Raw genomic sequence first — 72,089 nt, 5'->3', positions numbered from 1 at the left:
GATAATAATCATCCCATGGGATATCTCCCCAGGGAGTCAACCTCTCACAGGCAGGAGCACACGGGCTTGCTCAAGCAGGTGAAGTTACCTGGTTGATGGGGTTCTGGGAGTTCTTCTACTCCCCAAGCCCGGCCCGAGGCCAGGCTTGACTTGTGAGAGTTTGGTCCACCAGGCTGTTGCTTGGAGCGGCCCGCAGGCCCACATACCCACCACAGCCCGGTTGGTCCGGCACTCCTTGGAGGAATAAATCTAGTTTCCTCTTGAAAATGTCCACGGTTGTTCCGGCAATATTTCTTATGCTTGCTGGGAGAGTGTTGAACAACCGGGGACCTCTGATGTTTATACAGTGTTCTCTGATTGTGCCTATGGCACCCCTGCTCTTCACTGGTTCTATTCTGCATTTTCCTCCATATCATTCACTCCAGTACGTTGTTATTTTACTGTGTAGATTTGGTACTTGGCCCTCCAGTATCTTCCAGGTGTATATTATTTGATATCTCTCTCGTCTTCTTTCTAGTGAGTACATTTGGAGGGCTTTGAGACGATCCCAATAATTTAGGTGCTTTATCGAGTCTATGCGTGCCGTATATGTTCTCTGTATTCCCTCTATTTCAGCAATCTCTCCTGCTCTGAAGGGGGAAGTGAGTACTGAGCAGTACTCAAGTCGGGACAACACAAGTGACTTGAAGAGTACAACCATTGTGATGGGATCCCTGGATTTGAAAGTTCTCGTAATCCATCCGATCATTTTTCTGGCTGTCGCAATATTTGCTTGGTTATGCTCCTTAAACGTTAGGTCGTCAGACATTATTATTCCCAAATCCTTTACATGCTGTTTTCCTACTATGGGTACATTTGATTGTGTTTTGTACTCTGTATTATGTTTAAGGTCTTCATTTTTACCGTACCTGAGTACCTGGAATTTATCACTGTTAAACATCATGTTATTTTCTGATGCCCAGTCGAAAACTTTATTAATATCAGCTTGAAGTTTTTCAATGTCTTCAGCCGAGATAATTTTCATACTGATTTTTATGTCATCTGCAAAGGATGATACGAAGCTGTGACTTGCATTTTTGTCTATATCTGATATGAAAATAAGGAAAAGCAGCGGTGCAAGGAGTGTACCCTGAGGTACAGAGCTTTTAACTGCACTTGGACTAGATTTTATATGGTTGACCGTTACTCGCTGAGTCCTGTTTGACAGAAAACTGAGTATCCAGCGTCCTACTTTACCGGTTATTCCCATTGACTTCATTTTGTGTGCTATCACGCCATGGTCACATTTATCGAAAGCCTTTGCGAAGTCCGTGTATATCACATCAGCATTCTGTTTTTCTTCTAATGCCTCAGTGACTTTGTCGTAGTGCTCAAGTTCTTCGAGGTAGCAGACTGACCTGTGATGCTGTTTTGCTTCTCCTGTTTTCTCTTGTATTTTGGGGCAGTATCATTGTAATGGAGATCTCAGGCTATATCCATCATCACTGTTGGAGGGCCCCGGCGGGTAACACCACTCATGCTGGAGGGCCCCGGGCGGGTAACCTCATCCATGCTAGAGGGTTTTGGGGGGGAAGGTAACCTCACCCATAATGGGGGCCCCGGGAGAGATGGTAACCCCAACTATGCTGAAGGGCTCAGGGGCGGGTAATTTGACCCGTGCTGGAGGCCCCCTGGGATGGGTGGGAGGGAGATGGTAACCCACCTTTCATGGTCGTCCCCGGGGGGGGGGGGGCATTACCCATGCTGGTTGGCCCCCAGGGGGGAAGATTGGGGGGGGGGGTGTTATGGTGCTCGGGCACGCTCACTTGTTGTTGTTGTCTCTGCTGACTCCTGGGTTGTCATCATCTGCTTGCTGCGACTCATTTAGTGTGTTGTGGAGAGTTGCCTTCATCACTGCACTCTACCTTACCACGCACAAGGGTCTGGTAGCTGAGCGGACAGCACGCAGAACTCGTAATTATGTGGCCCGGGTTCGATTCCCGGACCAGGCAAAAACAAATGAGCAAAGTTTCTTTCACCCTGAATGCCCCTGTTACCTAGCAGTAAATAGGTACCTGGGTGTTAGACAGCTGTTACGGAGCTGCTTCCGGGGGGGGGGGGGGTGAAAGAAAAAAAATAGTTAGTAGTTAGTAACAGTTGATTGACAGTTGAGAGGCGGGCCGATAGAGCAAAGCTCAACCCCCGCAAGCACAACTAGGTGAATACACACATACACAGACACCTTCAGGTCACTCAGGTTAGGCAGTGTTCACACCTAGTGTAATACAGCAAAAGGTGTGCCACCAGACTAGTACCCGAGCTGAGAGGTATGAGCTACGAGGAGAGACTACGGGAATTAAACCTCACGTCGCTGGAAGACAGAAGAGTTAGGGAGGACATGATCACCACATTCAAGATTCTCAGAGAAATTGATAAGGTAGATAAAGACAGGCTATTTAACATAAGGGGCACACGCACTAGGGGACACAGGTGGAAATTGAGTGCCCAAATGAACCACAGAGATATTAGAAAGATCTGTTTTAATGTTAGTGTGGTTGAAAATGACATGCATTAGGAAGTGATTTGGTGGAGGCTGACTCCATACACAGTTTCAAGTGTAGATATGATAGAGCCTAGTAGGCTCAGGAACCTGCACACCAGTTGATTGATAGTTGAGACGCGGGACCAGCGAGCCATAGCTTAACCCCCGCAAGCACAAATAGGTGAGTACAGCACATTCTGGAGGGTGTCCTGTACTGACCCTCCTGTAAACACACCAATCACATACAAACCACGGCATTGGGGAGGGACTATTTTACACAGTAGGGGTGCCAGGGGCCAGGTACTCCAGTGGGCGACCTCTGTCTTCACACTGTTCCCCCTTCAGTGACTTCTAATACCGCCACACAAGCGGCCTGAATTTCTGGCCGCTCTAGCCACCCACAACCTACCACAGCTGGTAGTAAGAGCGTTCCACACTTAGTACCGTTGCAACTGACCTATTAGGCATACTAAACCTTAAGACTAGGTCTATATCAGCTGGGACGAGGGGTACATACCAACCGTTCAGTCCCATGGCTCAGGCGTAGCTGCCTGTAGCTGTATTGAGCTATCCGTCAGTGTTTATGGTCGGTGTGATGTTTTCAGTTTGCAAATTGTGTTCCATGATGCTTCATTTAACAGCAAGCTGAGCATGAGGGTTGTTTGTGATTAGTTTCTTGGTGAGGTATGCTACCAAGAATGTATGTCAGGATGTCAAAAGGTACTATCTGCCAGGGTGAAAGGAAGTGCTGTACTCTTTCATCTTTACATACATCGTGCAGTCCCATCATTTTAATATGAGTGGCTGTTCTTTGATCCATTTAGACTCGCTAATTCCATTGTGCATGAGTTCTAACAGTTTAATTTACACAATGTTCAGTCCCCGGTGCGTAGTGATAAGACACTCGCTTGACCAAAGCGTGCGGCTTTGGCCTGGGTTCGTATCCTGGCCGGAGAGGATTTACTGAGCGCCAATCCTTAACTGTAGCCCCAGCAGTGAATGGGTACCTGGTTGTTAAACGATTTGGCCGGTCATATTCCGGGGAAAATTAGGATTAATGACCTGCCGTTGTGAGAGTCATGAGTCACGTCTCTAAAGTTGATGTAACTTATTGACTGCAGTTAAGATACAGGGAACTGAGACACAAGATATTTGAAAGAGGAAACATGATCTATTAGTATGTTATCTGTCTTTACTTGTGGTCCATTAGTGCGATTATTAATTTGTCTGTTTTATGTACAGAATGCATTTTCTTCCTGACTCTAGACTCTGCCGCTTCGTTAGCGACTGCAAGGATGCTGCCGTCTAGGAATCTTAGCCAAGTATCCAGGGTTTCCTTACTGTAGGTGTAGCCTGCACGTGACTGTAAAGCTGCCGCCCAGTTGGGTGGGTGTGGAGCACGTGACTGTAAAGCTGCCGCCCAGTTGGGTGGGTGTGGAGCACGTGACTGTAAAGCTGCCGCCCAGTTGGGTGGGTGTGGAGCACGTGACTGTAAAGCTGCCGCCCAGTTGGGTGGGTGTGGAGCACGTGACTGTAAAGCTGCCGCCCAGTTGGGTGGGTGTGGAGCACGTGACTGTAAAGCTGCCGCCCAGTTGGGTGGGTGTGGAGCACGTGACTGTAAAGCTGCCGCCCAGTTGGGTGGGTGTGGAGCACGTGACTGTAAAGCTGCCGCCCAGTTGGGTGGGTATGGAGCACATGACTGTAAAGCTGCCGCCCAGTTGGGTGGGTGTAGAGCACATGACTGTAAAGCAACCGCCCAGTTGGGTGAGTGTGGAGCACATGACTGTAAAGCTGCCGCCCAGTTGGGTGGGCGTGGAGCACATGACTGTAAAGCTGCCGCCCAGTTGGGTGGGTGTGGAGCACATGACTGTAAAGCTGCCGCCCAGTTGGGTGGGTGTGGAGCACATGACTGTAAAGCAACCGCCCAGTTGGGTGAGTGTGGAGCACATGACTGTAAAGCTGCCGCCCAGTTGGGTGGGCGTGGAGCACATGACTGTAAAGCTGCCGCCCAGTTGGGTGGGTGTGGAGCACATGACTGTAAAGCTGCCGCCCAGTTGGGTGGGTGTGGAGCACATGACTGTAAAGCTGCCGCCCAGTTGGGTGGGTGTGGAGCACATGACTGTAAAGCTGCCGCCCAGTTGGGTGGGTGTGGAGCCCGTGACTGTAGACGGACGAGATACCTCTCAACCTTATCCATGTTTGTCCCCTCTCTTCTCTTCCCTCCCCCTCCCCTTCCTTTCTTCCTTCCTTTGCTTCCTTGAAGATACTTCTCACTATCAAAGGTTGGGATAGATAGTATTTTTTGTTACATGTGTTACATGAGGTACCTCATGTGTTACATGAGGTACCTGGAGCTTTGCAATTACTTTATTCACTCTCGTGTTCTTGATGATATCCTTATAATACACCCAGAGTTTGCCAGTACAGACTACTAATCACATGCCTCTGTATGACTAACCATCCTTTGTGATGGGGATTTTTAGCATCACGTAGCTAAAAACACACACACTTTGACACACTTTTTGACACACTTTACTCCGCTTCATATAATCTAGGGTAGCTTCACAAATGCAGACGTACCTAAATGTGTCAATTAAAAAAAAATCACAGGATGTGTGGCGCTGCCCAATACTGTCACTATGGCGATATGTTCACTCACAGGATGAGTGGCGCTGCCCAATACTGTCACTATGGCGGTGGGTCCACTCACAGGATGAGTGGCGCTGCCCAATACTGTCACTATGGTGATATGTTCACTCACAGGATGAGTGGCGCTGCCCAATACTGTCACTATGGCGGTGTGTCCACTCACAGGATGAGTGGCGCTGCCCAATACTGTCACTATGGCGGTGTGTCCACTCACAGGATGAGTGGCGCTGCCCAATACTGTCACTATGGTGATATGTTCACTCACAGGATGAGTGGCGCTGCCCAATACTGTCACTATGGCGGTGTGTCCACTCACAGGATGAGTGGCGCTGCCCAATACTGTCACTATGGCGGTGTGTCCACTCACAGGATGAGTGGCGCTGCCCAATACTGTCACTATGGCGGTGTGTCCACTCACAGGATGAGTGACGCTTCCCAATACTGTCACTATGGCGGTGTGTCCACTCACAGGATGAATGGCGCTGCCCAATACTGTCACTATGGCGGTGTGTCCACTCACAGGATGAGTGACGCTGCCCAATACTGTCACTATGGCGGTGTGTCCACTCACAGGATGAGTGACGCTTCCCAATACTGTCACTATGGCGGTGTGTCCACTCACAGGATGAATGGCGCTGCCCAATAAACTCGCCCCTCGGGACAATATTAAAAGTTATGTATGTGAGGGTGACTTCACGGTTCAGTTCTTTGTTGGTGTAGATCAGCGCCAGTGTGGTGTCGCCTCAAGTTGACAGGTTAATCTGTTGGTTTAATGCCACCTCGTACTCGTTCCTTCCGCTTTTTCATTTAATTTCTTTATTATATACCCCATACCCATCCCGTGGGCGGTGGTGGAAAGGGGTACAGAGGTCCATAATGGGTTCAGGAACTGAACCCCATAGTTCGTTTAGCTAAGCAAGTGACAATCTTGTGAAGCCAGTTACACACTTGTTACTATCACATACACATGTACATATATATATACATCCATGTACACAAATACATTTACATATCAATAATATTTTTATGTGACAAGTAGAAGAGGCTCACAACAGTCACTATACAAGGCACTTTACATCTATGGTGAGTCACACAGTTACTAGTCTTGCTCCACACCCACCCAACTGGGCGGCAGCTTTACAGTCATGTGCTCCACACCCACCCAACTGGGCGGCAGCTTTACAGTCATGTGCAGCATTACCTACAGTAAGCAAATTTTGGATACTTCGCTAAGATTTCGGGCAGCACATTATTATGAATGAAGTACTTACACATTTCTTGGACACCATTGATAATGCTATCTCTGAATTCCGCTATTTTTCCACATTACATTATATAATGACGCAAAGTATGCGATAAGTTCTGCTGACAGAGTTTACATTTAGTCAAATCTACATCAGCAGAAAATGCTCTGATGTGTGTGTGTGTTTCTGTATCTTGTTCAGTTCTTCTTAAATTGATTTTTTAGTTTCTTTTTCCAGTGTACCAAGGACCCGTACCATATTTGTACCATATTATCATATTTTCGGGCGCCTGACAGCTGGGTGGACAGCGCTTCAGATTCGTAGTCCTGATGTTCCGGGTTCGATCCCCGGTGGAGGCGGAGACAATGGACAAAATGTTTCTTTCACCCTGATGCCCCTGTTACCTAGCAGTAAATAGGTACCTGGAAGTTAGACAGCTGCTACGGGCTACTTCCTGGGGGATGTGTAACAAAAAGGAGGCCTGGCCGAGGACCGGGCCGCGTGGACGCTAAGCCCCGAAACCATCTCAAGATAAGCATCTGAAAAATCGGGAACAAAAAATTTAATTTTTCACTGAAATAATTGAAATGCGAGTTGTGTGTACCAAGTGTACCGTACTCCCTGGTTGTGTGTACCAAGTGTACCGTACTCCCTGGTTGTGTGTACCAAGTGTACCGTACTCCCTGGTTGTGTGTACCAAGTGTACCGTACTCCCTGGTTGTGTGTACCAAGTGTACCGTACTCCCTGGTTGTGTGTACCAAGTGTACCGTACTCCCTGGTTGTGTGTACCAAGTGTACCGTACTCCCTGGTTGTGTGTACCAAGTGTACCGTACTCCCTGGTTGTGTGTACCAAGTGTACCGTACTCCCTGGTTGTGTGTACCAAGTGTACCGTACTCCCTGGTTGTGTGTACCAAGTGTACCGTACTCCCTGGTTGTGTGTACCAAGTGTACCGTACTCCCTGGTTGTGTGTACCAAGTGTACCGTACTCCCTGGTTGTGTGTACCAAGTGTACCGTACTCCCTGGTTGTGTGTACCAAGTGTACCGTACTCCCTGGTTGTGTGTACCAAGTGTACCGTACTCCCTGGTTGTGTGTACCAAGTGTACCGTACTCCCTGGTTGTGTGTACCAAGTGTACCGTACTCCCTGGTTGTGTGTACCAAGTGTACCGTACTCCCTGGTTGTGTGTACCAAGTGTACCGTACTCCCTGGTTGTGTGTACCAAGTGTACCGTACTCCCTGGTTGTGTGTACCAAGTGTACCGTACTCCCTGGTTGTGTGTACCAAGTGTACCGTACTCCCTGGTTGTGTGTACCAAGTGTACCGTACTCCCTGGTTGTGTGTACCAAGTGTACCGTACTCCCTGGTTGTGTGTACCAAGTGTACCGTACTCCCTGGTTGTGTGTACCAAGTGTACCGTACTCCCTGGTTGTGTGTACCAAGTGTACCGTACTCCCTGGTTGTGTGTACCAAGTGTACCGTACTCCCTGGTTGTGTGTACCAAGTGTACCGTACTCCCTGGTTGTGTGTACCAAGTGTACCGTACTCCCTGGTTGTGTGTACCAAGTGTACCGTACTCCCTGGTTGTGTGTACCAAGTGTACCGTACTCCCTGGTTGTGTGTACCAAGTGTACCGTACTCCCTGGTTGTGTGTACCAAGTGTACCGTACTCCCTGGTTGTGTGTACCAAGTGTACCGTACTCCCTGGTTGTGTGTACCAAGTGTACCGTACTCCCTGGTTGTGTGTACCAAGTGTACCGTACTCCCTGGTTGTGTGTACCAAGTGTACCGTACTCCCTGGTTGTGTGTACCAAGTGTACCGTACTCCCTGGTTGTGTGTACCAAGTGTACCGTACTCCCTGGTTGTGTGTACCAAGTGTACCGTACTCCCTGGTTGTGTGTACCAAGTGTACCGTACTCCCTGGTTGTGTGTACCAAGTGTACCGTACTCCCTGGTTGTGTGTACCAAGTGTACCGTACTCCCTGGTTGTGTGTACCAAGTGTACCGTACTCCCTGGTTGTGTGTACCAAGTGTACCGTACTCCCTGGTTGTGTGTACCAAGTGTACCGTACTCCCTGGTTGTGTGTACCAAGTGTACCGTACTCCCTGGTTGTGTGTACCAAGTGTACCGTACTCCCTGGTTGTGTGTACCAAGTGTACCGTACTCCCTGGTTGTGTGTACCAAGTGTACCGTACTCCCTGGTTGTGTGTACCAAGTGTACCGTACTCCCTGGTTGTGTGTACCAAGTGTACCGTACTCCCTGGTTGTGTGTACCAAGTGTACCGTACTCCCTGGTTGTGTGTACCAAGTGTACCGTACTCCCTGGTTGTGTGTACCAAGTGTACCATTCTCCCTGGTTGTGTGTACCAAGTGTACCGTACTCCCTGGTTGTGTGTACCAAGTGTACCGTACTCCCTGGTTGTGTGTACCAAGTGTACCGTACTCCCTGGTTGTGTGTACCAAGTGTACCGTACTCCCTGGTTGTGTGTACCAAGTGTACCGTACTCCCTGGTTGTGTGTACCAAGTGTACCGTTCTCCCTGGTTGTGTGTACCAAGTGTACCATTCTCCCTGGTTGTGTGTACCAAGTGTACCGTACTCCCTGGTTGTGTGTACCGTACTCCCTGGTTGTGTGTACCAAGTGTACCGTACTCCCTGGTTGTGTGTACCAAGTGTACCGTTCTCCCTGGTTGTGTGTACCAAGTGTACCGTACTCCCTGGTTGTGTGTACCAAGTGTACCGTACTCCCTGGTTGTGTGTACCAAGTGTACCGTACTCCCTGGTTGTGTGTACCAAGTGTACCGTACTCCCTGGTTGTGTGTACCAAGTGTACCATTCTCCCTGGTTGTGTGTACCAAGTGTACCGTTCTCCCTGGTTGTGTGTACCAAGTGTACCGTACTCCCTGGTTGTGTGTACCAAGTGTACCATTCTCCCTGGTTGTGTGTACCAAGTGTACCATTCTCCCTGGTTGTGTGTACCAAGTGTACCGTTCTCCCTGGTTGTGTGTACCAAGTGTACCGTTCTCCCTGGTTGTGTGTACCAAGTGTACCGTACTCCCTGGTTGTGTGTACCAAGTGTACCGTACTCCCTGGTTGTGTGTACCAAGTGTACCATTTTCCCTGGTTGTGTGTACCAAGTGTACCATTCTCCCTGGTTGTGTGTACCAAGTGTACCATTCTCCCTGGTTGTGTGTACCAAGTGTACCGTACTCCCTGGTTGTGTGTACCAAGTGTACCGTTCTCCCTGGTTGTGTGTACCAAGTGTACCGTTCTCCCTGGTTGTGTGTACCAAGTGTACCGTTCTCCCTGGTTGTGTGTACCAAGTGTACCGTTCTCCCTGGTTGTGTGTACCAAGTGTACCGTACTCCCTGGTTGTGTGTACCAAGTGTACCGTTCTCCCTGGTTGTGTGTACCAAGTGTACCGTACTCCCTGGTTGTGTGTACCAAGTGTACCGTACTCCCTGGTTGTGTGTACGAAGTGTACCGTACTCCCTGGTTGTGTGTACCAAGTGTACCATTCTCCCTGGTTGTGTGTACCAAGTGTACCATTCTCCCTGGTTGTGTGTACCAAGTGTACCATTCTCCCTGGTTGTGTGTACCAAGTGTACCATTCTCCCTGGTTGTGTGTACCAAGTGTACCGTACTCCCTGGTTGTATGTACCAAGTGTACCGTACTTCCTGGTTGTGTGTACCAAGTGTACCGTACTCCCTGGTTGTATGTACCAAGTGTACCGTACTTCCTGGTTGTGTGTACCGTACTCGTGGGTTGTACTCACCTAGTTGTGCTAGCGGGGGTTGAGCTTCGACTCTTTGGTCCCGCCTGTCAACTGGTGTACAGGTTCCTGAGCCTACTCGGCTCTATCATATCTACACTTGAAACTGAGTATGGAGTGAAGTCTTTAATACAGAGACCAGCTCCTCCTTGCAGCGCCCTCACTCGAGGGTCAGTGTACTGGGGAGAATCAACACCAGTATAGTGTTGACAGGAACAGGACAGACAGACAGGATCGTTCAGTGTCAGAGTAGTTAGTAAATAGAATGTATTAGACAGTAATGTGGTGGAGGCTGACTCCATACACAGTTTCAAATGTAGATATGATAGAGCCCAGTAGGCTCAGGAACCTGTACACCAGTTGATTGACAGTTGAGAGGCGGGACCAAAGAGCCAAAGCTCAACCCCCACAAGCACAATCAGGTGAGTACCAGGGGTGAGCCGTCTCCCTCACACCAGGGGTGAGCCGTCACCCTCATACCAGGGGTGAGCCGTCTCCCTCACACCAGGGGTGAGCCGTCTCCCTCACACCAGGGATGAGCCGTCACCCTCACACAAGGGGTGAACGGTCACCCTCACACCAGGGGTGAGCCGTCACCCTCACACAAGGGGTGAACGGTCACCCTCACACCAGGGGTGAGCCGTCACCCTCACACAAGGGGTGAACGGTCACCCTCACACCAGGGGTGAGCCGTCACCCTCACACAAGGGGTGAACGGTCACCCTCACACAAGGGGTGAACCGTCTCCCTCACACCAGGGGTGAGCCGTCTCCCTCACATCAGGGGTGAGCCGTCTCCCTCACACCAGGGATGAGCCGTCTCCCTCACACCAGGGGTGAGCCGTCTCCCTCACACCAGGGGTGAGCCGTCTCCCTCACACAAGGGGTGAACCGTCTCCCTCACACCAGGGGTGAGCCGTCACCCTCACACAAGGGGTGAACGGTCACCCTCACACCAGGGGTGAGCCGTCACCCTCACACAAGGGGTGAGCCGTCACCCTCACACAAGGGGTGAGCCGTCTCCCTCACACAAGGGGTGAACCGTCTCCCTCACACCAGGGGTGAGCCGTCTCCCTCACACCAGGGATGAGCCGTCTCCCTCACACCAGGGGTGAGCCGTCTCCCTCACACCAGGGGTGAGCCGTCTCCCTCACACAAGGGGTGAACCGTCTCCCTCACACCAGGGGTGAGCCGTCTCCCTCACACAAGGGGTGAACCGTCTCCCTCACACCAGGGGTGAGCCGTCTCCCTCACACCAGGGATGAACCGTCTCCCTCACACCAGGGGTGAGCCGTCTCCCTCACACCAGGGATGAGCCGTCTCCCTCACACCAGGGGTGAGCCGTCTCCCTCACACCAGGGGTGAACGGTCTCCCTCACACCAGGGGTGAACGGTTACCCTCCCCGGGTTCCCTCCCCGCCAGCCCCCCTCCCAGGGTTCCCTCCCCGCCAGCCCCCCTCCCACTCACACGCGGAAGGAACCACCTCCAGGATGGCCTTGAGATGGTCACATGTACATCTCAAGACCTCCACGACTTGAAGATCATTATGAATTCTTACATTCTGGCAGAAGGCGTCAAGGTAACGGAAGAATATAAATGTCAGCGAGGCCGAGATACTGAACGCCGCTAAAGAGAGGCTCAGAACTTCCACGCCAGCTTGGTTTCAGACCCCCGGACAAGATGGGACCAGGGTTGTAAATTTTTATTTGTTTTTTACACTCGGAAGCAGCCATTTAACAATATTCTTTCCCGTTGGTATAATCAAATAAGATATTTAGGGATTTGGATTTGAGATTTGTGTCTTGACTAAGAGACTTTTCTCACAAGAGGCAGAGGCAACACAGAGGCAGTGTCTCCTGCGGTCATGTTTGGCCCATGGTGGACGCCTTGGACCACGCAAGGTCAGGAATAATACCGTCAAAATGGTGGACATTGTAGATCTTAAAATCATGCTATCATAGTCTAAAGGTTTTAAACCCCGCCAAAGGCCAGACGAGTGTGTTACCACTTCGCCACGGGGACCGCGGATGTTGCTTATAGGAAAGATGAGAACCATAGTACATATACCAACGTACAACGTTATTAGAAAATAAAAATCGGTACTATTGAATTTGGACAAACCGGAAAAACATTTTATACTTTTGTTGCAAAGTCAAGCTAAACTAAACTAACCTAATGTTCCTAGCCCAATACACGCTATCTGAGGCCTAATATAGTACATGTATGTGCTGACGGGAATATTTAAATTTGTTTTTAGCTTCATTTTTCGGACTCTTATAAGTGAATAGTACCAAATTCTATCTAATTGCTTAGAACACCAGTGTTTGTACTATGTGCACATAGTTACAAAAAGTATTATCTAAACAGTACAATGTTGTTAAATACTCATGTAGAAGGTTCGAAGGAGTATGGGGTGAGGTGATGGGGCTTGAAACCAAGCCGTTTACAATCATAAACATTGCAAAGTTTGCGGAGTTGGCAAGGTTACCTAGATGACCTGACCTCTGGATCAGCGTGTGAAATTAACGTTGTAAGGTGTGAAAGTCTGTTGTTGACTCCAGACACACTGGGGACTACAGCTTCCTGTGTAACTTGACTCCAAGTTTCCCTCCCAAGTCGAGCCTGGCCTCGGGCCGGCCTTAGGGAGTAGAAGAACTCTCAGAACCTCATCTATCAGTGAATTATATTAATAGAACCATTTCTGGTGTTATATCTCATATCTTTAAGTACGTTTATTGAGACAATAAGATATATCTCAAAGTGATAGTGCCTACCCACCAATTTCAAATCTTCCATTAAACAAATTTTTGCGACAGTACTAATGAATAGATCAAGCAGTGCGCGGAAACATTATTCCTAACCAATAGAATTAATAACTAAGAATATGTAAATAATCGCAATCAAAATAAAATGAGAAGACAAGAAGGCTTGGTTCTGTGGCGGCGTCACTGCTCGGTCTTGCAGCTAGTCTTGTGACGTGTTGCTTTATACAACCGCATCTTATATCAGCTCCTCCGGTGACCTTGCAACAACGCCGCACATACCAACTAAAGAGCCTTTATTTCTTACACTCATAATGCTCACTAGGAGGGGTCGTCCCGGCCGACCTTGGCCCTCCGTCCGTCTGGCCGAGGGGGACGTATATAAGGGTTCTTCATGGCCATCACCACTACAAGATTACAGTCCACCATGAGGTTGACACCGTAGAACGCGTTCTTGCTTTTGGCTTTTGTACTGTTTCCAGCACGGCTCCTTGTGCCCACCACGGCAAGTCCACATGACTCAGGAGGAATTACTCAACAGAGCACCTTGCTTAATTAAGCGGCCATTGAAGGAAATTGATCCTGCCTTGCAATGCGCCCCATGCACTTCTGCTGCCCTAGCTACAGACACCAGGCAAAATGGCTGCCGTGAGCCTATACTTGTTCCTCCCTAATGATCCGTGACGTCACCAGGAAGGCATGCCAGCAGCAGTCATAAGGCCCTACACGTCTGCTGTGACATCTTCATTCCTATTTCTTCTTTCTCTTCAATCTTCTTGTGTTGGCCAGGAGGTTGTCTGGGGTCATTGACAGGGCGACCTGGGGTTCCCTGGTCGTTGACGGGGTGGCCTAGGGTTCCCTGGTCGTTGACAGTGCTACCTGGGGTTCCCTGGTCGTTGACAGGGCGACCTGGGGTTCCCTGGTCGTTGACAGTGCTACCTGGGGTTCCCTGGTCGTTGACAGGGCGACCTGGGGTTCCCTGGTCGTTGACAGGGCTACATGGGGTTTCCTGGTCGTTGGCGGGGCTACCTGGGGTTCCCTGGTCGTTGACGGGGTGGCCTGGGGTTCCCTGGTCGTTGACGTGGTGGCCTGGGGTTCCCTGTTCATTGACAGGGCTACCTGGGGTTTCCAAGTCGTTGGCGGGGCTACCTGGGGTTCCCTGGTCGTTGACAGGGTTACCTGGGGTTTCCTGGTCGTTGGCGGGGCTACCTGGGTTTCCCTGGTAGTTGACGGGACTACCTGGGGTTCCCTGGTAGTTGACGGGACTACCTGGGGTTCCCTGGTAGTTGACGGGACTACCTGGGGTTCCCTGGTCGTTGACAGAGCTACTTGGGATTCCCTGGTCGTTGACAGGGCTACCTGGGGTTCCCTGGTCGTTGACAGGGCGACTTGGTGTTCCCTGGTCATTGACGGGGTGGCCTGGGGTTCCCTGGTTATTGACAGGGTGATCTGGGGCTCCCTCGTCATTGACAGGGCTACCTGGGGTTCCCTGGTCGTTGACAGGGCGACCTGGGGTTCCCTGGTCGTTGACAGGGCGACCTGGGGTTCCCTGGTCGTTGACAGGGCGACCTGGGGTTCCCTGGTCGTTGACAGGGCGACCTGGGGTTCCCTGGTCGTTGACAGGGCGACCTGGGGTTCCCTGGTCGTTGACAGGGCGACCTGGGGTTCCCTGGTTGGACCAATGTTGGTGGAGCAGACTTGGGTCGTCGTTCCACTTTCGAGCTTCCGGATCATCTGGAATAGACGGCAGGCGACCTGGAGTCCACTGGGATCCATCCGTCCTGAGGGCCCACTGGTGGCAACCCGAGAGGGTCCCCTAAGGGGAGCCAGTGGGGGTCCCATTGATGTTTATAGAAGGTAAGCTGACCGGGTTCCTTGATGAAGGAGCATGAGTACTGGAGCCGGGGCTGCTGCCTCCCTAGCGAGGTGGAGGACGCCAACTCATCCTCCTGAAATGAGAATACTTTTGTAAATATTGGGTCGAGAGTGCCAGTATGTAATGATGGAGCTCCAGCTTACCAGTATGTAGTGATGGAGCTCCAGCTTACCAGTATGTAGTGATGGAGTTCCAGCTTACCAGTATGTAGTGATGGAGCTCCAGCTTACCAGTATGTAATGATGGAGCTCCAGCTTACCAGTATGTAGTGATGGAGCTCCAGCTTACCAGTATGTAGTGATGGAGCTCCAGCTTACCAGTATGTAGTGATGGAGCTCCAGCTTACCAGTATGTAGTGATGGAGCTCCAGCTAGCCAGTATGTAGTGATGGAGCTCCAGCTTACCAGTATGTAGTGATGGAGCTCCAGCTTACCAGTATGTAGTGATGGAGCTCCAGCTTACCAGTATGTAGTGATGGAGCTCTAGCTTACCAGTATGTAGTGATGGAGCTCCAGCTTACCAGTATGTAGTGATGGAGCTCCAGCTTACCAGTATGTAGTGATGGAGCTCCAGCTTACCAGTATGTAGTGATGGAGCTCCAGCTAACCAGTATGTAGTGATGGAGCTCCAGCTTACCAGTATGTAGTGATGGAGCTCCAGCTTACCAGTATGTAGTGATGGAGCTCCAGCTTACCAGTATGTAGTGATGGAGCTCCAGCTAGCCAGTATGTAGTGATGGAGCTCCAGCTAACCAGTATGTAGTGATGGAGCTCCAGCTTACCAGTATGTAGTGATGGAGCTCCAGCTTACCAGTATGTAGTGATGGAGCTCCAGCTTACCAGTATGTAGTGATGGAGCTCCAGCTAGCCAGTATGTAGTGATGGAGCTCCAGCTAACCAGTATGTAGTGATGGAGCTCCAGCTTACCAGTATGTAGTGATGGAGCTCCAGCTTACCAGTATGTAGTGATGGAGCTCCAGCTAACCAGTATGTAGTGATGGAGCTCCAGCTAACCAGTATGTAGTGATGGAGCTCCAGCTTACCAGTATGTAGTGATGGAGCTCCAGCTAACCAGTATGTAGTGATGGAGCTCCAGCTTACCAGTATGTAGTGATGGAGCTCCAGCTAACCAGTATGTAGTGATGGAGCTCCAGCTTACCAGTATGTAGTGATGGAGCTCCAGCTAACCAGTATGTAGTGATGGAGCTCCAGCTTACCAGTATGTAGTGATGGAGCTCCAGCTTACCAGTATGTAGTGATGGAGCTCCAGCTAACCAGTATGTAGTGATGGAGCTCCAGCTTACCAGTATGTAGTGATGGAGCTCCAGCTAACCAGTATGTAGTGATGGAGCTCCAGCTTACCAGTATGTAGTGATGGAGCTCCAGCTAACCAGTATGTAGTGATGGAGCTCCAGCTAACCAGTATGTAGTGATGGAGCTCCAGCTTACCAGTATGTAGTGATGGAGCTCCAGCTAACCAGTATGTAAAGGAGCTCCAGCTAACCAGTTTGTGTACTATTATTTGTTAGAGTTCGGAAAAAATCATTCTAAAACAAACTTAAATATTCTTAGGAAGAGAATAGCACACATATATGTACTTTATTAAGCCTAAAATAGCATGTACTAGGCCTAGGAGTCCTACCTTATCTTGCGATGATTCCGGGACACTCATGCATGAGAAATAGTCTTACAGGTTCCGGAAGATGAGAGGAAATGTCAGCACTGTGGAGAAATGCCCGACAGACCACTGGAACATTATCGTACACAGTACACAGTTACAAACCCAATAAGATTTCAACTTAGATTTAACAGAGCAGAAGTTGTTAAACAAGGGACAAAATCTTACCGAAGCGACCAAACGAATCATAAATACTCATACTCCGCCCAACTAAAACAGAAACAAGCAACACTTAGTGGGCCAGCCAAGGGCTTAGGGCCCGCGCAGGAATATCCCTGCAAAAAAAAAAAAAAATCCGGGACTTAGCGTCCTCGCGGCCCGGTCGTTGACCAGGCCTCCTCGTTGCTGGACTGGTCAACCAGACAGTTGGACGCGGCTGATCGCAGCCTGACATTTTAGTTGTTGCCGCGGGAGGCGGCTAGTTTATTGTGCACCCCATACTCATCCTGTGAGCGGTAGCGCAAAAAGCATTACAGAGGGCACAAAAGGTCTTTATCAGACCTCATCTTAGATTATTACATAAACAATTTCTTCAATCCTTCACACCTTATAGATACAATGTCAGCTAGTTACAGAGAAAGTGCTATTACAAGAGCTACATATTTACAGTAAGTCATCATACATTAATGGTAGGTCTTATCGCTAATACATAATAGTTTGGCCAATGGGGATATTACAGTCATAGGGGAGCTTCTGTTTATTATTAGTCCTCACAATACACTACTTGTTTCTTAATCTCATATGTCGTTTATCTACTGGAAGCGAAATATGGATACAATGCAAGGATTTCAGGTAGTTTATCCATGGTAATAAGATACGTTGCCATATCATACAGAGTGAGCTTAGATTTATCTCTAAACGGCTCAATTTTACTACAATCCAAGATATAGTGTTCGAGTGTGTGTCCCTGTCTTTGTCCACACACTTTACACTTTACTTCATCTAGATCCCTATACAAGCCGAACTGCCAGAGATACTTGAAGCCAAGTCTTATACGAGCTGTGACAACATCTGTTAGTCTACTTACTTTGTTACTTGCCCCATACACATGTTTTACTTCACACATTTCATTGTGATGAACAATGGACCTACTAGTTCCAGTTTGCACTGTTCTACTTTCTTCAAATTCATCCAGGAGTTCTCGTCTAATGACACTTTTAAGGGACCTATTTGATAACTCAAGATTCCGTTCAATACTGTCTTTATTTACTGCAGCCTTAGCAAGGGCGTCAACTTTGTCATGTTCCTGCATGCCAATGTGAGAAGGAATCCACAACATTTTTATATTTACCCTCTTGATAAGTATTCTTATATATCTACGTCTAGCTTCCAAGACAAGCACGTTATCACTTGATTGCAAACTGTTTATTGCTCGTAGTGAGGATAGGGAGTCAGAAATAATTAAGCTGTCTACTTCAGTGTTGTCAATAATTTCGAGTGCTACCAACTCAGCTTGCATTGTGGACGCCCAGTTACTAATTCGGATATTCCTTTGAATTGTGCTGCCATCGGGCTGATGAGCAATAACAGCACTTCCTGCCCTCCCTGTAGCTGTATTGAGTGATCCATCAGTGTATATGGTCTGTGATATGTTGTTTTCAGATTGTATATTGTGAATGTGTTCTATGGTGCTTAATTTAGCAGCAAGCTGAGCATGAGGGTTGTTTGTGATTAGTTTCTTGGTGGGGTATGCAGGGGTCAGGATGTCAAAAGGTACTATCTGTCAGGGTGGAAGGAAGTGCTGTACTCTTTCATCTGTATATACATCGTGCAGTCCCATCATTTTAATATGAGTGGCTGTTCTTTGAATCCATTTAGACTCGCTGGTTCCATTTCGTATGTGTTCTAACAGTTCAACTGACACAATGTTGTTTTTGTTATCACGCTGAAGCTTTAGTCCCATCATAAGATTAATTTCAAATATTCTATCTCGAATGCTAAGTATATTTAATTCTTTCCGCATGTTGAGAACTTTGGTAGTTATAGGACAGCCAAGTATAATTCCGAGTGGTTCATTTTGCATTTTTTCCACTCTATCAATATTTTTGCCATTTTGCAGGACCAAAGCTGGTGCATGATAGTCTATCAGAGACCTTATATACGCTAAATACATCATTCTTGCTATTCTAATATTAACACCATATTTCGGGCTGTACCCCACTACAGTTCTGAGAGCCTTGAGTCTGTCTCTACATTGTTGATGTAACTTATTGACTGCAGTTGAGGTACAAGGGACAGAGACACCAAGGTATTTGAAAGAAGAGACATAGTCTATTGGTATGTTGTCTATCTTAAGTTTTCGTGGTCCACTTTTGCGGTTGCCAATTTGTCTGTTAAATACCTTAGTTTTAGCAGCGTTGATTACAAGACCAAGGCTCTCACAAGCTGTATGTATACAATTTAAGACTGTTTGCATTTCGCGGTGGGTTTTAGTATGCACAAGGATGTCATCTGCATAGCTGATAGTGATGTTTGCCGGACTAGTTGGGATTGATTTTAGTAAAGCATTAATTAGAACATTAAACAAGGTAGGACTAAGTACTCCTCCTTGTGGGGTGCCTAGTTGCATTACTTTAGTTTCACTCTTGTAGCCTTGGAACAGTGCAGAGGATTTCCGGTTGGTAAGATAGCCTCGTATCCATTGTAATAAATGTCCCCCTATATCCATTCTCGCTAATTCATACATAATCACTTCCCTATTAGCAATATCAAAGACTTTTTTTAAATCAAGAAATGTTGTGTATTTGTGCCTTTTATCTCCATGAACAGTAAGAAAGGTTGTGATACAGTTGTGTACACTTTTACCATATGTGAAACCATTGATATCAGGTGACATGTGGTCTTTAACTCTATACAATAATCTATTAAGCACCATTCTCTCAAAGGTTTTGCACATGCAACTGGTCAGTGAGATGGGACGGAAAGCATCAGGTTGGCCAGGCTTTGGTACAGGTACCGTAAGACTGGTTATCCATGATACAGGCAACTGCCCAGTGACATAACTCGCATTAAACAGTTCTAATAATGGCGTATGAATCATATCCAGGTTGATCAGGTATCCTTTGGAGGTGCTTATCAAGTTCTCTCTTGAACACCGTGAGGGGATTGCCAGTTATGCCCCTTAATGTGTAGTGGAAGCGTGTTGAACAGTCTCGGACCTCTGATGTTGATAGAGTTCTCTCTCAGAGTACCTGTTGCAACTCTGCTCTTCAACGAGGGTATTCTGCACATCCTGTCATGCCTCCTGGTCTCATGTAGTGTTATTTCTGTGTGCAGGTTTGGGGCCAGCCCCTCTACTATTTTCCACATGTAAATTATTATATATATCTCTCTCTCTCCCACATGTGCTCGAGAGCATACAGATTTAGGCATTTACGTCGGTCCCAGTAGTTTAGATGTTTTACTGAGTAGATTCTAACAGTAAATGATCTCTGCACGCTCTCCAAGTCAGCAATTTCTCCAGCTTTGAATGGGACTGTCTTTGTGCAGCAGTATTCCATTCTAGAGAGCACTAGCGTCCTGAAAAGTATCATCATTGGTATAGCATCTCTAGTGTGAAAGGTTCTTGTTATCCAACCTGTCATTTTTCTTGCAGATGTGACGGCTACTTTATTGTGTTCTTTAAAGGTAAGGTCTTCCGACATGAGTACACCCAGATCCTTTACATTGCCTTTTCGTTCTATGTTATGATTTTACTGAGTTTTATACGTGGTTTCTGCTTATATATTTTCATTTTTTTCTGAAGCGCAAGAGCTCAAACATATCTTCGTTAAATACCATACTATTTAATGTAGCCCATTGAAAGACCTGATTTACATCTGATTGGAGGTTCGCTGTGCTCTCAATGTTTACTCATAAAAATCCTAGTGTCATTTGCAAAGGATTATAAAGTACTATAGTTTGTGTCCTTGTCTATGTCCTATTTGAGGATGAGAAAAAGTACTGGAGCAAGTTCAGTACCCTGGGGAACTGAGCTCTTCGCGGTTGATGGAGTGGATTTTATTTTGTTGACTATTACACATTGGGTTCTGTTAGTCAGGAAATTGTAGATCCATCTGCCTATTTTTTCTGTAGTTCATTTTGAACGCATTTTGTGTGCAATAACACCAACATTTGTCGAAGGTTTTTGCGAAATCTGTGTAAATTACATCAGCGTTTTGTTTGTCTTCCGTGGTATCTAAGGCCATGTCATAGTGGTTCAGCAACTGTGATAGGCAAGAGCGCCCTGTTCTGAAATCATGTTGTCCATGCTGTTTGCATGCATGGAGATCCTGTGATTCCACGTATTTTGTGATCTTACTTCTTAGCACTCTCTCAAAGATTTGTATGATGTGCGAGATTACCTTCGTCATCCTACGCTGGAAACGTTCTAGTAAATTAATATCCATTCCATTGGTAAAAGTTTTACCAATACCTTTCGTCCTCTTGACATTAAACTCGCCTTTCGACAAACTAACACACTTCGTAGCAATCTAGTTCACACTGCTCCTCCTGCCTCTAATGCTGCTGGTGTCTACGCTATTTCCTGTTCATCTTGTCCTCTCCAATACTTTGGCGAAACTGGCCGTACACTGAATGACAGACTTAAAGAACACAAGAGAAGTGTTATGTCTGCAGACACTAACAATGCTCTCTTCTGCCATGTGAGGGATTCTAATCATCCCATTGATTGGTCTTCCTCCAAAATAATCTTTCCTGCCTCTACTCTACACAGACGCCGTCTTGTAGAATCGGCTCTTATTAACAATGTACCCAACATGAACTTGAGTCCTGGCTTTGTTGCTGTGGACTCTTCCCTTTCACAGTATATACTCAAATGCTCTAATCTTTCTAACAAACGTGACTTAACATAAGCTTTCCCCCTTCCATTTATTTCTTTCTTTCTCTTTCCCTTTCTTTCTCTCTTCTCCCTTTTTCTGTTCATTGTCTTCTCCTACGCTCCCTTGCTATCCTCCTCTTATTCCTATTACTATCTCCTTCGGTGGTTATAATAGGAGCTGCCTCGTATGGGCCAATAGGCCTGCTGCAGTTCTCATTACTACTATCCCCTACACCTGACTTTCCTCCTCAGCTCTCTCTTGCCTATTTAATGCCTGTCCCTACCTGTCCTCATCACAATCGACTTGAGAATGGTCCAGGACGGACCGAAACGTCGTCGTCCCTTCAATTTCTAGTGTGTGGTCTGGTCAACATACTTCAGCCACGTTATTGTGACTCATCGCCTGAATATGTGAACTTGTTTTGTTGACATACATCAGCTGATATAAAACGTATGTGATTGGTCAGTTGTCCAGCTGAGCCGGCAACGTGATTTGCTAAGCGATATGATGAATAATGTTACCTTCACTCTGGTTGGTCAAACGAAAAGCACTAGTGACCTCTGTCGAACCGTAAGTGAACCAGAGCCAACTAACTCGGCAAGAACGCCATTGTGAACGATAAGTAGGTGTTTACTGACAGTACTTAGGACGTTTCGTAGCAGTCACGGACGAAGAAACACATGATGCTTCATGAATTTGGGTCCTGGTGTTGGGGTGCGCCTTTAAGGGACGCTTCCTATCATTCCGTACAATTAATTCCTTTGTTATGTTGTGTGGGGAGTGCGTGAGGCCGGCCCGGCTTGACACAGCTGGGGGTCGGCAATGGTCAGCGTCACAACCAGAAAATGTTCCTAGTAAACATTACTAGGCTATATATGAAGTCTTTTTACCAGAGCGGTCACAGTTACAATTTTGAAATGCAATTTAACTGCACGTTAGATTAATTTATCATCAACTGTTTACAGAACACGAAATTAAACATTCATGGATTTCCAGAACACCTTTTCATAAATGAAGGTAGTGGAAGTCTAGAGGGAAAATTACTATTGAACATGCAGTAATAATGTTAAGACTTGCACAGTTTGGGAAGGTTTACTCCAGTGTCAGGCTAGCCAGAACCGCTCCAGGCCAGCCAGAACCGCTCCAGGCCAGCCAGAACCGCTCCAGGCCAGCCAGAATCGCTCCAGGCCAGCCAGAACCGCTCCAGGTCAGCTAGAACCGCTCCTGGCCAGCCAGAACCGCTCCAGGCTAGTCAGAACCGCTCCTGTTCAGCCAGAATCGCTCCTGACCAGCCAGAACCGCCCCAGGCCAGCCAGAACCGCTCCAGGCACACACCGCCTGGACCTAATCACTAACCGAGGACCAACGAATAAAAAACAGGACATCTCGTCAATTTTGCGAGTCGTCATGATGTTTGGTACAGTAGTTTTTGGCCTATAGGGGGAGGGGGTATTCATACGTCACAAGTCACTGTAGTATTCGAGAGGTCGGGCTGCTCAGTCACAATTCACTGAAGAAAATCTTTCTTTTGCGAATTAGCCACCTCTCGTACTGGATTGTAGGAACTTGTTGAAGTTGATGCAACAGTCAAGCGTACAGTAAATCTGAACATAATCATCGCCCATTCACTTGGATTGGACGGTAAAGTAACGGTCTCGCTTCTTGCAGGAGGGCGTTCAATCCCCGACCGCACATGTGGTTGCCCACCATTCCTGCTTGATGGGGTTCTGGGAGTTCGTCTACTCCCCAAACTCGGCCCGAGGCCAAGCTTGACTTGTGAGAGTTTGGTCCACTAGGCTGTTGCTTGGAGCGGCCCGCAGGCCCACATACCCACCACAGCCCGGTTGGTCCGGCACTCCTTGAAGAAAACAATCCAGTTTTCTCTTGAAGATGTCCACGGTTGTTCTGGCAATATTTCTTATAGTCGCTGGGAGGACGTTGAACAACCGTGGACCTCTGTTTTTTTTTTTTTAGCAGGGATATTCCTGTGCGGGCCCTAAGCCTCGGGCTGGCCCAATAAGTGTTGCAAAACAAAAAAAAAAATGATGTTTACGCTGTTCTCTGATATTGCCTATATTATTAGATATCTCTCTCGTCTTCTTTCTAGTGAGTACATTTGGAGGGCTTTGAGACGATCCCAATAATTTAGATGCTTTATCGCGTCTATGCGTGCCGTATATGTCCTCTGTATTCCCTCTATTTCAGCAATCTCTCCTGCTCTGAAGGGGGAAGTGAGTACTGAGCAGTACTCAAGACGGGACAACACAAGTGATTTGAAGAGTAAAACCATTGTGATGGGATCCCTGGAGTTGAAAGTTCTCGTAATCCATCCTATCATTAGCTATGCTGATGATATAATGATACACACCACTGGGTATGCTAACACGCAGAACACTCTTAACTCTGTATTAGACTCATGTCAGGACCTAGGTTTAATTATCTCAGCAGAGAAAACAAAGATACTAAATCGGCGCCCACCCAGGCAGGGAGAAGCTGTTCGCAAGATGCAACTGTCTGATGGCTCCCAGCTTGACTATGTAAACAGATTCAAATACCTTGGCCTTGAGGTGCCACTGTATGGTCCTGTTGTATTCAGACTCTGTCGTCAGTATAAAGAGAGGCTCCGAGCTCTCAAGGCTGTTGTAGGTTATCACTCAGGCTATGGTGCCAATGTCAGAATTGTCAAAATGATGTACTTTGCATACATCAGATCTTTAGTGGATTATGCTGCACCTCTGCTTGTTTTGATGCCTGAAAGAAAGCTTGGAGGGCTTGAAAAATTGCAGAACGAAGCCTTGAGGATAATCCTTGGGTGCCCTCGCACCACAAAGATACTTAATATGAGAAAGGAACTTAATATTCCGAGCGTTGTTGATCGTGTTACTGAAATTAACTGTCAAATTGGTATAAAAATGCTTAGGCTAACTCATCCTAATCCTTGCACAGAAGCCCTCCAGAATTTCTTTATTGAAGATCAGTATTGTTCCAAATGGATAACAAAAACTGGAACTCAACTCAGAATGTATCGAGTTCATGATTTGTAGCAAGAGAAACAACAACGGCACTTTCCTGCACCGTGGGAGATTACACCCTTTCCAGTTTTAATCCCAAGAAGCAAATTAGAGATCAGCCCAAGCTTCGTCTTGAGGCAAAGCTCAACGCCTTAAGCCATATTGATGCTCTATCCACAGAGCATTCTCTCTCTCAAATCATATACACTGATGGTTCCCTACACCGCACCACGGGTGCAGCTGGAAGTGCAGTTGTTCTGACAATGGGCGATGGCTTGTACTTTGAGTGGGGAGTCCGTATAAACAACTGGGCCTCTACCCTTCACACCGAGCTATTTGCCTTGCTCCTTGCACTGAAATGTGTACAAGTCTCCAAACTTGATACATTAATTGCAAGTGACTCCTTATCCTTAAATGTTCTCAACTCTTTAAGACATAACTGTAACATGCCCGTGTCCGAAGCTAGACACAAATACAACAAATTTATTAAGGATGGTCCATTTCATGTGGTCTCCATCTCATGTTGGCCTCCGAATGCATGATAGAGCTGATAAGTTAGCCAAAGAATCTGCCTTTAAAGGAGCCGTTGAGTGTAACCTTGGATTGTCAATGAGCAATCTGAGAGCAGCAGTACACCGAGAACTTCAACAAGATCTTGTAGACCTGAGGCAAAGTGAAATTGACACCAGTAATTCCATCTATCATCATACTCTTATGCAAGAGGAGCCACACATCTATGGATCATCCAATAAAATCAGCAGACTTCTAGATGTTACTACTGCTCGGCTTAGACTCGGTTACAAGTATCTCTGGGAATTCTCATTATCTGCTGATGTAGACCTGACCAAATGTAAACTGTGTCAACAAAATTATTCGCTCACCCTCCGTCACTATGTGATGGTGTGCGAAAAGATACGTGAACTTAGAGACAATTCTATAACCAATGTTCCAGCGATGTGTAAATATTTCATTCAAAATGATCTGCTACCAGAAATTTTAGCCAAATATCCCGTTTGCTAACTGTAGGTAGTAACTAAGTGATTGTAACCTATCCACCGCTGCCCACTGGATGGGGGGCGGTGTGCAGGACAAACATATCAATTGTGACACTAGCTCTCCACATATAAATCTACACAGTAAAATAACAACGTACTGGAGTGAACGACATGGAAGAAAATGTAGAATAGAACCAGTGAAGAGCAGAGGTGCCATAGGCACAATCAGAGAACACTGTATAAACATCAGAGGTCCGCGGTTGTTCAACGTCCTCCCAGCAAGCATAAGAAATATTGCCGGAACAACCGTGGACATTTTCAAGAGGAAACTAGATTTATTCCTCCAAGGAGTGCCGGACCAACCGGGCTGTGGTGGGTATGTGGGCCTGCGGGCCGCTCCAAGCAACAGCCTGGTGGACCAAACTCTCACAAGTCGAGCCTGGCCTCGGGCCGGGCTTGGGGAGTAGAAGAGCTCCCAGAACCCCATCAACCAGGTAACCAGGTATATGTCAGTTGTTTAATTTAAAACCTGTACTTGAGGTCGATCTCGAACCCATTGTTGATGTGACGACTTATATTGAATTTTGTAACTAGCTCATCAAGATTGTAACTTGCTTAGCTAAATGAATTGTGGAGTTCAGTCCCTGAGCCCATTATGTGCCTCTGTAACCCTTTCCACTACCGCCCACAAGATGGGTATGGGGTGCATAATAAATGAACTAAACTAACTAAACAATCCTATCATTTTTCTGGCTGACGCAATATTCCTGCCCTCCGTCTTGTCCCAAATCCTTATCCTAATATCTCTTCCAAGTGTTTTATAGTCAAAAATAATTTTAGATAAAAGCTTGGCATTAAACGAAAACTCTTGGATGAATCCGAATAAAGTAGTAGAGTGGAAATAGGAACCAGTAGATCTACTATTTATCACAATGAAATGTACCAAGCAAAACCTTCCTGTCATCCTGATCACCGCCTGAGGTGATCTCACACCGTGATCAAGATGACAGGAGTGTGTGTACCAGTACAACCACACACACACACACACACTACACCACTATACCTTACAATGTGTCAACATTGAGCCATTTACACAAATCTAAACATAATGCTTCAAATGGGGTGCACAATAAACTACTGCTTACAGGAGGAGTATGGGGTGCACAATAAACTACTGCTCACAGGATGAGTATGGGGTGCACAATAAACTACCACTCACAGGATGAGTATGGGATGCACAATAAACTACCACTCATAGGATGAGTATGGGGTGCACAATAAACTACCATTCACAGGAAGAGTATGGGATGCACAATAAACTACCGCTCACAGGAGGAGTATGGGGTGCACAATAAACTACTACTCACAGGATGAGTATGGGGTGCACAATAAACTACCACTCACAGGATGAGTATGGGGTGCACAATAAACTACCACTCACAGGAAGAGTATGGGGTGCACAATAAACTACCGCTCACAGGATGAGTATGGGGTGCACAATAAACTACTGCTCACAGGATGAGTATGGGGTTCACAATAAACTACCACTCACAGGAAGAGTATGGGGTGCACAATAAACTACCGCTCACAGGATGAGTATGGGGTGCACAATAAACTACTGCTCACAGGATGAGTATGGGGTGCACAATAAACTACCACTCACAGGATGAGTATGGGATGCACAATAAACTACCACTCACAGGATGAGTATGGGGTGCACAATAAACTACCACTCACAGGAAGAGTATGGGGTGCACAATAAACTACCGCTCACAGGAGGAGTATGGGGTGCACAATAAACTACCACTCACAGGATGGGCGGCTGGAACATGTGGCGATGTGGGTACTTGAATTTTCGTTTCCAGAAAAATAATTCTGGATCCCACTGCTGCTACCAGTATTCGTTGCCTTGTTGGGTTGAATGTTATACACAGTAGGCACTTCTGTAGTTTTATTGATTAAGACAACAAGGTGTATAACTGGCCAGCCGAGGTCCAACTTACTCTGAGTCTGTGAGAATACTGAGCCTGCTGCAAGCATGGCTGGTGCTCCTTTGTCTGGCATGACGTCATAGGCCTACTCGCCTGTGATTGGTTATGTCACAACCGACATACAATTTGAGTATAACATATGGGGTGCATTATCTATCAACCCTTAATAGCTTACGGTTTCTTGCGGGTGCAAAATGGGGGAATCTTTTAAGAACAGTATCAATATTTGACAGTGTTTTCCTAGCTCAAACAATGTGGGGTTTAATATTTCTACACATATTTCTGATGTCTCTCAGGTGTTCACATTCACGTAGATAGTGGTCAAGGCGGTGTCCGTCACTCTCACCACAGATTCTGCAACTTCGCTGATCAACTGTTTCCATTCCATATCTCCATGGATATTTGTATCCATCGAGATATGATTCTTGCTATTACTGATTCTCTCCCGCGTCCTCCTCCTCTTCGGCCATAATGATTGGGATTGCCAGCTGCAACCATGTTGTACCGTTGTATAGATTCACTGGTTTGTGTTTCTATCCTCCTTTCCTGAGTTACCTTGTCACGGTGATGTTGCCTGATAATACCTCTAATTTGTAGTTGAATCTTGGGTATGAAGTATTCAATATGGTCTCCCTCAGCGCCTTCAGCAGCCAGCACATCTGCTCGTTCATTCCCACATATTCCAACATGGGAGGGGATCCACAGAAACTTGACGACTCTTCCCTGATTGGTAAGTACTCTCACAGCTCTCTTAATTTCAGCGACTATCGCAAGATTTTCTGCCCGATTTTTACTTAGGCTTTGCAGTGCTTTATGATGATGATGACCAAACCACAGGGTAAGAAGATGGAGAACCAACGACGTTTCAGTTCGTCCCGGACCATTATCAAGTGCGTGAGGGAGAGAGGTGGTTACGGGTGTATATACATTCATGTCTCCATCTTCAGACACCATGATATATATATTTCTAAAACAAATGCAAAACAGTTTTGGGATAATAATAATTTTGAATCATACCTATTGTAGTAGTGCTAAGAGTCCTGTGTGAGGATGACAGGTGTACAGTGACAAGATTGCGAGTGAGGATAACAGGTGTTCTCAACATGCGGAAAGAATTAAATATACTTAGCATTCGAGACAGTATATTTGAAATTAATCTTATGATGGGACTAAAGCTTCTGTATGATAACAAAAACAATGTGTCAGTTGCACTGTTAGAACACATACGAAATGGAACTAGCGAGTCTAAATAGATTCTAAGAACAGCCACTCATATTAAAATGATGGGACTGCACGATGTATATACAGATGAAAGAGTACAGCACTTCCACCCTGGCAGATAGTACCTTTTGACATCCTGACCCCTGCATACCCCACCAAGAAACTAATCACAAACAACCCTTATGCTCAGCTTGCTGCTAAATTAAGCACCATAGAACATATTCACAATATACAAGCTGAAAACAACATATCACAGACCATATACACTGATGGATCACTCAATACAGCTGCAGGAAGTGCTGTTATTGCTAATCAGCCCGATGGCAGCACAATTCAAAGGAATAACCGAATTAGTAACTGGGCGTCCACAATGCAAGCCGAGTTGGTAGCAATACTGGTAGCACTCGAAATTATTGACAACACTGAAGTAGAGAGCTTAATTATTTCCGACTCCCTTTCCTCACTACGAGCAATAAACAGTTTTCAATCAAGTAATAACGTGCTTGTCTTGGAAGCTAGACGTAGATATATAAGAATACTTAGCAAGAGGGTAAATATAAAAATGTTGTGGATTCCTTCTCACATTGGCATGCAGGAACATGACAAAGTTGACGCCCTTGCTAAGGCTGCAGTAAATAAAGACAGTATTGAACGGAATCTTGAGTTATCAAATAGGTCCCTTAAAAGTGTCATTAGACGAGAACTCCTGGATGAATTTGAAGAAAGTAGAACAGTGCAAACTGGAACTAGCAGGTCCATTGTTCATCACAATGAAATGTATGAAGTAAAACATGTGTATGGGGCAAGTAACAAAGTAAGTAGACTAACAGATGTTGTCACAGCTCGTATAAGACTTGGCTACAAGTATCTCTGGCAGTTCGGCTTGTATAGGGATCTAGATGAAGTAAAGTGTAAAGTGTGTGGACAAAGACAGGGACACACACTCGAACACTATATCTTGGATTGTAGTAAAATTTAGCCATTTAGAGATAAATCAAAGCTCACTCTGTATGATATGGCAACCTATCTTATTACCAGGGATAAATTACCTGAAATCCTTGCACTGTATCCACATTTTGCTTCCAGTAGATAAACGACATATTAGATTAAGAAACAAGTAGTGTATTGTGAAGACTAATAATAAACAGAAGCTACCCTATGACTATCTCTATTGGTCAAACTATTATGTATTAGCGATAAGACCTACCATTAATGTATAATGACTTACTGTAAATATATAGCTCTTGAAATAGCACTTTCTCTGTAATTATCTGACATTGTAACTATAAGGTGTGAAGGATACATGAAATTGTTTATGTAATAATCTAATATGAGGTCTGATAAAGACCTTTTGTGCCCTCTGTAATGCTTTTTGCGCTACCGCTCACAGGATGAGTATGGGGTGCACAATAAACTAACCGCCTCCGGCGACAATAATCAACAGTCAAAGGTGTATAGTGACAAGATCACCATAGTGAGGATGACAGGTGTATAGTGACAAGATCACCATAGTGAGGATGACAGGTGTATAGTGACAAGATCACCATAGTGAGGATGACAGGTGTATGATAAGATCACCATAGTGAGGATGACAGGTGTATAGTGATAAGATCACAGGTGTATAGTGACAAGATCACAAGTGAAGATCACAGGTGTATTGTGACAAGATCACAGGTGTATTGTGACAAGATCACAGGTGTATTGTGACAAGATCACAAGTGAAGATCACAGGTGTATTGTGACAAGATCACAAGTGAAGATCACAGGTGTATTGTGACAAGATCACGAGGATAACAGGTGTATAGACAAGATATCAAGTTAGGATGACAGGTGTATATTGATAAGTTCACGAATGGGACTCAAGATTTTTCGTCAAAAATGAACGAAATTTATTATGAAACTGAATTAACTTTATAAAATTGCAAAAACTTCAAGACTGTCAAAAAGTTTTAATAATCCGTTGTTTATTAATACAAATGGTCATATTTGTTAAGACTTTGACTCTCCTGTAGTTGCAACTTTGATTTTATTTAATGAGTTTTTATTGAAAGGGATGTTATATTCAGCAGGGCTTCTTTTCCTCACATCACAATATAATATCTTCTTTGTAAGGATTTTCTTGTGGTTTATGCAATGGTAACATTACACCTTGTGTGTCTGGTTGAACTGCTTGCCGAAATATTTGTTGTCAACGTGTTTAAGTATAAATGCATGGTGGATAATCCACACCTGAAATGTTGAGTATTTCTGGGTAATGAAGCTATATTGGAATTTTCCCCCCCTATTTACTGAGATCATTTGCTGTTTTGTAATGAGTCATTACTTTATATTTCAAAACTTAAAATTCAGTATATGAACTTTATTATTTACTTTCATCAAAATTCCCATACAGCTCTATTATATAAGTATCCAATGAAGTATTTTAAAACTTGTTTTCAAGGACATTAAAAACGTCAAAAAAAAATTTTTGTATTTAAAATTTATTTACATAACCCTCCATATATACAATAAAAACTTGTATGTACAAGTTACATAATATGACACATTCACCATCCTTACATTACCATTAGAAATGTAAATACACACCTACATACATACATATATATAAATATATGAATCTATAACAAGCTGTATGAACTTGTTATTTCCATGACTATCATTTACTCACCGAAAAACAAAATATCTAACTCTGATATATATACTGTATATATATATATTTTTTTACAAAACATCTTTACAAATGTGGACAAGAGTTTTCAAAGAGAAATTTACGACTATGGACCTGAATAATACATTTCCCTTCTTTATTAACCAAATTGTAAATAATATTGATTTTCTAACTTGGAATATTACTTGTTTGCACGCAAAGTTTAAAAAAATATGATAATGTTTAAAACTTTGGCTGTGTAGTGACTGTGGCCAGCAAGGCTAGATAAGCAGCTACACTGTCAGGCCCACCACACTTGTGATATGTAAATCAGTCAATGAGAAATATTGTGCATGTGATCACTTTTATCAAATAGACACTCACACATAATATATATTATATATCTCTGATTTTACGGTTCCAGTTTGATATGTTGGCCAAACCACACACTAAAAAGTGCAGGGACGACGTTTCGGTCCGTCCTGGACCATTCTCAAGTTGATTTTTTGAGAAATCGACTTGAGAATGGTCCAGGGCGGACCGAAACGTCATCGTCACTTCACTTTCTAGTGTGTGGTTTGAACAATGTATTTCAGCCATATTATTGTGACTCCTCGTCTTTCAGTTTGATACATATAATGCATTATATATATGCCCATTAGCGTACAGGCTACAGCTGTCTAATCAACGGACATAAAAATTCAATAAGTGATTTACGAGTGTGACAAGAATTCAATTATGTCCGTTAAAACGTTGTTCTTACATTTCAATGCACGAGCCATAAACTGACAAGACTCCACAAGACAATGCATGTGCGTACTCGTTCATCACTAAAATATTTAACAGTTATTTCATCACCGAACATCTCAAATTTTATTTGAATTTAATAATTGTTGCCACTTACTCTTCCATATGTTTTTGTGTTTCATCTGATTTTAGGATTCCAGTTTGACAATCTGCAATACACACCCGTCTGCTTTCTATTCGTAAGTAAAGTAATTTTCAGGATACATCAGAAAACAAGGCACTGGGTTACTGCACTACTTTTATAAGTTTTTTTTTAATTTACACAACATTTGGTAATTTTCATTATTTCACTATCTGGTTATAAAGTGATTGTCTATATCAGTAAGAACAAGTCATCGTTAATACAGGTCCGTTTGTAGTTGAGGATTTTAATCCCTAAAATGAAAATATTTCATTTACTCTCATATTTCCCTATCTATCATTAAAAAACCTATATGCTTGTGAACCAGGTGCAGCCAGTGACCTAGTAAGATGTTCAATTTTTAGTATAGATGATGTCTCTGGTAATGGACCCGTTTCCTTGAGAGGAGAATTCCCAGTGATTCGTCCACTAGATGTTGACTGTTTGGTTGATGAATGCGCTTTGGATGAACTGGTTGTCATGGCCTGAGAACTGGAGGCAGATGAGAGAGATGTAGCTTTTGCGACATTATTGTTGTTGCGTGCCTCGGACTGGTGTCGTAAAAAGGAAGGGTTAGGAATTTGTCTAACCGAGGCGTTGGCAGGAGACTTTGCAACAGCGATCCGGTTACTGGATGCTGGTCGCTTAGTGATGGAGACAGTATTGGTGTTAGTGGGACCAAGTTTCGTTGATCCAAGGGTGCCCTTTCCTGATCCAGTTGCAGAGGTGGATGCAGGAGTATTAGGAAGCTTGGTGATGGTGACTTCGGGTGTTGGGGGTGATATAGTTGTTGAGGCAATCGTGTCAGTTGATCGTTGACCTTTAGATGATGGAGATTTGGAAGTGTGGGAAGCCACTGTTCTTGTGTTCGTAGGCACATGCGCAGTGGCGGTGTGAGTCCGACCATTAGTAAGTGGGGTCTGAGGGGCAGCCTTTGATGTGGGTGAAAGGTCAATAGGGGTGGGATCAGAGGGACGAGGAAGCGTTTCTGCTGCTTTAACCATGGCAGCAAGGTTAAATTCCCGAATGCAAGCAGCTGTCTGGCTAAGTGTGATCAGATTTCTCATAGCAGTTACGTCAGTAAGAGCAGAAGGATCACCATATGCTGAGGCCATATAGGCTGCTAATGCAGGCGAGACTAGTCCACCACCAATTGCGTTCGGATATACATTAGTGTTAAGGGCTGCACTTGTGTAAGCTTGGTGTGTGCCAACTTGTGCTGCAGATACATTGGTTGTGGTGGTGGTACTTGTGGATGTTGAGGTACGCTGCTGTAACTGTCGACTGGCTAAGGACTGAGCTATGCTAAGAATATTAGGGGTCCCAGAACTACCACGTCCACGTCCTGGTGACTTAGGTGAACCTTTCACTCCTGCGGTAGACTGACTTTTTGAAGGTGCACTTTTGACATTGGAGTTACCAAGTGGATGTGCAGAGCGTGCTTGTGAAAATGCCATACTGGACTTTGATCCATTTGATTTTCCACTTTGCATACTATTTGATTTGCTAGACCCTGCAACATAACCCGAATTTGCCAAAGTTGAAACTGGTATGGTCTCCTTATTACCGACTGTTAACGAGACAGTGGATGTTGAAGGTGATGATGTGGTTCTGGGTGATGGAGTTGCTTTTGGTGTGGGTCCAGCAACTGGAGATGTTGATATCGTATTCTGTGGACGTGGTGTGGTGCTTCCAGACTGTCGGTGTGGTGCTGGACTACTACTTGGTTGTCGGTGGGGTGCTGGACTACTAATTGGTTGTCGGTGGGGTGCTGGACTACTGGGTTCTCTATGAGGTGCTGGACTACTGGGTTCTCGGTAGGGTGCTGGACTACTGGGTTCTCTATGAGGTGCTGGACTACTGGGTTCTCGGTAGGGTGCTGGACTACTGGGTTCTCGGTGGGGTGCTGGACTACTGGGTTCTCGGTGGGGTGCTGGACTACTGGGTTCTAGGTGGGGTGCTGGACTACTGGGTTCTAGGTGGGGTGCTGGACTACTGGGTTCTAGGTGGGGTGCTGGACTACTGGGTTCTCGGTGAGATGCTGGACTACTGAGTTCTCGGTGGGGTGCTGGACTGGGAGGGCATGAAGTTACGGATGTTGACCGTTGGGAAACCGAGTTTACAGATGGATGTTGAACCGATGTTCGTGGTCGCTGGGCACTGATGCTATTGGTTAGTCGCTGGTTTACATGATTAATCGGCCTTTTCATTGTATTGCCAATTGGGGAGCTCTGAGTATTTTGAGTACCTGATACTCTCTGACTGGCCTGGGTAGTGGAAGGCTGCTCAGTCACTTGTGTGCCAGAGAGTAGTTGGTTAGTTTGGCCACTGGGAGATTGTTGATTACCTTGGGTACTCTGACACTCTTGACTGGGTTGGGTACTACAAGATTGCTGAGTAGTATTGGTAGTAGTTTTTTTATTGCTATTGGTACCAGCTTGCTGATTGGCATTGGTACCACCTGGTCGTAAATTGGGATTGGTAGCTGGTCGTTGATTAGCATTGGTATTTGGTCGTTGACTGGCATTGGTAGCTGGTCGTTGGCTGGCATTGGTAGCAGGCCGTTGGCTGGTATTGGTAGCAGGCCGTTGGCTGGCATTGGTAGCAGGATGCTGACTAGCACTGGTAACAGGACGCTGATTATTAATGGTTGTGGGTTGCTGATTAGAAGTTTGTCGCTGACTGGCCTGAGTGCCAAGAGGCCGCTGACTTTGAGTGCCAGGAGAATGTTGATTGGTTTCAGTAGTGGAGGGCCTTTGATTAATTTGGGAGTCTTGAGGGCGCTGATTAGCCTTTGTGCTGGATGATGGTTGATTGGATTGGGAATTAGGTCGCTGATTGGGTTGAGAGCCAGGTCTTTGAGTGGACTGATTAGGACTTTTGTTGACTTTATCTTGCAGCCTCTGAGCAGCTTGGGTTTCCAGAGGTTCCTGGCATGCCTGAACTTTGACAGTTTGCTGCACCACCTGGGTATTAGGAGTCATCTGTATAGCTTGCATGTCAATTGTGTCTAAAGTTGTTTCCAGATTGTGGTTAGTTGATGTAGTGGGTGGACTGTTAGAAGGAATTGATTGAGTAGTGAGGTTGTCCGAGAGGCACAGGGTTGCCTGACAGCCTATTGTTGTTGATGTATTAGTTGGCAAGGAAAATGAAAGTGGAGGGTTCGTTACCTGTTCGTGTGGTTGGCTTGGAGTCTGTCCAATATCTTTAATGACGTCACATGACCTTTTAACTGAAACTTTTGTAGCACCAAGTTTAACAGGCGGTCCACTAATACTGCTCAAGCGGCTCTGTACATTAAGACTTGCCGAAACCGTTTGGTTTCCCCGGCAGCTCACACCAGTTGGAGACATTTTCTTGCCACCTGGCAGTGTTGGGCGAATATTGCGTACATCACCCAATCTCGGAGCTGGTGGCTTCATGGTTGCAGCATTTATTCGAGATGAGTTTGGTGGGCGACCCAATCGAGGACGTGTAGGAATGATTGGCTGTGGCATTTTGTTGATGTATGGTCCCAAAGCACGCACTGGCTTAAGTGCAGCCTCTGTAATGCTATTTGCAGAAGAGTGTGACATATGCATCCTTGCATTTACCGGTGCAAAACCAAGACTATTGTGAGAGGTAGTTGTAGTGATATTAGTCATGGTAATGGGTGGTGTTACAGTGGCATGCGAGGTTATTATAGGTTCAGACACTTGAACAGAGACGGCAGTACTTGAGACAGGAGTTACTGGTGTGGAGATGCGTGTCAAGGCCACTCTTGGTGTTGTTGTAGCTGAAGTGGTGGTTGTAAGAGCTGGTCGACCCCTGACAGGAGCAGAGCCAGTTAATGGCTTGACCTTATTGGTGCTACTGCCACTATTACTAACAAGACTGGTGTTAGAGACGGTGGAAGGAGTCTGAGGACACACGGAATCAGCTGTTGGCATTACACTCGGCACACTGATGGTTTTATCAATAACTGCATTAGAAGTACTTTCTGAAAGCTGATCTTGATCAAGCTTATCTACTTCCATTTTCATGTCATCACCATCGGCAATAGTAAGTGATGGGCGCTCACTCTGGTCCCTTGAAGCATCCTGCCCTTTTGGTGTATGTGGTGACACCTGGAGGTGGGATGTCTGGTTAACACTGGGTGACTGAGTTCTTGGAATCTTTGCAGGTGGAACATCAGGATCAGCAATACCTGGTGCTCGCGTACCATTTGGCCTGGGTCTCTTGCGGGATTGAGGGATAGCAGTAACAGTGTACATCAGACGGAGAGGAGCTTCCTCCGTCCACTTATACATGTATACAACATCCAGCAGTGTTAATTCACCCATCAAGCAGTCGCCACCATGCATAATATCTACCTGCGGACGCAATATTAATCTATAAAAAGCCGAAAACTATTTGAGAAATAATATATTTTAATTCCAAATATTAATGTTACTCACAAATAAAAATGCAAGTTAAAATACCTTATGAGTGATGGCCGCCAGGCTATACTTTAGTCGGATGAACTTCTCCAAATGTGACACTTGCACGGCTGCTGGACACCTTAGGTACCTTTTGTGTGCCACCTGAGGAAGACAACCATGTTTACGTTAATAGAAATATTTAACAAATAACTCCCACAAGAAGATAAAGCCTCAAATCCCAGTCTTAGCAAATTTAGTAAACATGAATATTGTACATGTTAAACAAACTTCCAATGCTAAGCAACAGCAAATAACGGAGACTATTAACTGAACACGGGAAGTTCCCATATCATAAAACAAAATTTAAACACTTGTGATAATCACAACAATGTCATTACTGTGATCAGGAAAATGTTTTTTGATGATATTGAAATTATCACTATTGTTATACAATTGACTATGCTAGTGATCAAATTATCACTCAATAAAACATCTAAATTAGTGGGACCGCTTATTGTTACATCTGTATTCTCTGGAGCGCAGGCGGGGGAGACGCACACAATAATTTACACATGGACAATAGTAGAGGGGCTGGTCCCAAACCTGCACACAGAAATAACATCACCATGAGACCAGGAGGCATGGCAGGATGTGCAGAATATCCCCGTTGAAAAGAAGAGATGCACAGAGAGAACTCTTAACATCAGAGGCCCGAGACTGTTCACCACGCTTCCAGTACACATAAGGGACATAACTGGCCGACCCCTCACCCTGTTCAAGAGAGAACTTGACAAACACCTCCAAAGGATACCTGATCAACCAGGCTGTCATTCATACGTAAGGCTGCAAGCAGCTGCATCCAACAGCCTGGTTGACCAGTCCAGCAACCAGGAGGCCTGGTCGGGCATCGGGCAGATTGATCTTCAGAATCATGGAAAGGTTATCCCTGGTGCCCTGATGCCTCTAACATACAATCATAACACCTCTGTAATTTGTACACTGGCGAGACATAACAATGACAATCATTTGAAAATCTGCCAACCCAGATGTAACATCTGTGATTACAATCATAAAACAGATCACAAGCACCTTAACAACCATAAAACAGATCACAACCACCTTGACAACCATAAAACAGATCACAACCACCTTGACAACCATAAAACAGATCACAACCACCTTGACAACCATAAAACAGATCACAACCACCTTGACAACCATAAAACAGATCACAACCACCTTGACAATAACCATAAAACAGATCACAACCACCTTAACAAAAACCATAAAACAGATCACAACCACCTTGACAACCATAAAACAGATCGTAACCACCTTGACAACCATAAAACAGATCACAACCACCTTGACAACCATAAAACAGATCACGACCACCTTGACAACCATAAAACAGATCACGACCACCTTGACAACCATAAAACAGATCACAACCACCTTGACAATAACCATAAAACAGATCACAACCACCTTGACAATAACCATAAAACAGATCACAACCACCTTGACAATAACCATAAAACAGATCACAACCACCTTGACAATAACCATAAAACAGATCACGACCACCTTGACAACCATAAAACAGATCATAACCACCTTGACAATAACCATAAAACAGATCACGACCACCTTGACAATAACCATAAAACAGATCATAACCACCTTGACAATAACCATAAAACAGATCACGACCACCTTGACAACCATAAAACAGATCACAACCACCTTGACAACCATAAAACAGATCACAACCACCTTAACAAAAACCATAAAACAGATCACAACCACCTTAACAAAAACCATAAAACAGATCACAACCACCTTGACAATAACCCCAAGAGAGATTACAACAGCGACAAGTACCACGGAGTAATTCTACGAAATATATTTACCACACACCAACAGTATATGACAAATAATCCACCAGGAATCAATGTCATATGAAAAGGCCACATGACCAAAAGCAACCTTCAAGGTTCATATTGACAGGTATTTCCAGTCGAAACAGACTATTCTGGCCACTACTAGTATACACCTTCAGCGCCAAGCATCAAGTATGAACATTAAAACATCTTTATATCAGAGTGGAATCAAAGGAAACCTAATCAACTAGATGCAGTAGCCCTATTAAACACTCCAAATGTACTCACTAGAAAGGAGACGAGAGAGATATCAAATAATGTACAACTGGAAAATACTGGAAGGCCAGGTCCCAAATCTACACAATAAAATAGCATACTGTGGGGCAACCCGTTCTCGCAAATTTAATAAGTCAATATTGACTTATTAAATATGTGCATAGGTGACATACTTAACATAATAGATACCCTTAAAAAGATTCATAGAAAACACCGACCTTACCTAACCTTGTTAGTATCTTAAGATAAGCATCTTATTGCTTCGTAATTACAATTATTACCTAACCTATAATAGGTATAGGTTAAGTAATAATTGTAATTACGAAGCAATAAGATGCTTATCTTAAGATACTAACAAGATTAGGTAAGGTCGGTGTTTTCTATGAATCTTTTTAGGGGTATCTATTATGTTTAGTATATCACCTATGCACGTAGTTAATAAGTCAATATTGACTTTACGAATTTGCGAGAACGGGTTGTGTGGGGGGGGGGGGGGGGGGGGGGCAAAAACATATATGGAAGAAAATGCAGAATAGAACCAGTGAAGAGCAGGGGTGCCATAGGCAATCAGAAAACAAAAACACTGTATAAACATCAGAGGTCTACGGTTGTTCAACACCCTCCTAACGAGTGTAAGATATATTGCCGGAACAAACGTGGACATCTTCAGGAGAAAACTAGATAGTTTTCTTCAAGATGTGCCGGACCAACCGGGCTGTGGAGGATATGTGGGCCTGCGAGCCGCTCCAAACAACAGCCTGTTGGACCAAGCTCTCAAGTCAAGTCTGGCCTCGGGCCGGGCTTGGGGAGTAGAACAACTCCCAGAACCCCATCAAGCAGTTACCCCTCATATTACCAATAAGTTTCAGCAACTACTGATCTCTTCAACAGACACTTTGAGCCTAACTTCATTTTACCAAATTATTTGTATACACGGGAGATTTGATATTTGATTCCTTACCTTAACACCATTCACCTCTCGCTCTTCGCCACCTTCCTCCTTCTTAATTTCCTCCTTCGCTCCTGTTATTCCCTCCTTTTCTTCATCCCCCACCTTTTGTTTCTCTAACTGGCCATTACTGACCTTGAGAGGTTTCATGACATGGGAATGAAGAAGGGAGTGGGTTAGGGCGGGGGGCGCAGGCAGGTGCTCCAGGGACAAGGAGATCTGGTCGTCCACGTGGAAGAAGTGCTGCCGTTCTCTCAAGCTTTGCTCAGTTTTGTCCCCGCCTAAAACACAAAAAATAGGGATTTTTAATAAGGAAAAACACTGTTTAAAGCTTGTAACTGAAAAACAACTCCAGAAAAGATACTCTGAAATTTAAAGTTAAACTATTTTATATTTATAACCTGCTAAGATTTAGAGTAAATAAGAGAAATGGTAGGAAAGGTAATATATGAAACGTTTTATTTTCACAAAGATCCGTGGTCTGTGTACTTGTTAACGAACTCACCAGCTTCTGGATGTTCTTTATAAAAACAGAACCGTCTGTTCATTTCAGAGTGAAACAAGCCAGGCACCAGTTTGAAGACAACATCCTGTAGAGTCCGGTCCTCACGCAGAGACAAAAGCGGTTTAGTTTTGTGAACCTGTAAAACACACACAAAAACGTTTTTTAATCCATAAGATCTAAAAATTCATAAGATATAATAGTTACGTAACATGAAATTTTACATAATCTTAAGGTTACAAAATACTGATCTAAAATGACAGTAACGCCTGAATTGTTTGAGAGAAGACGACGTGTGCAGCTGGCACAACTAACCTGCACATCACAGATGGGACAGAAAGACGAGGTTTGCAGGTAGCGCACGATGCATGTCTTGCAAAAGGTGTGCAGGCACTCAATAATGGTGGTGGCATCAACAAAATATCCCGAGCACAGTACACACACCAAGTGGGCGTTGAGCTCTGTCAGCTTGACTCTTCGCAGTGGGGCCGTCATCCTTATAACAACACCCGGGCTCTGGGTAGCTTAGTATTCACATCAACTGTCCTCCTCCCCTTCCCGCATGCGTCCATGTATGTCTGTAAGGAAAGAATACATATGTAATTTTACTTAACTAATGCTAGTTAAGATGATAATATCATCATTATTATTTTACTTTAAGTTAGTAGTTTAAGTTAAGAGGCGCCTGACAGCTGGGTGGACAGCGCTTCGGATTCTTAGTCCTGAGGTCATAGCTTCGATCCCCGGTGGAGGTGGAAACAAATGGGCAGTTTCTTTCACCCTGATGCCCCTGTTACCTAGCAGTAAACAGATACCTGGGAGTTAGACAGCTGCTACGGGCTGCTTCCTGGGAGGTCTGTAACAAAAAGGAGGTTTGGTCGAGGACCGGGCCGCGGGGACGCTAAGCCCCGAAATCATCTCAAGATCCCTCAAGATAGTACAATATTCCACCAGACGACCAAGTAACGAACTAATTAATAATAACGGAATACAATATTTAAATATAAATTAATTTTAAACTATTACCGTTGTTATTAGCTATTATATTACAGCTATTAAACTATACCCGCTTTAAATATTCACAAATTTTTACCCCTCACATTTAAGAGTAAAAATAACACTACATTTAAACAACATTTTAAAATAACAAATTTGTTTAATATATTACTACAAACGCTGGTGATAATATACAGCAACTATTACTAAACCCCATAAATGGCCGTCTTCTCATGGTGTTCAAAGGAGAACTTGATAAACGCCTCCAAAGGATAACTGATCAACAGGCTGTGAGGATCCGCGTACAACAGTCTGGTCGACCAGACCACCAATCAGGAGGCCTGGTTCTCACTTCTCACCTGCCAGAAGTAGGGCGCGAGAACCGACGCACAACACTGGATGCAACTAAAGCGGTTGGACCAGACAAAGTATCACCGTGGATACTAAAAGACACAGCGCAGGCCCTCAGCGTGCTTCTGGCAAGGATCTTTAATGGATCACTTATGTCGGGAGAATTGTCCAGTCGCTGGAAGAGGGCAAATGATGTAACGATTTTCAAGAAAGGTGATAGGGAGGAGGCACTTAACTATAGACCTGTATCACGGACAAGCATCCCCTGTAAAATACTTGAAAGAATAATTAGGCTAAGACTGGTTGCACACCTAAAGAATATTTGATTTGTAAACAAATATCAACATGGGTTCTGAAAAGAAAAATCTTGCCTAACAAACCTTTTGGAATTCTATGATAACATAACGAGGATAAGGCAGGACAGAGAAGGTTGGGCAGACTGCACATTTCTGGACTGCCAAAAAGCCTTTGATACAGTACTGCACATGAGACTGCTATTCAAATGCAGGCGGGAGTGAGTGGAAAGGCCCTAGCATGGGTAAGGAACTACCTAACAGGAAGGAGCCAGAGAGGGTAAGGGGCGAGACGTCGGACTGACAAACAGTAACGAGTGGAGTACCTCAAGGATCGGTGCTGAGACTAATTCTATTTCTAATATACGTTAACGACATGTTTACAGGAGTAGAATCCTACATGTCGATGTTTGCGGATGATGCAAAGTTGTTGAAAAGATTTGTGACAGTTGAGGATTGTAGGATCCTCCAAGAGGACTTAAACAGGTTGCAGAGATGGTCAGAGAAATGGCTACTGGAGTTCAACACGAGCAAATGTAAAGTTATGGAAATATCGACTACTGAACTTTTCACACTAGAGATGCTGTACTGAAGAAATAGAACAAACGTTGAAGCGATCAAATGAGTGAGGAAATGGAATTGGAACAAAGCTGTACAAGAGATGAAGAAAAATCCAAAATTATTTTTCACATATGCAAAATCAAAATCAAAAACCTCCACCAGTACTGGACCTTTAATTACAACTGAATGTACGTACACAGAGGACAACAAAGAAATTAGTGAAATTTTAAGAAGCCAGTATGAGGCTATGTTTAGCACACCAATAAACAACATGAAAGTTGATGACGCAGACGGCTTCGCAGACAGCTTCTTTATGAATGACATTCAAGGTGCAGATAATATAACGGATATTAACATGAACTCGGAAGACTTTGACACAGAAATTGACAATATGCCTATGCACTCAGCTCCTGGGCCTAACTCATGGAATTCAATATTCATAAAGAAATGTAAAGTACCAGTAGCGAGAGAATTCAGCGTAGTATGGAGAAAGAGCCTGGATACAGGGGAGATACCAGCAGCACTTAAATCAGCAGATATAGCTCCTTTGCACAAGGGGGGGAAGTAAAGCCCTGGGAAAAAATTATAGGCCAGTTGCACTAACATCACACATAATAAAAGTGTTTGAAAGAGTGATTAGGAATCAAATTTCTAGTTTTATGGAAAATAATGAGTTACACAACTCAGGACAACATGAATTTAGAGCGGAAAGATCCTGTCTGTCACAGTTACTCAACCACTATGTCAAAACCCCAGAAGCTCTAGAAGAAAAGCAAAATGCAAATGTAGTATACACAGACTATGCAAAGGCATTCGACAAATGTGATCAAGGAGTGATTGCACATAAAATGAGGTCAATGGGAATAACTGGTAAAGTAGGATGCTAGATACTCAATTTCCTGTCGAACAGAACACAGAGTAACAAGTCAGGTACGGTACAAATGAGGACCTTAAACATAATACAGGATACAAAACACAATCAAATGTACCCAAAGTAGGAAAACAGCATATAAAGGATTTGGGAATAATAATGTCTGACGACCTAACGTTTAGGGAGCATAACCAAGCAAATATTGCGACAGCCAGAAAAATGATAGGATGGATTACGAGAACTTTCAAATCCAGGGATCCCATCACAATGGTTATACTCTTCAAGTCACTTGTGTTGTCTCGTCTCGAGTACTGCTCAATACTCACTTCCCCCTTCAGAGCAGGAGAAATTGCTAAAAATAGAGGGCGTACAGAGAACATATTCGTCACGCATATACGCGATAAAGCACCTAAATTATTGGGATCGTCTCAAAGCTCTCCAAATGTACTCACTAGAAAGGAGTCGAAAGAGATATCAAATAATCTACACATGGAAAATACTGGAGGGACAGATCTCTAATCTACACAGTAAAATAACAACGTACTGGAGTCAACGATATGGAAGAAAATGCAGAATAGAACCAGTGAAGAGCAGAGGTGCCATAGGCACAATCAGAGAACACTGTATAAACATCAGAGGTCCGCGGCTGTTCAACGTCCTCCCAGCGACTATAAGAAATATTGGTGGAACAACCGTGGACATCTTCAAGAGAAAACTAGACTGTTTTCTAAAAAGTTCCGGACCAACCGGGCTGTGGTGGGTATGTGGGCCTGCGGGCCGGTCCAAGCAACAGCCTGGTGGACCGAACTCACAAATCAAGCCTGCCCTCGGGCCGGGCTTGGGGAGTAGAACTCCCAGAACCCCATCAAGCAGGTATACCGATGATGATACATTTCAAACGGCTAGTGCTCTCTAGAGTGGAACAGTATCCACTATTCAAATATTAAATATTGCAATATCTCGCAATATTTGCAATATCGCAATATTTGCTAGTATTGCTGCACAATGACAGCCCCTTTCAAAGCTGGAGAAACTGCTGTCTTGGAGAGCGTGCAGAGATCCTCTACTGCTAGAAACCAATCAGTAAAACATCTAAACTACTGGGAACGACTAAAGAGCCTAAATTTATATTCCCTTGAGTGCAGGCGGGAGAATTACATAATTTACACGTGGAAAATAGTAGAGGGGCGGGTTCCAAACCTGCACACAGAAATAACATCACATGAAAACAGAAGGCATGGCAGGATGTGCAGAATACCCCCGTTGAAAAGCAGAGGTGCAACAGGTACTCAGAGAGAACTCTATCAACATCAAAGGCCCGAGACTGTTCAAAACGCTCCCACTACACATAAGGGGCATAACTGGCCGACCCCTCACAGTGTTCAAGAGAACCAGAGAAGCACCTCCAAAGGATACCTGATCAACCAGGCTGTGATTCGTACGTCAGGCTGCGAGCAGCCGCGTCCAACAGCCTGGTTGACCAGTTCAGCAACCAGGAGGCCTGGTCGACGACCGGGCCGCGGGGACGTTAAGCCCCGGAAGCACTTCAAGGTAACGTGATAGGAGACCAAAGGCACAGTACACAATGAAGGGGAACTGCCTACTTATGACGACGCGAGAGACCTGGGCGTGGACGTAACACCTAATCTAACTCCTGAGGCACGTATTAACAGGATAACGACAACAGCGCACTCTACTCTGACAAAAGTTAGAACATCATTAAGAAAACTAAGTAAGGAGGCATTTAGGGCACTTTACACTGCCTACGTGAGGCCAGTCTTAGGGTATGCCGCCCCATCATGGAGTCCCCATCTGAAGAAACACATAAGGAAACTGGAAAAGGTTCAAAAGTTTGCAACGAGACTCGTCCCAGTGTTACAAGGGATGGGGTATGAAGAGTGCCTGAAGGAACCGAGTCTTACGACACTAGAAAAAAGAAGTGAGAGGGGGGGGGGTATGATAGGAACGTATAAAATACTCAGGGGGATTGACAGAGTGGACATAGACGAAATGTTCACATGGAATAGCAACAGAAGGAGGGGACATGGGTGGAAGCTGGAAACTCAGATGAGTCACAGATGTTAGGAAGTTTTCTTTTAGCGTGAGAGTAGTGGGAATAATGGAATTCACTTCCGGAAGGAGCCGGTCGGCCGAGCGGACAGCACGCGGGATTTGTGATCCTGTGGTCCTGGGTTCGATCCCAGGCGCCGGCGAGAAACAATGGGCAGAGTTTCTTTCACCCTATGCCTCTGTTACCTAGCAGTAATATAGGTACCTGGGTGTTAGTCAGCTGTCACGGGCTGCTTCCTGGGGGTGGAGGCCTGGTCGAGGACCGGGCCGCGGGGACACTAAAAAGCCCCGAAATCATCTCAAGATAACCTCAAGATAACCACTTAAGGGGAAGGTATTCTTAAGTATTAAGGTAAGGGAAGGTATTCTCTCTCTTTATTCATAATTTTAAAACTAGGTATGAGAGGGAAATAGGACCAGACTCATTGCTGTAGACAACCGATGGTTCGAAAGGCGGGCTCCAAGAGCCAATGCTCGATCCAGCAGACACAAATAGGCGAGTACACATACACACGCACACAGTGGAGGCGAATTCCATACACACTATCAAATGTAGATATGATAGAGCCCAGTAGGCTCAGGAATCTACACCAGTTACGAGGTGGGACCAAAGAGCCAAAGCTCAACCCCTGCAAACCCAACTAGGTGAGTACATAGCAACGCTATACAAAAATGGCTTGACCCAGACAACAAGCCCGCAGTAGCCGAGGCGAACTTGGCGGCAATTTTCCCACAACAATACCAAGCAGGACGGACGGTTTTCGTTTACAGGATCAACAAGTACCTGCTTGATGGGGTTCTGGGAGCTCTTCCGCTCCCCAAGCCCGGCCTACTTGCCTGGCCTCAAGTGGAGGTGGATAGCGACATAAACCGAAAAACCACCGTCCAACGAATTAATGACGAGAACCCTTCTCTCAAAGCACTCTGGATCCACCTAACCCGGAGGGACGACAATTTACGGGCCACACTGACTGACACTAAACACTACGGAACAAGCTCCAGACGAGCGAAAAGGCTTCAAGTGCTTCATCATTACCTCGGTACTCAACCAGATAGCAATGGAAAAGCATTACCAACTCAAACGATGCTTCACGTGTTTAAGCTACGAACACTATGGGAACAGGTGCACTGGAGGAGGAGAGCGGTGTAGCATATGACTTATAATTACGACTCGGGAAGCCATAATTATAAACAACGACGCATCAGCAAAACCAAAAAATGCACAGTTTGTGGTGCACCACACATGGCTCTCACCCTCCTCTACCACGCGCGGCCTCCTCACCCGCCTCTACCACGCGCGGCCCCCTCACCCGCCTCTACCACGCGCGGCCCCCTCACCCGCCTCTACCACGCGCGGCCCCCTCACCCGCCTCTACCACGCGCGGCCCCCTCACCCGCCTCTGCTCCAAGAGAAAAGACGAAATAAAAAACTCAAGAGTACAGCAAACCGGAGCTCGTCCACACAACGTGCAGCGATTGCTCGCCTTGATCTCGGCCCACAACACTTCCCAGGCCTCAGCAAGGGGGTACCCATCCAGCAGCAGCACTCGTCTGCACTCAAAGCCGGACGCGCACAAGCCAGAAGCACCAGCGATCAAGACCAAATTCCAGGTCCAAGCGATAATAGCATTTTTGCAATAATAACTCTTGTATAAAATTTGTGTGGATCTCATCCCATGTTGGAGTTGGAGAACATGACTTTGTAGATCTATTGGCCAATGAGGCTTGCAGGAAAGAAAACACTGATTATGACTTTGGACTATCTAATGCAATTAGAAACATACAAATTAAAGAAATCAATTCAGATTTAGAAGAACTAAAAAAAAAGAGACCTTAAAGCTGCAGTATTAGCAGTTATGACAAGTTTTGTAATAATAGGTATTTGTATGGTCAGCACAGTAACCGAACCAGGCAATGTGATGTAGTCATTGCGCGAATTCGCCTTGGCTATAGACACATCTGGCAGGTTAGTGAGGCTGAGCCACTACCAGAATACTCAGATTGTAAACTCTGTGATAAACCTTTAATGCATTCACTAGAACACTATATTGTTGAATGTGAAACCGTAAAGGACTTTAGACCTCCTGGCCTCTTGTACCACCAACTGTGTAACTATTTCATTGACTCAACTATTTTATTGACTCAGGTGTTCTGGACGACATCCTAACAATTTATCCAAAATTTGCTTGTTCATTTTAAAGAATGAAGAACAATTTTTATTTATATTACTTCTAAGCTGCATCACTTATGAACCCATCCCTGCCCTTGTGTGGCAGTGCACAATAGAAAGTTGTTTTCACATATCCATACATTAAAACATTGATTGTAACCATGATATATATGTGCTTCAGCCTACAGTTTAGACCTATTGTCTTATGTATGACCCTCTGTCCTGCGTGACAGTGAATGCCAGCATTATCCTCACTTTAATAAGACTTAATCGATATCCTCAGATTAGGCAAAACTGTAATTAATTTTGTCAATAAAGATGTTAATAATAATAAAATGCTGATGGGTCGCAAAACAAGACCACAGCTTGTTCATCTGGGGCGGGAAGTAATGCTGGGGATCTGGGGCGGGAAGTAATGCTGGGGAGGGAAGTAATGCAAAACTTATTCCAATACAAAGTAATAGTATTTTTCATTCTGTAATTTGTTCTAAGTGTAAATTATTGTATCTCTCTCGTCTGCGCTTTAGGAATACAGGTTTAACATTTTTAAGCTGTCACAATAATGTTGCTGGTTTATTGGATTTATGCGGGCAGTATAAGACCATTGAACATTTCTCCAGGTCAACAATTTACCCAGCTATGAATGGGGTTGTTCGTGTGTAAGAATATTGCACCCTAGAGAGCACTTGTGTGTCTTAACCAGTACGATCATTGGTCTGACATCTCTTGCGAAGGGTTCTTGTTATCCAACCTGTCATTTTTCTTGCAGTTGTGACAGCTACTTTATTGTGTTCTTTAGCAGTCAGGTCTTCCGACATGATCACACCCAGATATTGTATACTGCTTTTTCTTTCAAATTGTGATGTGGAGCGATCTCTGCGGTTTTAAGTATATCAGGGATAACATCACTATCTAGGCTCCGTCCTCAAAAGATGTTTAGAACTTGTAGTGGTGTTTTGGACTTCTTGATGAATATGAAATTCCACGAGTCTGGGCCTGGTGCAGAGTGCATGGGTATGCTGTTTATGGCAACTTCAAAGTCTGTTAGGGTGACATCTGATATGTGGTTCGATGTTAGTGTGACATTCATGAAGAATTTTGGATCTCCGATTTTCAATGTGGTCAGGTGTTCACTGAAAACAGAATCGTACTGACGCCTCAGTATTAAACTCCTTTCTTTGATGTCATGTGTGAAAGTGCCATCACCCTTTCGCAAGAGCTCAATGTTGGATACAGTTTTTGTTCTAGTTTTGTATAGGAGAAAAAGTATTTTTGGATTCCTCTTTATTTCACTTATGGCCTTTTGCTCCCTCTGAATCTCTTTGATTGTATAAGATTCTTCCAGCTTGAGGTCGGTTATTTATATTTCCCTACAAAGCCTTCTTCGTCGTTGTGGGGAGCCCACTGAAATACCAGATTAACTCCAGACACGTTATTATATTTAGTTATATCAAACATTTTCCAGCACAACGTGTATCAACATTACCTTACATATCCCTACGGTTTAAAAATCCTCTACAACAAAACCATCATATATCGTGTACGTGTTGTTGCTATATATTTTATATTACAAGCCAAGACTATATAACAGCCCGAAGACAATAAGTCACTCCCTGGTACGGTAGTCTAAGCCCAACAGATTATTAAAGTTCAGCAACTGGCACCAAACATCACCTTGGCGGCGTGAGAGAGAGATGGCGGTGGTGGCGGGAACCAGGCGCCCGCCACAACTGTCACTGGCACCAAATAACGGCACCTCAGCCACTCCGCTATGTTGACAACGCTCACTCCTGCTGCTACGCACCTCTGATGCTCACCACCTCACACACACTGGTCACAATCATGTCCAACTGCGTGCTCTCCTATATTCTGTAGAGGTACTCTATTCCTTTATACAATGCCTAGACATTTCTTGTCGAGATTTCCCTTGCCAAGGGCGAGTTTGTATCCCCTCCGGTCACCCTTCCAGTTATTGGCCAGATCCAACGTTATTTAAAATTAAATATTTTTTTTTATCTTCATCGCCTTCCCCCTTCTCCTATATTTCCAATTACAGACCCCCTACTCCCAATTACAGACCCCCTACTCCCAATTACAGACCCCCTACTCCCAATTACAGACCCCTACTCCCAATTACAGACCCCCTACTCCCAATTACAGACCCCCTACTCCCAATTACAGACCCCCTACTCCCAATTACAGACCCCCTACTCCCAATTACAGACCCCCTACTCCCAATTACAGACCCCCTACTCCCAATTACAGAACCTATATGATGAGGGAGGTGTGAGTGTTGCTGCGGCACATGTCTGGACAATAATGAGGTGTGAGTGTTGCTCCGGCACATGTCTGAACAATAATGAGGTGTGAGTGTTGCTCCGGCACATGTCTGAACAATAATGAGGTGTGAGTGTTGCTGCAGCACATGTCTGGACAATAATGAGGTGTGAGGTGTTGCTCCGGCACATGTCTGAACAATAATGAGGTGTGAGTGTTGCTCCGGCACATGTCTGGACAATAATGAGGTGTGAGTGTTGCTCCGGCACATGTCTGGACAATAATGAGGTGTGAGTTGCTCCGGCACATGTCTGAACAATAATGAGGTGTGAGTGTTGCTCCGGCACATGTCTGGACAATAATGAGGTGTGAGTTGCTCCGGCACATGTCTGAACAATAATGAGGTGTGAGTGTTGCTCCGGCACATGTCTGGACAATAATGAGGTGTGAGTTGCTCCGGCACATGTCTGGACAATAATGAGGTTTGAGTGTTGCTGCAGCACATGTCTGGACAATAATGAGGTGTGAGTGTTGCTCCGGCACGTCTGGACAATAATGAGGTGTTGATCACCTTTTTCTATTTTGTCGTAGGCCTAAACAACAAATGTAAGACAATACGTGTGTGTCCTTAAATTAGTCAAAATACATGAAACACTCTCCTTAACGATGTGAGGCACGAGTGAGGTTAAGTTATGGGAGACCTGTTACTTCCTGCTGCTGCTGCTGCTGCTGCTGCTGCTTGTTCCAGGGTCTGCTGACCTGTTACTTCTTGCTGCTGCTGCTGCTTGTTCCAGGGTCTGCTGACCTGTTACTTCTTGCTGCTGCTGCTGCTTGTTCCAGGGTCTGCTGACCTGTTACTTCTTGCTGCTGCTGCTGCTTGTTCCAGGGTCTGCTGACCTATTACTTCTTGCTGCTGCTGCTGCTGCTGCAGCTGCTTGTTCCAGGGTCTGCTGACCTGTTACTTCCTGCTGCTGCTGCTGCTGCTGCTTGTTCCAGGGTCTGCTATCTACTTCCTAGCCGGTGGTGTGCCCGCGAGGTCACACTGCCGGTGGTGTGCCCGCGAGGTCACACTGCCGGTGGTGTGCCCGCGAGGTCACACTGCCGGTGGTGTGCCCGCGAGGTCACACTGCCGGTGGTGTGCCCGCGAGGTCACACTGCCGGTGGTGTGCCCGCGAGGTCACACTGCCGGTGGTGTGCCCGCGAGGTCACACTGCCGGTGGTGTGCCCGCGAGGTCACACTGCCGGTGGTGTGCCCGCGAGGTCACACTGCCGGTGGTGTGCCCGCGAGGTCACACTGCCGGTGGTGTGCCCGCGAGGTCACACTGCCGGTGGTGTGCCCGCGAGGTCACACTGCCGGTGGTGTGCCCGCGAGGTCACACTGCCGGTGGTGTGCCCGCGAGGTCCCACTGCCAGTGGTGTGCCCGCGAGGTCCCACTGCCAGTGGTGTGCCCGCGAGGTCCCACTGCCAGTGGTGTGCCCGCGAGGTCCCACTGCCAGTGGTGTGCCCGCGAGGTCCCACTGCCAGTGGTGTGCCCGCGAGGTCCCACTGCCAGTGGTGTGCCCGCGAGGTCCCACTGCCAGTGGTGTGCCCGCGAGGTCCCACTGCCAGTGGTGTGCCCGCGAGGTCCCACTGCCAGTGGTGTGCCCGCGAGGTCCCACTGCCAGTGGTGTGCCCGCGAGGTCCCACTGCCAGTGGTGTGCCCGCGAGGTCCCACTGCCAGTGGTGTGCCCGCGAGGTCCCACTGCCAGTGGTGTGCCCGCGAGGTCCCACTGCCAGTGGTGTGCCCGCGAGGTCCCACTGCCAGTGGTGTGCCCGCGAGGTCCCACTGCCAGTGGTGTGCCCGCGAGGTCCCACTGCCAGTGGTGTGCCCGCGAGGTCCCACTGCCAGTGGTGTGCCCGCGAGGTCCCACTGCCAGTGGTGTGCCCGCGAGGTCCCACTGCCAGTGGTGTGCCCGCGAGGTCCCACTGCCAGTGGTGTGCCCGCGAGGTCCCACTGCCAGTGGTGTGCCCGCGAGGTCCCACTGCCAGTGGTGTGCCCGCGAGGTCCCACTGCCAGTGGTGTGCCCGCGAGGTCCCACTGCCAGTGGTGTGCCCGCGAGGTCACACTGCCAGTGGTGTGCCCGCGAGGTCACACTGCCAGTGGTGTGCCCGCGAGGTCACACTGCCAGTGGTGTGCCCGCGAGGTCACACTGCCAGTGGTGTGCCCGCGAGGTCACACTGCCAGTGGTGTGCCCGCGAGGTCACACTGCCAGTGGTGTGCCCGCGAGGTCACACTGCCAGTGGTGTGCCCGCGAGGTCACACTGCCAGTGGTGTGCCCGCGAGGTCACACTGCCAGTGGTGTGCCCGCGAGGTCACACTGCCAGTGGTGTGCCCGCGAGGTCACACTGCCAGTGGTGTGCCCGCGAGGTCACACTGCCAGTGGTGTGCCCGCGAGGTCACACTGCCAGTGGTGTGCCCGCGAGGTCACACTGCCAGTGGTGTGCCCGCGAGGTCACACTGCCAGTGGTGTGCCCGCGAGGTCACACTGCCAGTGGTGTGCCCGCGAGGTCACACTGCCAGTGGTGTGCCCGCGAGGTCACACTGCCAGTGGTGTGCCCGCGAGGTCACACTGCCAGTGGTGTGCCCGCGAGGTCACACTGCCAGTGGTGTGCCCGGGAGGTCACACTGCCAGTGGTGTGCCCGGGAGGTCACACTGCCAGTGGTGTGCCCGCGAGGTCACACTGCCAGTGTTGTGCCCGCGAGGTCACACTGCCAGTGTTGTGCCCGCGAGGTCACACTGCCAGTGGTGTGCCCGCGAGGTCACACTGCCAGTGGTGTGCCCGCGAGGTCACACTGCCAATGGTGTGCCCGCGAGGTCACACTGCCAATGGTGTGCCCGCGAGGTATTGCCAAGTTTTACAAAGTAATATTTTTGTAAAGGTCACTAGGTCTAATGACGCTAACTTTGACATCAACTTTGTGGTGAGTGAAACAACCCATTACGAAAGTGAGGAGTTTGTTTCATTAATTTGTGCAACACAACCTAAACAGTTACTAAAAGATCGGGAGTGGTCTTCCCTGGATCTTAGCTGGAGAGGGTTTCCGGAGTTGTTCTGCTCCCTGAGCCAGCCTCGGTGTTGCTTGGAGCGGCCCGAATTCCCACATATGCTCTACAGCCCTGTTGGTCCCACACTTCTTGCAAGACTAACTGCTTTTTGAAGAATTCCAGCTTTGTTGCGGCGATATTTTTAATGTTTGCTGGGTGTTGAACAGTCGTGGACTTCTGATGTTCAGTGTCCTGTGCCTATGGCACCTCTTACTCCTCACTGGTTCTACTTTGCATTCCCTTCTGTATCGATTTCGGAATAATGATATCTGTCGACCTAAATTTTAGGGAGCATAACCAAGCAAATATTGCGACAGCCAGGAAAATGATAGGATGGATTACGAAAATTTTCAAATCCAGGGATCCCATCACAATGGTTGTACTCTTCAAATCACTTGTGTTGTCCCGTCTTGAGTACTGCTCAGTACTCTCTTCCCCCTTCAGAGCAGGAGAGATTGCTGAAATAGAGGGAATACAGAGAACATATACGGCACGCATAGACGCGATAAAGCACCTAAATTATTGGGATCGTCTCAAAGCTCTCCAAATGTTCTCACTAGAAAGACGACGGGAGAGAGACCAAATAATATACACCTGGAAAATACTGGAGGGCCAGGTCCCAAATCTGCACAGTAAAATAACATACTGGAGTGAACGATATGGAAGAAAATGCAGAATAGAACCAGTGAAGAGCAGAGGTGCCATAGGCACAATTAGAGAGAACTGTATAAACATCAGAGGTCCACGGTTGTTCAACGTCCTCCCAGCGAGCATAAGAAATATTGCCGGAACAACTGTGGACATCTTCAAGAGGAATCTAGATAGTTTCCTCCAAGGAGTGCCGGACCAAACGGGCTGTGGTGGGCCTGCGGCCCGCTGCAAGCAACAGCCTGGTAGTAGAACTCCCAGAACCCCATCAACCAGGTATCGTCCATTCCAATGTGTTATCATTCTACTGTGCAAATTTGGAAGGTACATACAATTGGTATAAACATGGAAGGTACTGACCTTCCTTGAATATATTACTAGATACCTCTGTCTCATCTCCTTTCCAGAGAATACATGTTAATTTAAGAGCATTGAAACTGTTGTGCCCACATAGCCACCACACCCCGGTTGGCCCAGCACTTTTTTATTTTTTATTTTTAGAAAACAAACTAGTTTTCTCTTGAAGATGTCCACGTTTGTTTCCGGCATTATTTCTTATGCGCCTATGAGTACAGGTTCTCTGTACTCCCTGTATTTCAGCAATCTCTCCTCCTCTGAAGGGGAAAGTGTGTACTGAGCAGTAATCAAGACGGGACAGCTCAAGTGATTTAATTAGCATTAACATTACTGTAGGGCTAATTTGAACGTTCTCATAATCTATCTTATCATTTTCCTGGCTCACGCTACATTTCCTTGGTTATGTTCACTAAATGTTAAATCGTGACATCATTGCAAGACATTTTATGTTTTTCTTCTATGAGTGTCCTGTACTCTATATTTCGTTGTTCGTCATTTCTACCACACCCAAGTCCCTGGAATCGATCACTGTTATATATGCATTTTTCGTTGTCCAATCGAACATTAATAAGTTTGTAATATTCAGCGTCTTCTACAGATGAAATTTTTATTCTGATTTTTTTATCATCGCCACTGGATGACAAGAAGATGGCATTTGAATTATTTCAATTATTTCTCTAGTTTGGGAAGTGTTATATTTTATTGGCTTACAAATGATACGTAAAAATATCAATGGTCTACAGTTTTAGGATTTCCCTTCAACAAAGAGTTCCAGACCTAATGTAAACTATTATTAAGCATCATTATACTTTGAAGTTTGACGAAAACCATGAGTATAGTGTCGTTTAAGTCACCCTTGCCAGTCAAACGTGAGAGGGTGTAGACGAGGTGTTGGCGGGGAGCGTGGCCTTCACGCCCTCTCTACCCCCTTCTCATCACAATATCCACACACTTGGTCTCCCTTCCCCAGAGGCCGAGCGTACTCCAGGCTAAAAACGTGACAGGTGTACACCAGAAAAAAAAACGGGTACTCACCCAGAGGCCTGGGTAACGTTTATCATCACTGTAGAGCCTCCAGGGATAGTGAGTTTACTGTCACGTCTATAATCACTGTAGAGCCCCAGGGATAGTGAGTTTACTGTCACGTCTATAATCACTGCTAAATACGCGAGTGACTTAATGATGTCAAGATGACACGATTTACTGGAAGTCAACAACTTGATAATTTTATGCCTAGACCTGTTTCATCTTATAAATAAAACTAAAGTTTTAAAACACACCAAAAGGAGGTGAATTCAGCAAATACAATAATAATAATAAACTGAGTAACTGAAATAAAACAAGACCTCGCAAAATAAGATGGGAAGAACAGATATATAATACAATCCTAAATCACAGCTTCGGAATAAAAGGCTCAGTAGCATTTAGGAATATGCTTAAGTCACATACCACTAAGAAAATAGAGAATTGTGGAAATTTGAACGCGAACAGCGTTCCCTCTACAGGCCAGGAAACATCCCAGGACAATTCGAACGCTCCGGTGTTCCAAGTGCGGCAAAGGAGGCTGGTTACCTTTCGATGATTTTAAGTCTCAACGTCCCCGCGGCCCGGTCCCCAGACCAGGCTTCCTGGTTGCTGAACTGGTCAACCAGGCTGTTGGACGCGGCTGCTCGCAGCCTGTACGTACGAATCACAGCCTGGTTGATCAGGTATCCTTTGGAGGTGCTTATCCAGTTCTCTCTTGAACACTGAGGGGTCGGCCAGTTATACCCCCTTATGTGTAGTGGAAGCGTGTTGAACAGTCTCGGGCCTCTGATGCCGAGTTCTCTCTTGAGTACCTGTTGCACCTCTGCTCTTCAACGGGGCAGATGTGCATTCTGCACATCCTGCCATGCCTTCTGGTCTCATGTGATGTTATTTCTGTGTGCAGGTTTGGGACCAGGTCCTCTACTATTTTCCACGTGTAAATTATTATGTATCTCTCCCGGCTGACCACCACCAGCACTACCTCACTCCCTGCACCACAGCAGCCCCCTAAACCCCCCACCACAGCCGCCCCCTGGCCACCACTCCTTCACAGCCGCCCCTGACCCTCACCTGGAGGGCCGAACAACAAAACGTGTGAACCATTTTTTATGAGTGAGGTGAGAGAGAGCACCGAGGGCGGATGAGAACGTGGGGAAAAAATTGGACCCTCGCCAAGCTCAGAAAAGCCCTCAATCAATTCTACCTCTGACAACCCAACTTTTAGGACTAATCGTCTTGAAAAGGTTTCATATATACACGGAATATATGCCGTGTAATAAACATGGCATATAAGCCGTGAGTTTCCGCACGCACACTAGCGTGGAGTCCATATTTAGTCAAACAAAACGAAGTTTAAGGTTCAGAGTTATGCCACCAAGTTAGTCCCCGAGTTGAGGGGTATGAGCTACGAGGAAAGATTACCGAAATTAACCTCACGACACTGAAAGACACAAAAAGAGTTAGGGAAGACATGATCACTACCTATACAGGTAGGTATACCCTGTGAACTCAGAGTTCACAGGGTAAAGATAAACCATTTAGCACGGGTGGTACGCGAACAAGGGGACATAGGTGGACACTTAGTACCCAAATGAGACACAGAGACATTATAAAACTTTGTCATTATCAGTAGTTAACAGGTGGGAATGCATTAGGCAGTGATGTGGTGGAGGCTGACTCCATACACAGTTTCAAATGTTGATATGATAGAGCCCAGTAGGCTCAGGAACCTGTACACCAGTTGATTGACAGTTGAGAGGCGGGACCAAAGAGCCGAAGCTCAACCCCCGCAAAACTAGCCGAGTACAATACACGCACATGTATAAGTACAAGTACGCACACGCGCGCGCACACTCAGCTTCAAGAGCATGTAAGACATTGGCAGTACGAAGGGAGATAAAAGGCACTAGTATTAAAGGAGGCGGCAATTGGACAAGTATTTGCAGGAATACCTTCCTGTAATACATATGTAATCCTGCTAGCAATAACCTTACTAATCAAGTTATCATCAGACAAGCCTAACGACGACCGATAAACTACAAGTAAACTCACAAGGCGGGGGTTGAAGAGATAGTTCTCGCTTCCCTTACTCACATATAGGTAGACAAGGCCAAACGTCAAGGTCCACCGTGACGACACTAGGCCCTGGGGGAACACTGGCCAGAGGCTGGTTTATCCCTACTCGGGGATCATACATGGTTCTTCCCTACAGAGGGTTCTGGGAGTTCTACCCCCAAGCACCTGGCTCACATAACTTGGTCCAACATATTGTTGCCTGGAGCGGCCCGTAGCGTCCACTACAACCAGATTGCTACACTTCTTGCAGGAAACATTTTTTTTTTGTTAAGGTCCACTTTTATTCCCGCAATATTTGTGATGCTTGCTGGGAGGATATCGAACAGCCTTGGAGCTCCGATTTTTTTTTTTACAGGGATATGCCTACAGAGGCCATAAGCCTCTGGCATGCCTACTAAGTCGTTCTTGTTTCTGTCTTACTTAGGCGGTGTATAACTAAAAAGGGAGAGACAAAGCGTGGCTCAATTACAACTAGTGTCACTAAGCTTCAGGGAAACATGCCAGACAGGGTGAGGAAACACCATTAGCTGACACAACACCCAGACACATGGATGTTTATAATACTACAAACCAAACATGACAAATTTGATCTCATCGACATCTTAAAAAATACTGGAAGTGGACGATTAATGTAGCCCACTATGCAACATACAAGGGAGAACAACAGCTCCAAGCTCAACAAGTCACAGTATATGACACAACAAGATGCTTTTCACCCACAGATGGATTCCATGGGTTTAAAAATAAACCCATGGAATCGCCTACCATTTATGCTCTTAAGTGCCAAGACTCCAGTTCAAAGTACAAATGGAAAAACGCTCTCATGAATACTGGGGAAACCTTTGACAAGCCGCCGAATTCCTATCTTTGGTGAATATAACATTCACATTTTGTGACGGCAAATTGTGATCCAAAATGGGACTGTTAGCATGTAAGAACATTACTGTTAGAGAGTAAGTGTGAAGATAACAATTAGTGGTGCTACTAGACTATATATTTTGTAGTGTTGAAATTGTTGAGCTTTTAATGAATGAATTAAGATATATTTAACTCTAGGATCAACCATACCTGTTATCCTATGCTACTTTATATTTCAGCAGGTGTAACCTAGTAACAGGAGTAGGGATTGTAACACGGGTTATTCAAGAGTGCTATGGTGGATACCCTAATAAGGTACAGTTACCATTTATTTACCAAGTAGGTGCTTACCTGTTACATTGAGGTAAACATAATGTACTGCCCGTTACTTATCTCGTTTATGATACAATCTTCAGATCATTGTACCGTTACATTTTAAATTCTAAAGTTTTTAATTTTGTATTAAAGCATATTTCAATGTGATGGATGTGACCAGCTGTGATGAATAACACAGCTGGTAATTTTAATATGAAATACCAATTTGTTTACCAGAGAGATCCTTTATAATTCAAAATACGAAGGTGTGTTTGAATGCAATATGTGAGCACAAACAGGTTTATTGATCAGACCACGAGACAAGAGGCCGGATAAGAGGGGGTGGGGGGGGGGGGAGAATGAGCAGCGCCCGGCTCAATCACAGGTACACAGCACAACCATCCTCCAGAAATGATAGTACTTATTGGTACTTTCCACCAAATAGTTTCTATTATGTAGTGATGGACCACCAACAACATTCATCTAAACGGGGCTCAAATTACAAATGGCGCTTTCTCCCGATAGTTTCCTTCCCTTCTAAAGAAGACAACAAATTAGCCGTTGCAACTACAAGAAAAATGACAGGTTGGGTGACAAGAACCCTTCGAACAAGAGATGACATATCAATGATACTTTTTAAGACGCTAGTGCTCTCTAGGGTGGACTCGTGTTGCACAATAACAGACCAATTCAAATTGCTGACCGGAGAGCGTTCAAAGATCCTTTACTGTTAGAATCCACTCAATAAAATATCTAAATTATAGAGCTATTAAAATGTTTATATCTGTATTCTCTAGGCAAGAGAGAAATAATTTACACTTGGAAAATATTAGAGGGACTCATTCCAAATCTGCACACACACACACACACACAACTCCAGATGAGACAAGGAGGCATGGCAGGATGTGAAATGAACTATGTAACCCTTCGGTATCTGCATAAATGCAGATGTACCCATGACTAACAACAAATTCAGAGATACAGTTGACCAGACCACACACTAGAAGGTGAAGGGACGACGACGTTTCGGTCCGTCCTGGACCATTCTCAAGTCGATTGTGAGAATGGCCCAGGACAGACCGAAACGTCGTCGTCCCTTCACCTTCTAGTGTGTGGTCTGGTCAACATACTTTAGCCACGTTATTGTGACTCATCGCCTGCATCAGAGATACAGATTTCGTCAATAATCGTCCTTTTTGTTCGGTTGTGTTGATCCTGAATTTTGTGGACGACCAAATGGACCATATTCCTACAGCCATCACATCCTCTACTGTAATACGCTCCAGCAGATCTGAACACTAATAATATGAGATGCATCCAAAACTCTGTATTAAAGATTGGCAAATCCTAAAATATATATATAATTGGAATTGGTTGTTAAAACTAATAAACACGAATATGTGCCACGTTAAATGCTGTTGTATATATGAAGGTAAAACAGTGGCACTTCCTTCATTAGGTAATGTTGTCTTCACACAACTTTCGTTAGCAAAGATAACTTTCTGCCCATGGAACTGTTATGTTGCCAGATATATCACACTCGTATATGGTACTCCAGTATATGACTCCCGTATATGGTACTTCCTTATATATGACACTCGTATATGGTACTTCCTTATATATGACACTCGTATATGGTACTTCCTTATATATGACACTCGTATATGGTACTTCCTTATATATGACACTCGTATATGATACTTCCTTATATGACACTCGTATATGGTACTTCCTTATATGACACTCGTATATGGTACTTCCTTATATGACACTCGTATATGGTACTTCCTTATATGACACTCGTATATGGTACTTCCTTATATGACACTCGTATATGGTACTTCCTTATATGACACTCGTATATGACACTTCCTTATATGACACTCGTATATGGTACTTATATGACACTCGTATATGATACTTCCTTATATGACACTCGTATATGGTACTTCCTTATATGACACTCGTATATGGTACTTATACGACTCGTATGTGGTACTTATATGACACTCGTATATGGTACTTATACGACACTCGTATATGGTACTTATACGACACTCGTATATGGTACTTATACGACACTCGTATATGGTGCTTATACGACACTCGTATATGGTGCTTATACGACACTCGTATATGGTACTTATACGACACTCGTATGTGGTACTTATACGACACTCGTATGTGGTACTTATACGACTCGTATGTGGTACTTATACGACTCGTATGTGGTACTTATATGACTCGTATGTGGTACTTATATGACACTCGTATATGGTACTTCCTTATATGACACTCGTATATGGTACTTCCTTATATGACACTCGTATATGGTACTTCCTTATATGACACTCGTATATGGTACTTCCTTATATGACACTCGTATATGGTACTTCCTTATATGACACTCGTATATGGTACTTCCTTATATGACACTCGTATATGGTACTTCCTTATATGACACTCGTATATGGTACTTCCTTATATGACACTCGTATATGGTACTTCCTTATATGACACTCGTATATGGTACTTCCTTATATGACACTCGTATATGGTACTTCCTTATATGACACTCGTATATGGTACTTCCTTATATGACACTCGTATATGGTACTTCCTTATATGACACTCGTATATGGTACTTCCTTATATGACACTCGTATATGGTACTTCCTTATATGACACTCGTATATGGTACTTCCTTATATGACACTCGTATATGGTACTTCCTTATATGACACTCGTATATGGTACTTCCTTATATGACACTCGTATATGGTACTTCCTTATATGACACTCGTATATGGTACTTATATGACACTCGTATATGGTACTTCCTTATATGACACTCGTATATGGTACTTCCTTTTATGACACTCGTATATGGTACTTCCTTATATGACACTCGTATATGGTACTTCCTTATATGACACTCGTATATGGTACTTCCTTATATGACACTCGTATATGGTACTTATATGACACTCGTATATGGTACTTATATGACACTCGTATATGGTACTTATATGACACTCGTATATGGTACTTATATGACACTCGTATATGGTACTTATATGACACTCGTATATGGTACTTATATGACACTCGTATATGGTACTTATATGACACTCGTATATGGTACTTATATGACACTCGTATATGGTACTTATATGACACTCGTATATGGTACTTATATGACACTCGTATATGGTACTTATATGACACTCGTATATGGTACTTATATGACACTCGTATATGGTACTTATATGACACTCGTATATGGTACTTCCTTATATGACACTCGTATATGGTACTTCCTTATATGACACTCGTATATGGTACTTCCTTATATGACACTCGTATATGGTACTTCCTTATATGACACTCGTATATGGTACTTCCTTATGACACTCGTATATGGTACTTCCTTATGACACTCGTATATGGTACTTCCTTATGACACTCGTATATGGTACTTCCTTATGACACTCGTATATGGTACTTCCTTATGACACTCGTATATGGTACTTCCTTATATGACACTCGTATATGGTACTTATATGACACTCGTATATGGTACTTATATGACACTCGTATATGGTACTTATATGACACTCGTATATGGTACTTATATGACACTCATATATGGTACTTATGACACTCGTATGTGGTACTTATATGACTCATATATGGTACTTATATGACACTCGTATATGGTACTTATATGACACTCATATATGGTACTTATATGACACTCATATATAGTACTTATATGACACTCGTATATGGTACTTCCTTATATGACACTCGTATATGGTACTTCCTTATATGACACTCGTATATGGTACTTCATTATATGACACTCGTATATGGTACGTCCTTATATGACACTCGTATATGGTACTTATATGACACTCGTATATGGTACTTATATGACACTCGTATATGGTACTTATATGACACTCGTATATGGTACTTCCTTATATGACACTCGTATATGGCACTTATAGGACACTCGTATATGGTACTTCCTTATATGACACTCGTATATGGTACTTATATGACACTCGTATATGGTACTTATATGACACTCGTATATGGTACTTCCTTATATGACACTCGTACATAGTACCTTCTTATAAGGGAGTACCATATACCAGTCGTGTATGGTACATCATTACAAGTACCACATACGAATGTAATATAAAGTGTCATATCCGAGTAATATCACACACTATTTTAATATGGTACTTCCCAGGTACAAAACACACTATCACAGGTAGTTAACTTTAATTGGATATAAAGCCTAGAGACTCGTGTTAACCCCTGCTTAAAACAGCGGAGAAAGCACCACTTCATAAAAGGAGACAATAAAGTAGAAGCAAAAAACTATAGGCCAACAGCACTAACACCACACACACAATTCTTTGAGCGCTAACGAAGACCACTAAACACATGGAATGACAACATTTCCATAACTATGGACAACACGGGTTGAGAACAGGGCGCTCCTGCCTCTCTCAACTGCTAGATCACTCGGACATTGCCTTAGATGCCATGGAAGACAAGCAAAACTATGATACACAGACTTCGCGAAAGCTTTCGACAAGTGTGACCATGGAGTTTTTGCACATAAAATGTGCACAAAAAGAATTACTGGCGAAGTAGGAAAATGGATTTTAACTTCCTAACGAAATGAACCAAGAGTGTAATAGTCAACAAAATATAATCCGCATTATCCATCGTGAAAACCTGAGTCCCACCAGCGTACTGTTTGGTACAGTACTTTTTCTCATCGTCATACGGACATACACAGACAACCTATAGTACCTTTGCAGATGGCAGAGGACGATGTTTATTGAGGATATATTCCAGCTCCTCCGTTGTGGGAGAAAAAAACGTATATCATAACGAAAACCACATGGCACTGTATTCTCCCAGATCCACACGGCAGTCCTGAGAGAGGAGACATATCAAGTTACTAAAGATATAACCAATAATTATACCTTTTTAGGAACACTAAATTAATATTAAAATTCAAGACGCAAGAGGAGAGGCAAATGAAGGTGAAATGAATGGAAGAGATGAGTTTAAACACGCAGACCGCGAGGGCGTTGGTAGTGTGCTGCATTTCACTGGGAGCAGCGTTGCCACATGTCGACAACCTGCTCTCGTTCCTCCCCCCCCCCCCTACACCTTCCCCCTACACACACACACACACACAGTCGCACATTAAGATGTTTTCTTCTGCGACTCGGTGAAGCTTTGATTCTGGTGTGACGGGGATTATTTGCCACAAGTTGAAGCTTACGTTGTTTGTAACTATAATTTTCTGCGAGATTCACAGCCTCCTCTTTATCCACGTGCAGCACTAGTCCTAAATTAATGTCTATCCTTGCATAGTAATCTTCTATTTCACACACACAACATTAATTAATTAAATATATATATATATATATATATATATATATATATATATATATATATATATATATATATATATATATATATATATAGTCATTGACACAACGTTGACTTCACCTCCTTGTGTTTTTCGTAACATGTCGTTTGTTTACAATATAAAGCATCGTCATTTTCGTCAGCTAGCACTAGTCACCATGAGACCAGTGGTAGACTACCATACCCTGACACTAGTCACCATGAGACCAGTGGTAGACTACCATACCCTGACACTAGTCACCATGAGACCAGTGGTAGACTACCATACCCTGACACTAGTCACCATGAGGCCAGTGATAGTCTACCATACACACTGGGCACAGCTGGGTTTACCCATCACTGAGGTATCTGCCCCATGGTTGGAAAAAGAGCATGTACAGATTTTGGGAAAAAATGTGACGACGTAACGTCTAGGGAGCATAACCAAGCAAATATTGCGTCAGCCAGAAAAATGATCGGATGGATTACGAGTAATTTCAAAACCATGGATCCACTCAATGATTGTACTCTTCAAATCACTTGTGCTATCCCGGCTCGAGTACTGCTCAGTGATCACTTTCCCCTTCAGAGCAGGAGAGATTGCTGAAATAGAGGGAATACAGAGAACATATACGGCATACACAGACGGGATAAGGCACCTAAATTATTGGGATCGTCTCAAAGCTCTCCAAATGTACTCACTAGAAAGGAGACGAGAGAGATCAAATAATATACACATGGAAAATACTGAAGGGACACGTCCCAAATCTACACAGTAAAATAACATACTGGAGAGAACGATATGGAAAAAAATTCAGAATAGAACCAGTGAAGAGCAGAGGTGCCATAGCCACAATCAGTGAACAAACACTATAAACATCAGAGGTCCGCGGTTGTTCAACGTCCTCCCAGCGAGCATAAAATGTATTGCTGGAACACTGGATAGTTTTCTTCAAGGGGTGCTGGACCAACCGGGCTGTGGTGGGTATGTGGGCCTGCGGGCCGCTCCAAGCAACAGCCTGGTGGACCAAACTCTCACAAGTCAAGCCTGGCCTCGGGCCGGGCTTGGGGAGTAGAAGAACTCCCAGAACCCCATCAACCAGGTATCATCATGCTTGTCTCCCCCCCCCCCCCCCCAGTAAGATTTGACTATCAAAAGGATTTTGTCGAAATAGTTGAATTCTAAGCACATCAAATAAGAGCGGTTCGCACGGAATCAATGAACTTTGTTTAGTTTTTTTTACGTCAGATATTTTCCGGCTGCAGAAGAGAAATGAACTGTATTATTTAACGCCAGCTTTAAAAACTTTACTCAAATCTATGAAACTAAATATTCTGGCTACTTGAAAAGAACATCATTCCGAGTCTTCGAACATTTGTGAACACTCAAGCATTTAAAAAGCAAGCGCAAAACTGTTTTTGTAATATCTAAAACTTAATGCCTTCCCTTACGAGTGTTTAATAAAAGTTGAGGAGCTGTGTAGGCTTGGTTGTTCCGGAGCATTCTCGTCACAAGCAAGTTAAGAGAGCAACGTTCCCGTCCCCAGACAGTCTCTTCAACGATGGTGGCCGCTCGCACATTTTCGTGGCGATAATCACTACCTGGCTACTTTCTCACTACTCCATTTCTTTATCAACTATTTTTCAGGTTCAACATTCACAACATTATCTGTAGATGAGGAAATACAACATATTTAAATCAATATAAAATAAAAGCACTAAGAGCCCCCCAAACTAGTTGCGAAATTAGCGAATATAAGAACTAGCGAATCTTGAGGCCATGATAACACTAAGGTCGGGGTTGGGGGTCAGGGAGGAGGAGACGGATCCACTGTGTTCCTTCCCTGACCTCGGCTTCAACTTAACATGAACACCCACACTAGCGGTACAACTCGTCACACGTGTTGATTTTAAGTTAATTCACATTTTACAGTTTTAAGGATGAATAAAGATGAACTATTGTGTAAAATGACTAGGAGTGTCGAAGATAATCAACCGACGCACCATTTTTTTTAAGCATCGAGACGTTCGATTTTTTTTTTAAAGATTCATTTTCCGCATTAGTGTCATTAAGTAATAGTAATGCGAGAAGAACTGAAACGGCAACTTCAAGAAGTTTATGATTTTATACCAAATGGTTCAAGATGACGAACACCAGTTAAACTTATGCCAGTATTGCGATTTGGAGGGGCGGTGATGGAGCAGTGTGGTGGTGAGTGGGGAGGGCGGCGAGGTGCCTCTCCCATGGTACACACGCGGTGGTGTGCGTCCTCTCCCACGGTACACACGCGGTGGTGTGCATCATCCTCCCTCCAACCACTTGCTTAACCTTTCTTAGAGAGAGAAACCACCGTCCAGTGTGCAATAGTTTGTCAAGACACTACACCGGAGACACACGCAGACAACAGGAGCTAACATAGTGGAAACTGAGTACCCAAATGAGCCACAGGGATGTCAGTAAGAACTTTTTCAGTGTCAGAGTAGTTAACAGGTGGGAATGCATTAGGCAGTGATGTGGTGGAGGCTGACTCCATACACAGTTTCAAAGTAGATATGATAGAGCCCAGTAGGCTCAGGAACCTGTACACCAGTTGACAGTTGAGAGGTGGGGACTAAAGAGCCAGAGCTCAACCCCGCAAGCACAATTAGGTGAGTACAGGGGAAATACAAATTATGTGCAACAGTTCCCAAGGAAGTTGTATGGAAATATTTACTCTGGGAGGCTATTATTATGGAAATGAGTACGTCTGGAAGGTTGTTGCAATAATAGTGGAAAGTAAGGTTAGGAGTTGGTACCTCAGTATGTTTAACAGTGACGGGGTGTTGGTACCTCAGTATGTGTACTCACTTAGCTGTGCTTGCGTGGGTTGAGCTCTGGCTCTTTGGACCCGCCTCTCAACTGTCAATCAACTGGTGTACAGGTTCCTGAGCCTACTGGGCTCTATCATATCTACATTTGAAACTGTGTAAGGAGTAAACCTCCACCACATCATTGCCTAATGCATTACATCCGTTAACTACTCTGACACTAAAAAAAGTTTTTTCTAACGTCCCTGTGGCTCATTTGGGTACTCAGTTTCCACCTGTGTCCCCTTGTTCGGGTACCACCCACGTTAAACAGTTTATCTTTATCTACCCTGTCAATTCCCCCCTGAGAATTTTATAGGTTGCGATCATGTCTCTCCTTAATCTTCTGACTTCCAGTGTCGTGAGGTGCATTTCATGCAGCCTGTCCTCGTAACTCATGCCTCTTAGTTCTGGGACTAGCCTAGTGGCATACCTCTGAACTTTTTCAAGTTATGCTTGACAAGGTACGGGCTCCATGCTGGGGGCCGCATACTCCAGGATTGGTCTTACATATGTGGTATACAAGGTTCTGAATAATTCCTTACACAAGTTCCTGAACGCTGTTCTGATGTTAGCCAGCCTCGCATACGCCGCAGATGTTATTCTCTTGATGTGGGCTTTAGGAGACAGGTTTGGTGTGATATCAACTCTTAGATCTCTCTCTGTCAGTTTCATGAAGGATTCCATCTCCCATTCTGTATCCTGTGTCTGGCCTCCTGTTTCCTCTGCCTAGTTTCATTTACATTTACTTACATTTACTCGGGTTGAACTTTAGTAGCCATTTGTCGGACCATTCATTCAGCCTGTCTAGGTCGTCTTGTAGCCTCATATTATCTTCCTCCGTCTTAATCCTCCTCAATTTTTGCATCATCAGCAAACAATGAGAGGAATGATTCTATACCCTCTGGTAAATCATTTACATATATCAGAAATACGGGTCCAAGGACTGAACCCTGCGGAACTCCACTGGTGACGTCTCGCCAGTCTGAGACCTCACCCCTCACAGTAACTGGCTGTCTTCTGTTACTTAGGTACTCCCTTATCCAATGTCGTACCTTCCCTTTCACTCCTGCCTGCATCTCCAACTTTTGCACTAGTCTCTGGTGTGGTACTGTGTCAAAGACTTTCTCGCAATCCAAAAATATGCTGTCTCTTTCGTGCCTGATCGTAGAATTCAATTAATCACATGAGACAGGATTTGCCATCCCTGAAACCATGTTGGTGTTGTGTCACAAAGTTCCTTCGCTCCAGATGTTCCACTAGTCTTTGTGGTAGAGTGACGGGGTGATGGTACCTCAGAATGTTTAGTAATGACGGGGTGTTGGTACCTCAGTATGTTTAGTAGAGTCACGGTGTTGGTACCTCAGTATGTTTAATAGAGTGACGGGATGTTGGTACCTCAGTATGTGTAGTAGAGTGACGGGATGTTGGTACCTCAGTATGTGTAGTAGAGTGACGGGATGTTGGTACCTCAGTATGTGTAGTAGAGTGACGGGATGTTGGTACCTCAGTATGTGTAGTAGAGTGACGGGATGTTGGTACCTCAGTATGTGTAGTAGAGTCACGGTGTTGGTACCTCAGTATGTGTAGTAGAGTGACGGGATGTAGGTTACATCCGGAAATGTTGTTTTGATACACTTACACATAAATCGGGTCTTTCCTTCACGTTAATTCAAACAATACGCAATTAGTGTGTCTCGCCTTGTATATTCAGTAGAACCAGGGAGTGTGTTGGTATGAGAGTAACCAGCCAGGGAGAGTGTTGGTATGAGAGTAACCAGCCAGGGAGTGTGTTGGTATGAGAGTAACCAGCCAGGGAGTGTGTTGGTATGAGAGTAACCAGCCAGGGAGTGTGTTGGTATGAGAGTAACCAGCCAGGGAGAGTGTTGGTATGAGAGTAACCAGCCAGGGAGTGTGTTGGTATGAGAGTAACCAGCCAGGGAGTGTGTTGGTATGAGAGTAACCAGCCAGGGAGTGTGTTGGTATGAGAGTAACCAGCCAGGGAGAGTGTTGGTATGAGAGTAACCAGCCAGGGAGTGTGTTGGTATGAGAGTAACCAGCCAGGGAGAGTGTTGGTATGAGAGTAACCAGCCAGGGAGTGTGTTGGTATGAGAGTAACCAGCCAGGGAGAGTGTTGGTATGGGAGTAACCAGCCAGGGAGTGTGTTGGTATGAGAGTAACCAGCCAGGGAGAGTGTTGGTATGAGAGTAACCAGCCAGGGAGTGTGTTGGTATGAGAGTAACCAGCCAGGGAGAGTGTTGGTATGGGAGTAACCAACCAGGGAGTGTGTTGGTATGAGAGTAACCAGCCAGGGAGTGTGTTGGTATGGGAGTAACCAGCCAGGGAGAGTGTTGGTATGAGAGTAACCAGCCAGGGAGAGTGTTGGTATGGGAGTAACCAGCCAAGGAGAGTGTTGGTATGAGAGTAACCAGCCAGGGAGTGTGTTGGTATGAGAGTAACCAGCAAGGGAGTGTGTTGGTATGGGAGTAACCAGCCAGGGAGTGTGTTGGTATGAGAGTAACCAGCCAAGGAGAGTGTTGGTATGAGAGTAACCAGCCAGGGAGTGTGTTGGTATGAGAGTAACCAGCCAGGGAGTGTGTTGGTATGGGAGTAACCAGCCAGGGAGAGTGTTGGTATGAGAGTAACCAGCCAAGGAGAGTGTTGGTATGAGAGTAACCAGCCAGGGAGTGTGTTGGTATGAGAGTAACCAGCCAGGGAGTGTGTTGGTATGGGAGTAACCAGCCAGGGAGAGTGTTGGTATGAGAGTAACCAGCCAAGGAGAGTGTTGGTATGAGAGTAACCAGCCAGGGAGTGTGTTGGTATGAGAGTAACCAGCCAGGGAGTGTGTTGGTATGAGAGTAACCAGCCAGGGAGAGTGTTGGTATGAGAGTAACCAGCCAGGGAGAGTGTTGGTATGAGAGTAACCAGCCAGGGAGTGTGTTGGTATGAGAGTAACCAGCCAGGGAGTGTGTTGGTATGAGAGTAACCAGCCAGGGAGATTGTTGGTATGAGAGTAACCAGCCAGGGAGAGTGTTGGTATGGGAGTAACCAGCCAGGGAGAGTGTTGGTATGGAAGTACCCAGCCAGGGAGTGTTGGTATGGAAGTACCCAGCCAGGGAGTGTTGGTATGGAAGTACCCAGCCAGGGAGTGTATTGGTATGAGAGTAACCAGCCAGGGAGTGTATTGGTATGAGAGTAACCAGCCAGGGAGAGTGTTGGTATGAGAGTAACCAGCCAGGGAGTGTGTTGGTATGAGAGTAACCAGCCAGGGAGTGTGTTGGTATGAGAGTAACCAGCCAGGGAGTGTGTTGGTATGAGAGTAACCAGCCAGGGAGTGTGTTGGTATGAGAGTAACCAGCCAGGGAGATTGTTGGTATGAGAGTAACCAGCCAGGGAGAGTGTTGGTATGGGAGTAACCAGCCAGGGAGAGTGTTGGTATGGAAGTACCCAGCCAGGGAGTGTTGGTATGGAAGTACCCAGCCAGGGAGTGTTGGTATGGAAGTACCCAGCCAGGGAGTGTTGGTATGGAAGTACCCAGCCAGGGAGTGTATTGGTATGAGAGTAACCAGCCAGGGAGTGTGTTGGTATGAGAGTAACCAGCCAGGGAGTGTGTTGGTATGAGAGTAACCAGCCAGGGAGTGTGTTGGTATGAGAGTAACCAGCCAGGGAGAGTGTTGGTATGGGAGTAACCAGCCAGGGAGAGTGTTGGTATGGGAGTAACCAGCCAGGGAGAGTGTTGGTATGGGAGTAACCAGCCAGGGAGAGTGTTGGTATGGGAGTAACCAGCCAGGGAGAGTGTTGGTATGGGAGTAACCAGCCAGGGAGAGTGTTGGTATGGGAGTAACCAGCCAGGGAGAGTGTTGGTATGGGAGTAACCAGCCAGGGAGAGTGTTGGTATGGGAGTAACCAGCCAGGGAGTGTTGGTATGGGAGTAACCAGCCAGGGAGTGTTGGTATGGGAGTAACCAGCCAGGGAGAGTGTTGGTATGGGAGTAACCAGCCAGGGAGAGTGTTGGTATGGGAGTAACCAGCCAGGGAGAGTGTTGGTATGGGAGTAACCAGCCAGGGAGAGTGTTGGTATGGGAGTAACCAGCCAGGGAGAGTGTTGGTATGGGAGTAACCAGCCAGGGAGAGTGTTGGTATGGGAGTAACCAGCCAGGGAGAGTGTTGGTATGGGAGTAACCAGCCAAGGAGAGTGTTGGTATGAGAGTAACCAGCCAGGGAGTGTGTTGGTATGAGAGTAACCAGCAAGGGAGTGTGTTGGTATGGGAGTAACCAGCCAGGGAGTGTGTTGGTATGAGAGTAACCAGCCAAGGAGAGTGTTGGTATGAGAGTAACCAGCCAGGGAGTGTGTTGGTATGAGAGTAACCAGCCAGGGAGTGTGTTGGTATGGGAGTAACCAGCCAGGGAGAGTGTTGGTATGAGAGTAACCAGCCAAGGAGAGTGTTGGTATGAGAGTAACCAGCCAGGGAGTGTGTTGGTATGAGAGTAACCAGCCAGGGAGTGTGTTGGTATGGAGTAACCAGCCAGGGAGAGTGTTGGTATGAGAGTAACCAGCCAAGGAGAGTGTTGGTATGAGAGTAACCAGCCAGGGAGTGTGTTGGTATGAGAGTAACCAGCCAGGGAGTGTGTTGGTATGAGAGTAACCAGCCAGGGAGAGTGTTGGTATGAGAGTAACCAGCCAGGGAGAGTGTTGGTATGAGAGTAACCAGCCAGGGAGTGTGTTGGTATGAGAGTAACCAGCCAGGGAGTGTGTTGGTATGAGAGTAACCAGCCAGGGAGAGTGTTGGTATGAGAGTAACCAGCCAGGGAGAGTGTTGGTATGAGAGTAACCAGCCAGGGAGTGTGTTGGTATGAGAGTAACCAGCCAGGGAGTGTGTTGGTATGAGAGTAACCAGCCAGGGAGATTGTTGGTATGAGAGTAACCAGCCAGGGAGAGTGTTGGTATGGGAGTAACCAGCCAGGGAGAGTGTTGGTATGGAAGTACCCAGCCAGGGAGTGTTGGTATGGAAGTACCCAGCCAGGGAGTGTTGGTATGGAAGTACCCAGCCAGGGAGTGTATTGGTATGAGAGTAACCAGCCAGGGAGTGTATTGGTATGAGAGTAACCAGCCAGGGAGAGTGTTGGTATGAGAGTAACCAGCCAGGGAGTGTGTTGGTATGAGAGTAACCAGCCAGGGAGTGTGTTGGTATGAGAGTAACCAGCCAGGGAGTGTGTTGGTATGAGAGTAACCAGCCAGGGAGTGTGTTGGTATGAGAGTAACCAGCCAGGGAGATTGTTGGTATGAGAGTAACCAGCCAGGGAGAGTGTTGGTATGGGAGTAACCAGCCAGGGAGAGTGTTGGTATGGAAGTACCCAGCCAGGGAGTGTTGGTATGGAAGTACCCAGCCAGGGAGTGTTGGTATGGAAGTACCCAGCCAGGGAGTGTTGGTATGGAAGTACCCAGCCAGGGAGTGTATTGGTATGAGAGTAACCAGCCAGGGAGTGTGTTGGTATGAGAGTAACCAGCCAGGGAGTGTGTTGGTATGAGAGTAACCAGCCAGGGAGTGTGTTGGTATGAGAGTAACCAGCCAGGGAGAGTGTTGGTATGGGAGTAACCAGCCAGGGAGAGTGTTGGTATGGGAGTAACCAGCCAGGGAGAGTGTTGGTATGGGAGTAACCAGCCAGGGAGAGTGTTGGTATGGGAGTAACCAGCCAGGGAGAGTGTTGGTATGGGA

General features: G+C 45.4%; 1 protein-coding gene across 1 annotated transcript; it reads right to left on the bottom strand.

Annotated features, from left to right (window-relative positions):
* Positions 1 to 32,243: 32,243 nt before the first annotated feature.
* LOC123755701 (mucin-2) lies at positions 32,244 to 65,108 on the bottom strand. The gene is made up of 6 exons (XM_069299988.1): positions 64,979 to 65,108; positions 40,444 to 40,706; positions 40,132 to 40,267; positions 39,639 to 39,907; positions 36,579 to 36,680; positions 32,244 to 36,470 (listed from the first exon to the last, which is right to left on the bottom strand). The coding sequence occupies exons 2-6, from the start codon at positions 40,621 to 40,623 to the stop codon at positions 32,409 to 32,411; spliced, it is 4,749 nt and encodes a 1,582-aa protein (XP_069156089.1). The 5' UTR covers positions 40,624 to 40,706; positions 64,979 to 65,108; the 3' UTR covers positions 32,244 to 32,408.
* Between the last annotated feature and the right edge of the window lie 6,981 nt (positions 65,109 to 72,089).

Source organism: Procambarus clarkii, chromosome 43 (genome assembly GCF_040958095.1).
Source record: "Procambarus clarkii isolate CNS0578487 chromosome 43, FALCON_Pclarkii_2.0, whole genome shotgun sequence".
NCBI classification, from domain to species: Eukaryota; Metazoa; Arthropoda; class Malacostraca; order Decapoda; family Cambaridae; genus Procambarus; species Procambarus clarkii.
This window is presented reverse-complemented; position numbering and strand designations above follow the sequence as displayed.

Coding starts and splice junctions, on each gene's coding strand:
- LOC123755701 (XM_069299988.1), bottom strand. CDS start 40,623: ATGACGGCCCCACTGCGAAGAGTCAAGCTGACAGAGCTCAACGCCCAC. Junction 40,268..40,443: donor GTCCCATCTGTGATGTGCAG/GTTAGTTGTGCC, acceptor TGTGTTTTACAG/GTTCACAAAACTAAACCGCT. Junction 36,471..36,578: donor TGGCGGCCATCACTCATAAG/GTATTTTAACTT, acceptor TTGCGTCCGCAG/GTAGATATTATGCATGGTGG.